General features: G+C 40.2%; 2 protein-coding genes across 2 annotated transcripts; both read right to left on the minus strand.

Annotated features, from left to right (window-relative positions):
- Positions 1–1,854: 1,854 nt before the first annotated feature.
- HAO1 (hydroxyacid oxidase 1) lies at positions 1,855–29,671 on the minus strand. The gene is made up of 8 exons (XM_035321252.1): positions 29,479–29,671; positions 20,717–20,868; positions 9,379–9,634; positions 6,509–6,684; positions 5,360–5,451; positions 2,738–2,896; positions 2,395–2,464; positions 1,855–2,012 (listed from the first exon to the last, which is right to left on the minus strand). Exons 1-8 carry the CDS (start codon positions 29,628–29,630, stop codon positions 1,942–1,944), a joined length of 1,128 nt encoding a protein of 375 aa, XP_035177143.1. The 5' UTR covers positions 29,631–29,671; the 3' UTR covers positions 1,855–1,941.
- A 5,291-nt stretch (positions 29,672–34,962) lies between these two features.
- On the minus strand, positions 34,963–58,641 carry TMX4 (thioredoxin related transmembrane protein 4). The gene is made up of 8 exons (XM_035321253.1): positions 58,425–58,641; positions 50,255–50,370; positions 45,907–45,952; positions 44,663–44,791; positions 43,726–43,771; positions 41,458–41,559; positions 39,796–39,859; positions 34,963–38,148 (listed from the first exon to the last, which is right to left on the minus strand). The coding sequence occupies exons 1-8, from the start codon at positions 58,631–58,633 to the stop codon at positions 37,868–37,870; spliced, it is 993 nt and encodes a 330-aa protein (XP_035177144.1). The 5' UTR covers positions 58,634–58,641; the 3' UTR covers positions 34,963–37,867.
- Positions 58,642–72,089: the final 13,448 nt, after the last annotated feature.

The following is a 72,089-nucleotide window of genomic DNA, read 5'->3' on the forward strand; positions in this document are numbered from 1 at the left end:
CTTTTAAGTAACATTTATATTATCTAAAATAAACAGTCTTTCTGAAGTTAGGCTGTAATTGACATCTGACACAGTCCACATTGCAACAGATATAAGTGCAGTAAACAGTAGAAATTATGCTTCTCTGTGCTCTGAGAAACATTCATATTTCTCTACACAGATAAACTTTATTTTGTTGCTACGCAACCCTCACACAACACACTACATTCTGCAGTAAATAAGAGTACAGATTTTACAACTGAAGGGCAAGCATGTGGCCTTTTGGGTTTTCTCCCCGATTTGAGTTCCAGTCCCAGCTTAAGTTCACATTGTAATACTCCATCATTTTATTACAATGCTGCCTCAAAAGCTCAGTATGGGATGTTTCAAACAGAGCAAAAAGGGAGAATCAGAATGCACGAGTTCTTCTGACACTGATGGGAAACAAATGGTGGAGACGGTGATGTTGGTGAGAGTGGAACAATGAAATCCGGGCACTTTTGTTTTTTTAATCCTTAAAAATGAACTTTATTTCCAGAACAGGATTTTCAAAACCATTCTGCTGTGGCCTCTCTCCCTGCTCCCAGTAATATTGCCATACCTGCAACAAGAGTGTGACAGATGAAGAGCCACTCTTACTTTCACTGATGATGAGTTTCACAGAGCCTTACCTCCTTTGTCTGCTCACTCTGAGACAGGTTGCCATATGAAGATATGCCTATGTTCTTTCTCCTGTATTCAGTAGGTATTTGGACTGTTCAAGAAGAGAAGCTCATCCTGTATTTATCCGATCCTCCTCATAAAGTGAATAACACTCATCTTTCTCTAAAGAGTGTTCACGGAAACTGAATGGAGCCACTAGGATCTTCCCAAGTCATGGGTTAATACCTCAATTATCCAAGTTTCTTTTACACATGGCTGCAAATCCTACAAACTCTTCTATCTTTATGGAAAACAGAAAGAGGTTGGAAACGGATGGATCAAACTCAGTTATACTTACAGTCATAACAGAGGAATAGTGACCTGCTGGCAACTGACTTTCTCTATCCATGGAAAGCAAGAAGAAACTTTTTTTTTCCCCCGATATGTCTGTTGGCGTCTATAGCCAGCCTCTGCCTATCAGTTCTATGCAATAGGGATGCAGGACACCACAGGTTTACCCAATTAATAATCTAAAAGCTGTGAGTAAATGAGTCCAGGTGGAAAACATGAATTAGGGCTCAGGCTGGGTGTTGTCAGCACAGTTTGGCAAAGGTTTTAGGACTGCAGGGATGTGCACACGCCAAGGATCTGATGAACATCTGACACACAAGCATAGTGGATGTCTGATTGCAAAGGACTTTGGGTCAGATAACAGAACTTCCCCAGTTTCACTTTGCAGTTCAGTTCTTTAAAACTAATAGTCCTCTCAGCTTCTACAACCTACAAGCCCACATGCTTAAAAAGGAAGTTAAAAAGTAGTTTCTAGGGAGAAGACATTGTTCATAAAGAAAATTTAATCTTTGATCTACAGTGTAGTTTCTCTAAACAGTGAGCAAGAAGTATCTTTTACATTTTATTTATATTTATTATTTATTTATTATATTTACATTAAATTTCTACATTCCGGTAGCTGTTTGCCATCAGAACATTTCTGTTTATAGTTTCCTTTTCACCAAAAAATTAGTGGAGGTTTCTAAGTTAATATTAACATTTGTTGCAAAAACACTTTGTAGCTTCTGTGTTGATCTTGCATAAAGATCGATTTCTAGTCACAACTACCAGCAGAGCAGCTTTCCATAAGAGTCTAGCAGAGTACAGAAACACCTGTAAAATTTGCTTCATGTACTTTCTTTGGCAAGTGATCTCTTACAAATGACCCCTTCTCTGTCAGGATTGCAGATTGAGGCCTGAAGACCAAACAGTTGCTTTTTATTTGGTGGCATGCTTTCTGTACAACAGGCGAGGTGGACACCTTCAGACCTAAATCTTGGAAAACAGTACGTCATGTCTTCGTATCAGTGTCCTGCTAATTTCTTCTACGCTGCGGCATCCTAGAGGACAAGTTACATATTGGTCAAAAGCCCCACTTTTCTATCCCGTTCTAGGCTTTTTTCCTTTTTCTATCACATTGAAATCTGCATTGTCAAACAAAAACCACCCCCCTAGTGACTTTTGCCACTCATTTGTATGGATTTATCACTTTCCTTATCAAAAACCTTTATACTAGTTTTTATTTAATCTACTCAGTTCCCCATATGTAAGACGGGGTTAACAGCAGTCTCTTTTCTCATCTCTCTGCAGCTTAATCTGTTTATATTGCAAACATTTCTATCTCCCTTCTGTAGGTTACTATAGCACCTTGCACAGGGCAAGGGAAAGCTCTGAGGAAATGTGAGGCAGAGGTGGTTGTTACTGAGAGGAAACAAGTCTCACCCGTCAAGGCCATTGCCAGGTGAAACTCTTCCTTCAGCATCTGGAGAACTTCTTTTGCTCCTTCTTCACCCTAGGCAATTAGGAAACAATGTGCACTATTATATGGTCATGTAGCTCGTGTGCAGATACAGATAACATATAAAGAACATTTCATGGACAACACTGACGCTTAAGTATTTGACAGCAAGTTTTAGATTATTATAAAGATCTGGATAACCACATGCATTCAGAAACCTCTCCCTCACACACACCCCTACATGTACACATACACATACACGTACAGTAAGCCTGAACAGCTAGTCCAGGTATCTAAAAACAGAAGTTTGAGATTTTTGTGACTTACTTGATAGACCAAGCCCCAGACAAGAGGCCTTCCGATGAATACAGCTTTGGCACCCAGGGCTAATGCTTTGAGAATATCTGTGCCTTTTCTTACACCACCGTCCAGGAACACCTCTACCTTCCCCTCCACAGCCTCAACAATTTCAGGCAAGACATCAATCTAGAAGAGTGAAACCAGGAATACAGCTTGTACACTTTTGCGACACAATTTATTTTTTGAATTCAAGCTTTAAAAAAAGCTAAATGAGTAATTTCTTGCCTAATTGTATGCACAAAGAATACAGCTTTGCGTTCAAAAACTGAAGTGACTTACAGTGTATTAGTGGATACATAAAAAGGTCAAATTTACTTGGACAGTCACATAAATAAAATGAGAATCAGCAGGATCACATAAAACATCCATCTAATCCCATGACACGTATCCAACACAAGCCAGTATGAGATACTTGTGAAGAATATAAGAAATACCAGGCACAGATGAAGTCTGCTCCTTGATATTGCCCTCCCCAAACTTTCAGTGTTCAGTAGTCTGGGGATAAAATTGAATCACTGACTTTTTAAATAACCACCTTCACTTTCTTCCTTGAAGTCATTATTAATGTTAATGAGGGCCAGCTAGCACCAAGGAGCACAAAAGTGGGCATTGTACATAAAGACACTGAGTAAGAGATGTGTCATGAGGAGCTTGCTCTTGGAGTTGACAGAAAAAGTAAAGAATGTATTTTTCCATTTGAATATGCATCTTGATTACAGGAATAGTTGTAGAAGGAGCTTCTTCATATAAGAAAAATCTAGCATTCTCTGAACTTTGAGCAAGGTGGAAAATGTTTTCTTCTACTGTCCATGTATATTGCTTTTAACAATCTCCCCTAACTCTCTACACCAGTGGTAAAGGTAAAGGGGAAAGGATGCTTAGTGTTCCCAAGGTACAGACAAGTATCCAGGGAATTTACTAACACATCAACACCACGCAAGAAGTCCCAGGAAGAGATGAACCTCCTGAATTCAAGGCTCAAGCATTACATAGCAACTGTTCCTATAATGTCTAAACGGTTCCTTTTCATGAATATCAGGAAAGACACAGAACTGGAAGACAAGTCCTAAGGAGACTGGAAACAGTCTGTGGTAGTAAGACAAAAGGCATACAAATTCATGTCTTTCAAATACGGATGCAATTCATTTCCTTTCTAATGGATAAAAAATGACCAGGAGATGAGGGAAAAAAACTTGAAAGTACAGTTTGTTTTTAGATTTGGATTAAAATTTTCTTGAAGTTTGGCACTTGCTGTGATTTTTTTCCCTCCCTTTGGTTTTGCTCTCTTGCCAAACATATTTTGGATCTATTTCCATATACAGAGACCACTTTCTACATCCTGACAAACCGTACCAACATTAAAGTGCTATAATAACTAAAGTATGATGCAAACCATAATTAAAACATCGATTTCCTCAATGTGTAACTAGACACTAGAAATATTAACCAGCTCGGGTTCAGCTCACGTTCTGGAAAGCCATGAAATTGTTTCAAAAACAGAAACACTTGCATGTTCCCATACAGATATTTACATTATGAAAACTGCATTGTGAAATAGTTCTTTGTAAGACGAAATCCAGTGAACATGCCAGCTTTGATAGTGCTTTCTCATCTGCACAGTGAACAGTGTCGCAAAGGAATAACTCAAAACAAGTAGTTCAGAAGTTTAATTTGTTCTACTTGGCAAAAAAAAAAAATAATAATTCTGTTTCTTGAGTTCTAATTTTTCAAATTTTTTTTCAATATCCTCATACATTCTTCCTGTTGGGTTACCTCACACAGACTTGCCCAAGATTTTTCCAATACTCTTGGTAAAATTGAGGCATACATTCTTAAAAGGTGACAAGAAGACAGAAGATAAATTTATTCCAGAAGCATTAGGCACCCACACTCTGAAAAAAAAACAGTAATCAATGGGTCAACATGAAGACCTCTGAGGAATCAGCTGGTGAAATCCTCAGTTGCCCCCAAGGAGAAAAGCCTCAGAGTAAGAAGGGGGGACAGCAGTGGGCCTGCAGGGCTGAACTCCTAAAACTTTACATATGAAACATCCCGCAGTGGAAAAGGCCTTACCTGTTCTCTTCTCCCTCCAGAAAATCCTCATGGAAAACAGGAGGTTTTTCATCAAGGGCACATTAAGAATACTGAAAGAGTCACATCTTGGCTTTGATTCTCCTCCCATTCATTCTCTCTTTACTTGTGCAGCTTTCTCACACCAAATGAAGCATGATGAGTGATGACTGGAATTTTGGGGGTTTTCCTTCAGCCTGAACACAACCCTTTTCATGTTCCTTCTTTCATTTTTGTCAACTGAGAACTTCTCAATTTTTACCTTTTTACCTTTGAAGATGTACAGGGTAGCACGACAAGGAAAAGGAAGAAGGAAAAAACTTGTAATTTAACCACCCTGTACCTTTTCCAAAGGTGAAAAGGTTTGAAAGGAGAAAAAGGGAGAGTTTCTTTCTGTCTTTAGCTGTTCTGTAACTTAATTTTTCAGAAGTCTCCAGAGAATATTAAAAGGGGATAACATCTTTAGTGCAATCTTTGGTGATCTACAAACTGCAACAAAGTACTGGCACCAGTACTTACAGTTGCAGGGACTCCATCAAGTTGTCGTGCTCCATGATTTGACACCAGAATACCATTTACCCCAAGCTTTACAGCTTCTTTAGCATCATCAGCTGAAAAAAAAAAAAAAAAAAAAGCCATAATAAGAAAATACTCCTTTCCAGAACTGGGAGTGCAACACCATGAGGGAAATTATGGCATCAGTTAAAATAAATAAAATCAAATAAATTGCAAGATACTGGGAAACCACTTAGGGCTTCATCCTTCCAAATGCTCATCTCAACACAGAATAACGGTTTTGTCTTTAAGCAAAAAAAACTAGAAATGTCACTCGAAATCGTGGAGCAGAATATTTTATCATTTTGGCCTAACAGCCATTTTGATGGCCAGTCGTTTTACTCTCTTTTCTGTGTCCTGGAACACTCACTAAAATTCTCTAAATGATTTTCTCAATGCCGTAGTTACCAGTAAGATTGCAGTAATAATTCATAGTATATGAAGCTATTTTATCATTTTCAGTGCTCTTTTGACAGAACAGAAATCCAGCTTTCCTTTAAGTAGCACGACTCAGATTAGAGTTAGGGCTTACAAGTGCAAGTTTGATCTTCCTGACTATGTGATTTCCAATGCCACTGATGTTATACCAACCTATGAACTTAAATAGAATTATTATTAATTATTAATATTCAGGCCTGATAAGGCACAAACCTTGACCTGTACCTTCAACCAGCAAAATGCAAAACCCCCTTCTTTGACTTTTCCCCAGACAGCAACACTAAGTTAAGTTCCTGCTGGTCAACAGGAAGAAAAACCTGTCTGCTTCAGAGACTACCTTCCACATGGAGGAGCTTGTATACAGAAGCAGCACAATAATCACCCTCCCCATTTCCCATTGCACTGAAGCTAACCAAAATGGATGAGCATTTGGTGATACCTGTCACCTTCCAAATACTAACCATCCACAAGGAAGAGTTTTGGACTCTGGCATATCTTCCCTACTTTGCACAGCACACAAATGTGACATCTTTAATGTCAGCAAAGCAGATGCTTGCCGTTGAAAAGAAATACAATTCTACAGAAGTGCCAGCAGCAAAAGCACTTCTTACTGCCTGGTCCCTATGCAAGAAAGAGCGCCTTGCCTGCCTCATAGAAAGCCGCAGAACTACACACCCCTGAGGATTCCTTTCGTGACGATGGGCAGTGAGGTCAGCCCTCGAAGCCACTTGATGTCTTCCCATTTGACACTTGAATCAATCGCCTCAGATACATAGACAGCCAGTCCACTATTTTCTCCAAAGTCTTTTCCTGAGGAGAAGGCCAAGCTGTTGCTTGTAAAATTTTTTAATCTAAAATGACAAAAAGCATAGAAAAATAGTCTGAGAAATATTCACTGGAGTCATAAAAATGTTAGTGCCGGCATTCAACACACCTGTGCTAAACTTGTGTTGTATTGTAGGGCAGGAGCAAAAAAGCCTACCCCAGGATGTTGTATCAGGGTCTGTCAAATCAAGACCATTTGCTGGCAAAACATTTGTTTACTTTGGTGCAAATTTCTTTGGCCCAAGGCAACACTCCTCATGTCTTTGAAGGAAATAGAGTTAAGTCCAAAATCTAAAGGTTCAGCATCAAATCCACGATCAGGAGGGAAAACCCAATGAAAAGCCTAATTTAGGGTTTGGGCCCAACCATCTATCCTGCCATAGACCTTACATGCAACATCGGGCACAACCCTTAGCCACTCCTTTTGCCTCTGTTTCCCACCATAAAATAGGAACAACAGTATCTCCAGGATAAATGCATCAGAGGCTGTGGGGCATTCAGATTCTTGAGCAACAAAGGCTACACGTACTAAGAGAACATCGATCTTTCATAACATAATCCAGGACCCACAGACGTCAAGAAGTGCACCTCTACTTACCCGTATCCATAGCAGAAATGCCCTTAGATTTCATGCAGCAAGTACTTTGCTGCCACTTTTCCTTCCCCTCCCGCCCCCTCCCTCCCCCCCCCCCTCAAATCCAGGGGATTCAAGCACTGAAGGAAATTGGGAAACATGTAGATGGTAAAAGAGAAAAAGGAAAGGAAATTTTCCTAAGTTCCATGAATTAGATGGAACTGCATGAAGCCTTGCAAAGAAACCAGAATTTTCATCTGGCTGACAAGACCAACAACCATGACAGTTCCTGTTGTGTACAATTCATCTTTTTTTTGTGTACATTTGCTTGTAAAATGTCCAGAGACAAAGCTCATACAAAAACATTAGCTACTATTTGCTCTTTAGCACCAAATCAATCTAATCAGTTCTAGGAATCAAATGGTAAGTACCAGCCCCTGACATTAGAGTTCAGTCTTACTAGACAAAGCAGGAGAGGAGGAAATGAGGGTGCGTAGAGAAATGGAGTGCCCGAGTGCTCACAAACACCAAACCACCATCAGTGACACCAGTACCACCAAGGACACCTCTGTTCCACACCAGGCTGATTGCTCCGTTCTTTGGAAATTGCATGTCATTCCACGTTGTGCTATTTTATACTCATATTCCACATTTTGGGAACACTATTTTTGCACGGAAACTGGCTAGTTTCACTGCTGATTTCATGCCTGTAACAAGCAACATTTCACATGGGTTTTCTGTTCAGCTCCAGGCAAAGAAGAAAATGAGAAAGGAGCAGGCTCTCAGCAAGATTCAGCTTTTCAGCTGTTGGTTTGTGAAGGGTGGGGTACCCAGAGAAAAATAGAACCATGGATAAGATTATATAAATAACTGTTGTTTTTCTTGGACTGTGAAATACAGATCAACACTTGAATGAATGTTGCCTTACATACATTTCTGAGCACAATGGCACCTTGTTGTTGCTTTGAAACTTTGTTGAAAATCTGAAGCCAAGAAAAAGTTATCACATAACTAAGCAGAGCCCCACACTAGAGAGTTTCACCACCAACTCTGCAACAAAACACTGACTGAGAGTCATTCTGAAATCTGAAGGAATTTTAACCTTTAAAGATTACTTCAACTTCATATTATTTCATATGGTTCAATCAAACAAAACCTTGTTACTGGTGGGTCAGGCGGGGTCAAAGTGTTTCTGAAATGCTCTATTGCTTTTCTCAAATATCTTTTGGGTTATTTGACTCTCATTCAAAAACTGTTTAACTTTAACCCCAGGCCTTAAAATGGGGTTTTGCCCCTACTGCCCCTAAAAAAAGCTCTTAAAAATACCTTCTCCTTGGGTAAAATGACAGTGTGTATCAACAACGCTTTGTCAATCACAGATCTATAGCAGGATTAATACGCAGGGCGTATACATCCCAGAGTACTACATTTTAGTGTCAGGTTTGTCAGGGATTTTTATTTCTTCTGGTGCTTTTTCATAAGATTGTTCTTTAATGTAGAAATCAGAGGCAAAGTTAAGGCTGTTCTGTCAGTCTTTGCTATCTCACATATTAGCTTCGAGGACTGGCATATAGTTGGGGATCGGACACCCCATGTTCTGAAGCTTTGTACCTCCAAGGTGAACAATCACATTTATTGTGCAGTCCCATGGCTTACCTTTGAAATGAGTATAACGAAAATGAAGAACCTCGGGATGTGATTTTGTATTTCTTGGTATGTTCATATTACATTTGGTACATACATACATAACAGTTAGAGGAGACATTGGAAGAGCACTTCAGCTACATTAATAACATTCAAAACTAACTTTCACTCAGAACTCAAATCAATGCTTCAAAATACATATTTTTTTTTTCTTTTTAATTTCCATTTTGTTTTCATTTCCAGATTCTGAGCAAGGGCAAACACAGTACTCTTAAAATATGTCATGATACTGTGGCCAGTATCAGGACCTCGTAAGTACAAGATTCTGGCAAGATTTTTAGCTCCATTTTGCAAACCCAAGTCCTGCACAACCCATACATTCTTTACCCTTCCAGCCAATCTTTGGCTGCTACCACTGTGCCAGCACTTCAGCAAGTATTAGTCAGGGTCTGTACAGCATACCAACTCCTGCTCATCCCACATCCCACTGGAAGGCACCTACCTGAGGTGGGGAGGAAGCTGGAACTTGTTTCGCACATCATCAATGCGCCTTCCAAGAAATGGCGTGTCCACCGTCACGAAGATCCCTTTGTAACCTGCTCTCTCCGCACGCCTCACTAGGGATTTGGTAACCTCCCGGTCCTTGTACACATAAAGCTGCAGCCAGCGAAGGCTGTCAGGAGCTGCTTCAGCAACTTCTTCAATGGAGGAGGTCGCCCAGGAGCTCAGCATCATCCCTGTCCCCATGGCCTGGCAGGCTGGAGGAACACAAGGTCATGTTCAAGACTGCCCCAAAGACAGAGGCTCCTCTAAACAGGAGCACTTGGCTCATGAGAGAGTGTCAGTGCATGTGCTTTCACGCTGCCTTTCTTCAGTGTGAATGTGCTTGTAGTCTTTCAGCGCATGCTATGTTAATAGTTAGCAGTTACTAACAGCAATGGGCTGCTGTGAGAGCTCTCTGGCTTATTCTCTGTGTTCATTGGCCAATTTCTGGCAACTGCTGTGTGCATGTTTGGGATGATTCCTGTTCCAATATTGGAAATAAAAGGCATTATAATCAGAATAAGCCTAATCCCTCATTACTAATTCTTCTTCCTATGGGGAGCCTGTCTGTACGCTCCTAGAGTCTGGCTAACACTTGTCGAGAAATTTTAGCACGCATTTAAGGACATACTCGCATACACAGTCTTAAATGATCCCTCCCCCCCCAAAAAATCATATTTCCAGCTTTTGGAATGTTGCCACATTGCTGCAGATTGGCATTTTAGGGCTATCACTGTCAACATTGCTCTTTGGTCCTCCTCGCCATTGCCACATGTGCACCCTCGAGCACTTGCTACTTTTCCAAGTTTTTATCATAGCCTTTTGACTTTCTTTCCCCTTCCCCCCCCAGATGTTTGCTAGCATTAAACACACTTTTAATAAAGGTGTCTCCTAGGACTTTTCTGAGCAAGTGCCTGTTTTCATCCCTACAGGATATTTCAGGGCATAAAAACAGAAAAGGACACAGTCCAGCAGGCAACCTTATTACATAGATGTGATCCCTATTTTGTCCAAGATCTCCTGTCTAGCAAGTGTTGCTGTTTTTATAGCTCTTGTTGATTATAAAAAGGTAGCTACTGGCCTCAGGGTTGAGGGCTTCTTATTTTCCACAGAAGAACTTTCCACAGATGTAAGCCAAAAGCACCAGCTAAAGTACGTTGTCCCTCCCATATGAATTAATAATGAGCTGTAAGGATGGTCAGTTTCACAGGGGAGCATTTCAGTTTCTTGCATGCAATCCATGAAAGAATTTTATTTCCTCCCTGCCTGCATTTTTAGATTGTTTTTCAATATTGTATTATGCTAAAATGTTAAAACATCATCCTGCTATTCATTTGCCGTTTCATGCAAATGGACAAAACATCAGTTTGTGAAGTACTTGCTTGTAAAATAGTGCAAGTTGAATAAGCATACATAGGTACGCAGTACAAATGTTAATAAACTTAAGAAAAAGGGTGCTGTAGTATGTCTCAGCTGGTAACAGATTAGGTAGCTAATCACATTTTCTCCAACTGATAAACTGAAAGATGAGTTTGTTCCAACTAATCTTTGAACAGGGCTCCTATCCAGCTCCAAACCTTCAGAAGAGTGGTGGTAAACTAAGACTACAAAGCCAATGTTATGAACACTCTCACCTAGAGATCAGAGCAAACATGATGCTTAGATTCAGTGCCTCTACGGGCTTTTTTTGGTGGGCATTTAAAGATTTGAGGGGGAACCTCCACTAGTGTTTCCTCTGACATCTTTGCATCCTATCTCATGACCTAAAGGAGTGGGTCTCAACACCCATCACCTGATCCTGCACATAAAGTGTCACTCTTCTGGAAAAGTAATAAAACTAAAGATAAAAATCTGGTCTTGCTGGAAGTGAAACACCTCAAGTGGCAGTCCGCATCCAGAAGTCCCTAAAGGAGAAAAAGAATATGTGCAGGTACACCAGACAAGTGGTGTCCAAAAATCTCCACAGGGCTGGGAGTTCATAGCAAATGTTATTTGCACTTTCCTCCTTCACCTTCAATAACTGTACAGTGAAATCACTCCTGAGGTGCGAGCAGCTCTATGGTCAAACATCACCAGACAATCCTAGATGGGGTCAAGCAGCTCAAGGCTCTGTGCCAGCTACTTCCACAGGGTGATTTCCAAACTGGGCTGCACTGCAAACCAGCCAGCCTCATACAAGTACATTTTTATGAATACAGGACTTATTCTTTTAGAAGTAATCTATCACTTAATGTAAAATAAAGGAAATGACACTGTAAAACTTAAATATTATATAAAGCCTATTTTTCCTGGTCTACCACAGCACACTTTTTTTTTTTTTTTTTTTTTAATGTAAATGGACCTCTGTTTCAAAACCTCATCTCCAGCCCATGAAGGCATTAAAAAGTGGTCTTTATGACAGCATTTTATTAAATAAGAATTACAAATGTCAGAGTCGAAGCTTATGAACAGCTTTTTCAAACGAATTGGATACAGCCACAAGGCAGCTTTCAATCAGTGAAAATACCCATGCTTTTTGTCTTGCAGGTTTTGCTACCTCATGAAGAGCTGTAAACTGCAGAATCAGCAGATTTTAAGGAGCAGCTTAAAGAAACATCTAGCAAACTTCAGAAAGTGCTGCCCACTTAAACTCACCTTCTACTTCCAAAAAGAAAAAAGGTATACATCACAAAAGACAGCATGTAACACAAACCGATATAGATGCATCTGCGCTGTTCTTGAGGTAAGGAATTGAGGTAAGGTAGTGTTTTTCACCCTCTGCCTACCCAAGAAATGGTGCATTAGAAACCACCGATTTGTGTTGTATTTTCTTCACCACCATTTGCAATCAGGCTGCAACTTAATCAAAAGGCTAAGTGGGTCAAACTGTTGAAGTCTTTGCTGAATAATCCTCACAGGTCAATTGTTCTATAGTATTTCATTGTCAATCAGATTGGAAATGCATCTGTTGCCTAATTTATTAAGATTGATGTATCTGAGCAAATACAAGCATGTGCATATGGGATGGTCTCCTAGACTCCATTTGAAGTCAGTGAAGTGAAATAGTTACAGGGTATAATTCTCCTCATTGGCTGTAAAGGCAGCCTCTGGTGAATAGATCACATGTAAATGATAAAAGGTAGGTGAACTGCATCACACCACAGCCATCCTCTTCAATCACTGCAATTTTAAAGTCATGTTCAATTATTCTTGCTGCTGCTATATTTGCTTGACTACAATATACAGGAACAAAAATCTGGTCTGAGATAAGGTATAAATATTAACTGACTCAAAATACAATCAGATTCAGAGAAGTAAAAGGAAACAACTGACCAATTTAAAATTCCAGGCCTAGCTCACACTAGTAAATAATAATAATAATAAAATCCTTCTGCACATCTTAGAGGGGCTGTGCTGGAGAGCACAAGCTTTCCATGGTGGAACATGCACAGACCTTGCAAAGAACCAAAGGGCTACAATGTGGTGGGTTTTGATTAGTCTCTTTAAAATTACTGGAGGGTTTTGATTAGTCTCTTTAAAATTACTGGAAATAGTCCCCTCTCACAGATTAAATACCTAGGAGTAAGTTTCTTCTGAAGAACCCACTGAAGGTTTAAAATCCTGCTCAGATCAGCTGTGGTGGTTTGTCACAAATCCCATTATAAGTGATTTACTCTATCAAGTCCATTAAGTGATGCTAAGAAACAAGGGAACAGCATTCCTTTTGCTCTGTCAAATATGAGTTCATGAATGAGAGAGAGGGAGGGGTTACTAACCCAGCAATTGCAAAACTCTCCGATCAGATAACAGAAAAATGTAAATGTTATGGTTCAATTTGTCTTTAGGTATCCATTTATTTCTATTCTTACTTTTATTCTGAATATATACAGCCCTAAGGACAGAAGAACAATAGCAAAAGCAGAAATGGAAATAGAAACCACACAGTATATTCGATTAATGGAAGATTTTAAACACAAAATACCATATCCTTTCAACTTACCTGGATATCTGGCAACTTTCACTGTATGTATATGTGTAACACTTTCATCTTATTTAAGATTAGATTTTTGACAAAAATCGAAGTTCAACTATCCCAAATTAGGTTATGGAGTTTTCATGAGTGTACTCACAAAATTCCTCCCTCATTCTACTTTTAAAGTTAACCACTCTCTGGTAAAGCACCAGCTCAACACATGTATTTTGGACACCCCTGGAGGTCTTTAAAAGATGTTTAGATGTAGAGCTTAGTGATATGGTTTAGTGGAGGACTTGTTAATGTTAGGACAGAGGTTGGACTGGGTGATCTTGGAGGTCTCTTCCAACCTAGACGATTCTGTGATTCTGTTATTTTCATGGTAAATTCAAAGTATATGCACACAAAATTTTTCAAAGTTTTGGAGATTCCAGGTTTCAGTTTTAGTCGACCTACATTTTTACCTTGATCACTTTTAAGGTTTTGACGATTTTATAGGCTTTCAAAAATACGATACATAGTCTCAAAGTATTGCCAGTTTTTTTTCCCTACCTCAAATCTGGATTTGCCAGAATATACTTCTTACATACAAAACTGCAGTTGAAGAAAACAGAAGCAGTTCATTTCCTCTAACAACTATATTTTACATTTCAATTTAGGGGTGCTGCAAATACTTAAATTTACTATTACAAGTCAGTCCTAGATTCGTATTCCCATGGGAAACTTGCAGCAACATGTGACATTTGCCAGAGTTTAAACATCAGATTTTTTTAAACCAGCCTTTCCTCATGCCATATCAAATCACCCTTTTTTTTTTTTTTTTTTTTAAAGGTCATCTTTTAAACCCAAATCCTAAGCATTGCCCAAAGCATACATTTACCTTTGTACACACTGCAGGTTCCCACTGAGGTCAGTGACGGAGCAGAAAGCATGGCATTATGCACACACAGGAGGCTAGGGGGAGTTGTCAAGATCAGGATGATAAAGCTTTAAGTTCTTTGTACTCCACCTTAGTTCAAGGCCAAATGCACCTCTAATTGGGGTATGACAGGGTGCTTAAGAAAGAGGACCTCCACAGACTTTGCTCCACAGCTGCTTTGCATGGGCACAGGTGCCTCAGCCCCATTCCCACCTGCCCTGAGCCACTGGAAACACCTGAACTGAGTGAGATACAAGGACACTTATTTTCATTAAGATAACCCCCCCCCAAAATAGGACTGTCTTCTTTCTTGGGGAATTCAACTGAACTATTTTATGTAGCAACAAATCAAGGCTGACCATGGGACAGGACCTACCCATGAAGTCCACAGGAGAACAGAGCAATAATGGTGGGACACTGGAACAGGTAGCCCATGGAAGCTGTGGATGCCCCATCCCTGGAAGCATTCAAGGCCAGGTTGATTAGGCTGTGGGCAACCTGGTCTAGTGCAAAGTGTCCCTGCCCACAGCAGGGGGGTTGGAACTAGACGGTCTTTAAGGTCCCTTCCAAGCCAAACCATCCCACGATTCTATAATAACGTTTCTCAGCCCTTTTTTCATCTTTAAACCATGTCTCCTTCCTAACTCTGATGGGATATCACTACATTAACTGATACAGAAAAGGTACGGAGTTTATTCCTGTGGGCAATCCAGAGGCAACATACCTCAGTGGAGAGCACTGGAGAAGATCCCGGTTTAACCTTTGATTCTTTGTCAGGGTTACCTTCCTTGTATGGAAATGGTAAATCTCGCTATTTTTCTCTTGCTCTGTGAGTTCCCATTGTTTGCCTTTTAGGGGCATCTCGGAAGCATGTCAGCCAAAAAGCCCCACTGTGGTCATTTTTCCCTGAATCCACTGTCCCCATGTTCGGGGCCAAAGGACAAGCTTGGGATCAACATGGTGTCCTTTTGGCACAGTGGTATTTCTCAAGAGAAGTAGCTATGTTCTTTGAGTTGCATCTCCTAAGAAACAGAGTTGTTTAAAGTACTTAACATTGCTCTCTTGACGAAACACACTTGGCTGAGAAATCCCCTGCCCAGACTTACCTCACTTACCCCTTTCAAAACTCTCTGTGCAAGCTGGGCCTACAGTTCGTTGACACAACATTTTGTCAGCTGGGCAGGAAGGCAGCAGGGAAACACACTGCCAGGTCTGAAGGGCTGTCATGGCAGAGCACCTGTATGTAGTTGCACCAGAAAGTCCCCTGGCCATACACATCTCTGGGGGCAGTCAGGGTCAGGTCCCATGTTGTCCCACATGAATATTTCCTTTCAATGACTCTGTGTAGTAGCCATACCCTGAAATTTATTTTATTAGATCATATAAGCAGCAAGTGAGAGATGGGTGCAAAGTCCTGCTGTTGTCACTGTGGGGCTGAGCACAAAAAACAGCAGATCACAAAATCCTTTGCTCAGAGTCATGGGAACATCAGATGAGCAGAAGGAACCTGAATTCAGATGTTCAGCAGCATTAAAGAAACAAAAAACATTTTAGAAGCCTGTTAAGAGCCAAGGGAACAAATATATTGATCCCAGTCTAAGTGAAAATGATAGAGCTGACAGAAGGTAAACAAGTGGGCAAAAAGCTTTTCAGCCAGTATTCCTCTTCTCCATTTGGCAAAGCAGACTGCAGATGCATCACAGGTGATGGTGAAATCCTTCTTGAGTCAGGAGTAACTCAGAAAGCTGTTTGGGAGCAATTGCAGAGTAAATATAAAATCATCAGATCTAAACAACTAGCATTCAAAATTTTTGAAGGATCTGGCCAAGAAAACAATCAAACTGCTCAGCCTGATTTTCAGTAAATCTAAGAGAAGTCAGGTACTGCAATACCACTTACAGGCTAAACCAACAGAATCAATCAGTAATCAGTCGGTAAGAATTAAGACAGCATTATGCAATTAGCATCACTATATAACAATAGAAATCTTGATAAAATAATGCTACATTTCTATTCATGATCAACTGAGATTTCAGAAAATTGCTATTTCTTGCGAAGCAGCTGGATACTGCACAAGATTTTGTTTCAGTGTACTTAAAGGTGGGTGCTGTTTACAGGACCATGAGACGTACTCATGGGTGAGTACAGACAGAAGACAACATGGGGATCACTTTGATTTGCAAGCACAGCATGAAGTCAGGATGGAAATGAATGTCTTTGCATTGAGAAACAGTGAATCTTCCAATGGACAAACAGGGGGAAAAATAGGAAAAATTCTGCTGAAAAGTGTTTAGAGAACAGCCCTTTGCTCTTTAATGGTGGCTAAGATTATTCATTGAATTTGGCAAATATTTTTTAAAGAAGCTGAAATTGGAGTGGGAAGGACAAGAAAAATTCACCAAAGTCAAAATGTCATGTATTGATTATTTTCAAAGTGGAAGTGTTTTCTTCTGAGGTAACACTTTGTTTCAAAAGTGAGCTATGGTTAAAAGCATTAGCTAGTAGGAAAGTGAAATAAAACATTGCCTTTTGGATCAAATTAAACATTTCAGTTAATCCAAAACAATTTTCCTCCCAATTTTTCAGTTTCTACTGAAAAGGAAAATCCTGTATTTGAAAAATTGCCACAGATGAACTACAACAAAAATGCTAGGGAATATACTTGAAGAAAGCCCTGGAAAAAAAAAAAAAAAAAAAAAAAAAAAGGAATAACTTCTGCCAAGGTCCATGAAATTGTTTAAAGTATGAGAAAGCACTCAATAAGGAAGGACTCCACGTCCTTTTAGATATATCAAAGAAAACTGACAAGCAAACTTACTGCAGCCTGTATGGACTATATATAAAGTCTAGCTAACAAGTATAACAAAATCCAACCTCTGGAATTTGAAGCTATACAAGTTCTGACCGTAATTACAGCTTATACTGTTCAGAGTGGAGTTAACTTTTGGAGTAACTTAAAAACATTGTGTTCAATTGCCTCCCATCAGGAACTTTTAATATCACAATTCAACTTTTTTTCCCCCCAAAATAACCTTTACTGATGAAACCAAATTGTGGATGAAGGTGTGTTTAAGGCAAGTGGCCAGACTTTGACCTATTTTAAGTCAGACACATGCTCCTTTACACCAGTGTGGTCATTTGTGGAGGAGCCTCCCTCAAGGAGAAACAGCAACTCCCCAAAACACAACAAGCCCTGAAGCAAGGGGTCTGCAAAGGAAGTTTTACCTAATGAGAGACAGCATGACATCGATGCCCTTCTCCCCAGAGAGGACATTTATGCAGCAGCCTGCAGGCAAACACACTGGAAGAGCAGAGCAGATCAAAGCACAATGCTGTTGCTTAAGGGAAGTCACTGGTAGGACTAGACATTGCTGATGAAATACAAAAACATAGGGGGAAAAAAATTTGCTATTTCTACCTGCACCACCCTGTTCTGTAGGTGAAGATGATGCGAATCCAAGATCATCTCCTGAGGTTCAATCCCAACCTGGCACCTACATTTCTTGTAGCACCTGCAGGGTACTGCCATGCACACACACGCACACACGTGCACTGTGGGCACTCCTCTGCGCAGCTGCTGTGCCCCCCACTGAGAGTCAGGATTCATAATGCCTGGTCCTACAGCTACTCAAGCCAGGAGGGGACAAGGCTCAGACGATGCTGTGCTTTGTAAGGGCTGTCACAACAGCTGCATGCATTGTTTCCTATACACCTGAGCCAAAATTCAAGCTTACAAGTACATAGTGCTTTCAAAAAAGCCACGAGACTATGGATCAGACTTTCTTGACTTGCATCAACCAGTGCAGCTGAAACAAAAGTGGATTTAAAGCAACCAACAGTCTGGCCGCTTGTATTTCTGAGGTATCACTAAGTTTAAGAGAAGTTGGATGTAACAAAACCCTTGATCCCAAATGTCCCAAATTTAAGGGAAGCTTTAAGCCAAATGTGTACTTTACAGCTAATCCCTGTCATCTTATAAGGTCAAACCAAAAGCTTGGCATTGAATGCCCTGCTCCACCTCTAACAGAGCACAAAACTGAGGAATTTTTTTCTACAAGAAATGCTAATGCAATACAGAGGGTGTGATTTTAATTACACTGTCCTTAAAGCAATGAAAAATTTATCAACTCCCAAGGATATGTTTATTTGACCACATATTCAGACTATTGCCAATACCCTAAGCTCTCCCCTAGCTTGAAAATCCAGGAATATTAAACGCAATAATCATGTTACAGTTTGAAACTAAGTGCAAAAGAGTCAGGAAATTCCAAAATTAAGTTATCTACCACAACCATAACTCAGACTTAGTAGTTAGCCTTATTTTATCACTCAACTCTATATGCAGTTATAGATTTATGACTTAAAATTGTGGCCAGGCCATATTGGTGGATAGTTTTGTTAAGAAAAATCTTGGGTTTTGTGTATTTCTAATCTCACTCTTAACATTGCATTAATGTGTTTGCACTTAACAGTATTACGCTTCAGAGTTTCCTCCCAGCATAACCTGGGCCAGAAATAATTTGCAAGCGTTGCCAAAGGCCAGGACAGCACTAACGCAGCTGACAGGACGCTGCTTCTCCAACCAGTTCGAGGTATTCGAGCTCCATCGTGTGGAACTTGCCTGCACATACAATACGCATACTACCTGGCTTCTTAATAAATCTCTTAGCAAAAAAAAAAAAAAAAAAAAAAAAAAAAATCCTATAAATTAAAATAAGCCTCCTTCGGCAGAAAGGACAACTCAGATTGCTGCTTGTTGAGAAGCAAAGTCTAAACCTCACAACAAGGCTGTGTTTGCTGAAGGTCTTGGATGACAATACTGAAGTGTTGCAGCTCACCAGTGAACCTCCCAGCAATGCTGCATTTTAACAAGAATCAAGACCAGCTGTCACCGCAGGGCATATAATCAGGCTCACTTCGCACTAGCATTTGCTGCATTGGTCATGGAATTGCTGTTAAATCAATAGCTCATCCATGCACAGGACTACTTCTGTTTTCACAGGACTATATCTGTTTTGTAACCGCTTCCATTCTACCAGCATTGGAGCACTGAAATGCACACCCTGATGCTTTTTGTATGCAGCAGGCACACCACGTGGCCTCTTCTGAGATTGCGTCATTCTGCAACTTGGGTTAAAGGAGTTAGAAATTTTCACGTCTGAATTCTGTTTAATACCCCATTTCTCACACACTTTAAGGCTGCAGGCTCCACATCAGCAACCTCTGCGTGTATCATCTAGCTTGGAGGGACCCTTATCTTGCTAGCCCTGGGATGTCCTAAAAAAAGCCATGTTTGAAGCAAAAAGTCTTGAGATAGGCAAGGGTATCTGAATTTTTAGAGGCAAAGACATGGATGACCACTGGTGTTCATAAACAGTCTTGTGAAAGGAAGCATATCTTGTCATGAAAATATATACACATTTACATTTATAGAATGTATAAATATACAGATGTTTTCAATTTTTATTTTGATGACAAATGATATTAAGGATTCCTGCAAGCCTGTGAAACATCCATAGTTAGGAGAAAGCAAGTCACTCACACCATGACAGGTGCTCCGGTGGAGCGGGCAAGGAGGACACCAAGGGGAGATTTCTGGCACCAGGTGACCCTTCAGCCAAGCAAAAAGTATCCACTGCTTGCAAAGTCAAGCCAGAAACAGGCAGCTTTTATTTACTTATTTTAATTGCCATTTCTGTTTAAAAGCAACAACAACAACGGTGATTTTTCTACCACTTCATTCCAAAAACAAGACCAAATGGCTTTCCTAAAAAGGTGTGGCCGAAGTGGTACAAAAACAACCTGCCAGCAGTTACAGGACTAACATAATGCAGTCACACTCATTAAGTACTGTCGTCTCTCGTAGCCCTACAAAGACAGGGATGTACTTGTATTTCAGAAGATCACAAAAATGTTTCTGCCACTTCTCCAGAAAGACACAATCTTTAACAGAAGACAGTTACAACAGACAGAGGGCTGAAGAGAGGACTCCTGGAGCCATCACACAGCTCCAGTTCACCCACAGAGGGACATAAGATGCTCTCCTTGGCCTCTTCCAGTTGGGTCACACAACCTGCTGCACTTTGTGTCTCCCATGTCCAGTTCTCCACATTAAGCTGTATTTGTAGTCTGTATTTGTTGTGACATGGACTAAAGCTAATAGCACTTTTTCCCCTCCATCTTCACCCTTAAAAATTAAGTACTGCTATTCAGATGTGTCAGACTGCAACCACTGTTGAAGGTATTTGGGCAAAGCCCGTGTGTGCTTTAAGTGTGGGATCCAGATCAAAGTCACCTCCTTTTCTGATGTCCTGGGCATCTACATTTTCCATCTGAAGACACAGAAACAAGTGCCCACCTGCTCCCTTCCCACCATTTTTTGTTTATTCAGTGATAAGAGGACTGCAGGGACGCTGCACGGTTTACCTTTAGCAGTAGCCAGCTCTCCATCAGCGTGAGCCATGCGCTGCATAGCAGTTGCTCCAACGCAGATGGGCATGCTGATTTTCTGCCCTAAGACTGAAGTTGACAGGTCCATTACAGACACATCCCTGAGCACCCGGGGGTACAGCTTCCACCTGACAAATAAATAGAATAAAATACCTGCATCACTGGAATTATAGTTCCTAATGTACAGGAGCAGATTTTCCTGTTGTCAGGAGAAAACTGGTGAAAAATGGAGGGGAGGATGCTGCAACAAGGCACCAGGTAGGGGATTGCTGGAGCAGAACATTGTGTGACCTGGAGCTGTAGAGAGCCTGCAAAATGTACAAAGTGACGAAGAAGCAGGCAAGAAAGGACCAAAAGCAATGGAGGGTAAAGGAGGCAAAGATCCTTTGAAAACTGATGGCTGGTATCATTTGAAAGAAAAGATGGGAGCTGCAAAAGAACATTTAGTGAATCTCAGCTTCCCAGAAAACCTTGGGACAGAACTGGATGACAGAAGGTGTGCAGGAACAGAAGAAATTAGTCACCCTCTCAGCTCCCTCAGTTGTTTGGCTGATGGGCCAGGGAGCCAAAGGATACAGGATTTTTGGATAAAACAAGCCTGGCTAGCATTCTCACCCCTTCTTGTCCCTGGGCTCTGGGTCTCTGCATTGAGAAAAATGAGCTGCCACACTTCTTCCAGTGGAAAACAGGTGAGCAAGATCACTGCCTTGGCTTTTCTCAGCTCAGCGGGGTGCGGACATTCACTGCATTACATCCTTGCTGACACCTTTAGAGAGCCGCTAGGCCTGGAGAAGCCCCAGCCCCAGCAGACACAGGCTGCTGTGCATCACATGCTTAGCTGAAAAGTAACTGCAGCCCCAGGAGCAGCCCAGCCTACCGCAAAGATTTGACATTTCCAGGAAAAGACCAAATTCAGCCACTGTAATTTGGTACAGGAAAAGACCAAGTAGCACAATTACTTTCCAAGAGACTAAATTACAATCCAGTCCTTGAATGACTCGGCCCTGAATCTGCTCAACTGTTCCTGACCTTGCTTTGCTTCCAATGCATCCACCAGAAACCACACCAACCCAGGGCTTCGTTCTCCTTGAGCTTGGATACAAATGGAAGCTGACTCCAAAAGAGAACTAAAATGCACACAACACACCTGAAGATGCAATCAGGCTGGACATCACATGTTTGGACACACAAATTTATCACCTCCTTCCCGCTCCCAAATGAGGGCACCACAGGCCAATGAACCCTGTCACAGGGTCAACTAGACAGCACTGGCAGCATCCAAACCTATATTAATATGGCTGCATTCATGGGGGTACCCGTTGAAGGGGACGTTTTCTCATCAACCACGTAACGTCACAGCGCAGCCATTGTTAGCACAAGCCACAAGAGGGTGTGCATTAGCAGGTGCTGGCTCTTGGGGTGTGCTCTGAGCAAGGTCCCAATGTTCTCTGCAAGCAGCAATAGGCTCTGCATCAGTCTCACTAATGCATCCTTCTCTCTGAAAGACTGCACTTTTAGACGATTGCTATTGAATTTCAATTAAAAAATAATAATTAAAAGCTTAATCTCTAGTACCGCTGAACCTGACTACCTGCTCAGCACTAGAATGCCTAGAATGGATACTATTATTATTAGCATGAAGATACTATTATTATTATTAGCATGAAGAGAACAACCAGAGCCAGTTATCTTCACACCGTGCTCTGACTCTGAGTAGCGGTCAGCTTGAGCTTGCATACTAAGCTGCAGGTTGAGGGTGGTTGGGAAGGAAGGAAGGAAGAAAGAAAGAAAAAAGAAACGAATAAAGTCTTTTCATTTTATAGGAAGATCAGTTTTCATTTCCATATGAAGCCTGAGACACAGCCAGGATGAGACCCAAATTTCTTATGCTGTAGAGCACCAGGCCATGCTCGTTCTTCAGAAAGCGCTCCCCAGGGAGGAGAAGGATGGTTATGATGCTTGGAAGAAGAGATGTAGTTGTGGGAGTCAGCTGTATTATTTGATGCCAAGACACACACTATATCTCCTCAAACTTGTTTTCATGCTTTTGTGTCAGATTGTTATTTTTTAGGGGAGGACAGGCTGAGGGTGGGACAAAGAAAACATGACTTTTTTCCCCCCTTCTTCCTAATCTTCATTCCAAGGGCTTTCTCCCAGCTTCAAGGCATCTTTTCCCAGCAAATACAAATTAATTAATAATCTTGCTCAATTTTACAGAGTAACTCAAAAGCATAAGGACATGAAATATCTTACCCTTTTCCAGCCACCTAGTTCTCAGCTGTCCCTGACCTGTAAGATATTTTTTTACGTGGTGTAAACAACTGCCATTTCAAAGCACACATTTGAGCGTCAGTCCTGAAGAACCAAAATTTCTTTAGTTCTTTTAGCTCAGAAAATAAGCAGAAAGAGCAAAAATCCCCTACCTGCCCCCAACAGTGTATACCAAAAAAATGACGCTGTTATAAGCAGCGATAAACGCTCTCCTCCCCACTCACCTTTATGTACCATCAAATAACTCTGTCCAAAAGCTTTCTGGGGCCATCAGATTTATTAGCCCCAGAATTTAAACATAAATGTTTCTCCTGATTGATTTTGTGGCTTCTCCTCTACTTGCATCTTATTAGGTTGCACACTTTAGACCAGCATCAAATCAGTTCTCATAATTGAGCACTTACTGGGTCCCACAAACAACACCAAAGGGATCATCATCTTAGTATTATGCTCTTTACAAAAGCACCAACAGCTTTTATCAAATGTGGATTTTTTTTCAGCTGTGAGTTTACCATACAACTGAAATTGGGTATTTTCTGGACAAGCCATAGGGATATACCCTTAACAGCAGTAAGCAAAAGCCAAGAGCATTATTTCCCAGTAACCAGAGCACACATTTGTTAGACTGCCACACAAGGCGTGCTTCCTCCAATTTTTTGAGCAAAAGCATTTGCAAGATATTTTGTAAAGACCTTGTACATTTGTCACTTATCTTCTTGTCAACCACACCTTTTTAAGCAAGGCCCACGCTTGCATGCTATAATCACTAATTGCAAGTTGCTGCATCCTTCTTCCCAGCTGCAGGGAAAGTGCTGCACTGGGGAAGGTAGTGAGCTCTCCCAATTCAGGCAACTTCAGCTGAAAGCTGTTTTGAAAGAAGGATGAAAGGGAAAGCCCATTAATCCCCCCTTCACTTTTCCCTCCCTGTTCAGAAATTTCAGAATGTAAATTATCCTGCAACTGAGTAAGATAAAGAGGAGAGCACTCATTTTTCAGACTCTTTTTCAGCTTTGAAAAACTGCTGAAATTTCCAAAATGCAGCACATTTTCAAGCAGCTGTTCTCATTTCTCTCTGAATTCATACTAAAGAATCCCTTCACACTGCATTGCTAGCAGTGTGCTTTGGAAAGGACAGAGTTCAGGCAAAGGCTTCATCCCAGCTCCAACCCTCTTTGATAACCTTGATCTCCCCTACAGCTTCTACTTCCCATCACAAGGGGCGCGTGCTATTGCTGCACAAGGCCAAGCAACAGGTGCTTTTGCTTGAGGAAAATACATTTTCTCTACCAGGATGTATCACCATCCACACAGCAATTCTTTTCAGAGCATGCTGAATCTGAGGTGAAAGACACTGCAGAAATGTAACCAACCTGTTATTACAAGCATTCATTTCTTTTCCTCTCCCTGCAACTTGACATGCTTGTTTGACCCCAATCACATTCTCAGCCTTAATTTGAATATTGGTCAAAAAAAGCATGTGCCCAATCATTTTAATGCCCTTAATACCTAGCTACAAGATGATGGTACATCTACAGAAAATATGCATCAGTGCTGTCACTGATAAACAAGCTCCTGGTACATGACAACAAAATGCATCATCTTCAAATGCCACTGGGAAGTCAGTGGCAAAACATGTCAAAGCAGATTATCAGAAATGTATTCCTAAACACACATACTTCTACCCTCATTAAAATGCTGAAAGAGGTGATTTCAGATTGATTTCTTGAGTGCCATCAAGCCAAAGGCATCCAACCAAACCTTGCCATAAAATCTACTCTTTATTCAGGCCTGTTGCGTTCTTGACAACTTGAGTGTGAATTTAATCACCAGACAGCACATTGTTGGAAGGACACATGGTGTTTTGGGACACAACAAATGCAAGGTGAATAAAGTCGGATGCCATAGGGAATAATGTATGCTCTGACACCTTAAATTATTGTCTCTAGCCTTAATGCCTCACTGATGCAAGTGCCATTTCCACTTCATTAGGAAACTGAATTAAAAATTATCTGGCCTTAGCAGGAAAATGCTGATGTTGAAATGCAAGCACCAGTTCTTCAATCCAATCAAATGTCAGATAAACTGGAAGCAAGAGAAGAACGACTGTACCTAGTGTTGAATTCATCTTAAACCTTGGTCTTTTGGGGGCATTTTATGCTCCAGTATCTAATTATAAGTTCAAACTACTTTAAGCTCCTGTGTTGTCAAAAGGCCAGGACATTTGATTTTATCAAATGGATATGAATTGTGCTGTTCCAAAAATTGCATAGGCCATTCCAAAGGTATTGCATTATTTATCAACAGCCATTCATTTGCTAGATCACTCCTTAATAATAATCTATTTTCATTGTAAATGCAACCATTTACAAGTTGCCAAAAACTTTAAGAGCTCACAAACTTGACTGATTTTTCTTTGTTTTCCAGATAGAAACTGTCCCATCATTCCATCTCACTTAAACAATCTAGCACCATGCATCACAAAAATACTGGCTAAGAATTCATGCTTTTGGTTCAATTTCATGCTTTCTTCTTTTCCATTTAAATACAAATGTTTATATAGATACCGATAAATATTTAAATACTGTAATCATCTTTAAACAGACTGAACCCTGTGTCCTGAAACAGTATTTACTAAACCTTTGACAGTAGAAATCAAAATGAGATTTCTCTGGTCATTGGAAGCAAAGCTCTTTGTACTTCTTTCACAAAATCATCTGACTCTTTGTGATCTTTGTGGGTGTAAAGTCCATCTTACTTTATATTTACCCACGATCTGCACTCAGGAGTAGGGAGATAACCAATAACATGCTCAAAGGCAAAGACTAGGCAAGTCAGGGACTGAATCCAGAGTGAGTAGCAGCCCTGCATCCGTAATGATGCAGGATAAAGGAGACCATGCTCCTCTCACAGAAGCATATTAAAAACAAAGGTTTTTGAGGTCACTCAGGCTGAAGTTAGTCTTAAAATCTAAGATAACCTCAAATTTTTATACCAAGTTTCACATCTCTAGATGCGCTGCAAGGAAGCCATTACACATGGTCTAAAATTGTTAACCACAGCATCCCATGTGCTAAGAAAACACAAATACACTGTCACGTGGGGTCCTCAGCAGCTACAGGTATGGACCACTGTAGCTATTGAGATCCACCCCATGGAGCACCGCCCTCAACATGCTTCCACAGAGGTCCAACATCCCCTTAAAGAAGGGAGGGTTCAGGGTTCACCTTCACAAAGGGGAAGGACCATCTGGTAGGTGACTTCAGTTACGTTGCCCTTTCTTATAGGAAGAGCCGTGCCAGTGCTGCCGTTCTCAGAAACCAGTGGACAGTGTGTCGTACAGCAGTGTCTGGGTTTTGGACTCTGATCCCAGCTCTCCCACTGTTTTACTAGGTGGCCTTCAGCACGTCACTGCACTTGTCTGTGCTTGGGTCTGAACAGAGAGAGAGGGGAAGTGAAATGAAGGGATGGTAACAGGCATAGTTTTGACTTCAATATTTCTGGCCCATGCCATCTCTCTTTGGCTCTTGATAAGTTCTGTTTGATGTTTTAATAAAGTAAATCCCCTTTGTCAGTCACGTAGATTTTATTAACTGCCTTTTGGAAGACATTTTAATGGTCTATAGCAACTGCTGGAATAGGATCATCTAATACTCAGGCAAATGAAGGGAGAGCAAAGACAGAAATACAGCTTCCACCTCCAGAACTGCCCCCATTTCTAACTTCACTGCTGAGGAGGAGGAAGCCGGTACACAGACATTTCAGTCACACCAAGATCTGGCAAAGGTGCATGCCCTCAGGCTGTTCAAGGCATTGCTAATTAATATCACCCTCAGTCACAGGCTCCCTGGGAGCTCTGCAGTTTTGAATGCCTAAAACTGGAGGCTGAAAATACCATGAAAGATTGCAGGAAAGAGGTGAATCCAACCGGTGACCAGGCTGATGCAAGGAGGCCTGTATGAGAGGAGTCTGCTCCTGCAGTGGGAAACAACTTCAGAGCAAAGCTGCTCTCACCACTAACATCTAGCCCCACTAATACCAAAATGGCAACATGACATACTCATTTTTTGTTAGCTGGTTTCCATACAGATTAGATCTACGATTCATGGTGTAACCATGATTAGCTCCAGTAGTTAGTAGTTTAAAAAAAATCACCACTATTATAGTTTGTTACCTCTGATCACTTCTGAATGTGCTTAACATTTTATTTTGTTCTTATTAGGGTAAATAACCTTTACAAAGCATCTAGAAACATTCAACAAAAATGCATTATTACACCCTTTCTTGCTTCTATTTGCTCCCTGGAGCAATCATTTCATTTGTGTATGAACACCAAGCACAAGAAAATTCCAGTCTATAAGGGGGGCTTCTGCATAGAGAGGGAAGGTCTGGAATAACCAGTCGCAGTGTAGTTTAGTGGTTTTCTTCTGACACGCTAAAGCTTTTCTATGCATGTCCCTAACATTAGAGCTGATTTTTGAAATGCCACCAAATGAATTTCCAAGTTTTCTAGAATCTTAAGAAAGTTGCATGAGATTTCTAGTTGAATTGCTCACAACATGTGGAAAGGCAACAGGAGCAGTAACTAGGATTGCTGCTCTACAGCATTAATATTCTGCTCTGCCACAAGCTTTCTGTGTTTATCTGTACAAATCACTTAATTCTGGATATACAAGAAGCTACAGGCAACTATTTAACTCCAAATGTGCCTGAATTAAAAAGACTTGTACCTTCAAAACTGCTGCTCCAGTTTTAACTCATTCTGAAATCCAGAAGTGTTCCCACACAACCCTTTCCTTTGTCAACAGGAACATTTTCATCTCCCAGGAGGTTACAGACTGCAATAGGCTCAGAAAGAGATGAGAGCTCCATTGCAGCATCTCCTCAACTTCAGACACTGGGAAACAGGTAGCTTGGTGGCCACTCTGCTCAGTCCCCCGGTGCTATGTGTTTCTTTTCGAGCACCCAGCTCCCCCTGAGCGTGCAGGTCCCAACTCAGCAAGCTGCCCAGAAGTTAGCACTGAAACTAATACCTGCCCTTCCTCTAACCCTCAGTCCAACTAGTGGCAGGTGCTGTGAGATGAAGGTACTGTGGTGAATTGAGGCATACCCCATACGGGCACGAGAATCCAGCCCAGTAAATTTCTCTACAGGCATGGGAACATCCACACCCATTCAGATCAGACTGAGCTCACTCGATGACTCTTCATCAGTGCCAACTTTAAATTTCTACCCTAGTCTGACATTAAAAGAAAAAAGATGCTGAGTGATCCTAACCTCTCCTACGATGCAGCATACAACATCTGTCCACGTTTGACATTTTTGTTTGAGCTCAAGGCAGAAACTATTAGCCATGCTGCCAGGGTATGTGACATTTGTGAAAGAAAATCAAAGTAGGGAGGGAAAAAGACCAAGGATAAATTGGGAAAAATAGTTCTGGTTTGTTAGACACAGCAAGATTACAGACAAAGCTTTAAGAGATTAGTAAAAGGCAAGTGCAGGGGAGTTAGATGTCCACACCAACAAAAGACAGTAACAGAAGGAAAGTTAACACCTGCACATTTAAACAGTTTGACTGGGCTCAACCAGGATGGGGTGATCAGCCTGCTGGCTGCATTGTCTCCTTTCTGCTCTGCTAGGGATGATGTTCTGGTAGCAGAGCTGCAGCACAGATTCAGGGAACGGGGAGCCAACATAACACAAAGTGATTTGACATGAGTTTTGACACTCTTCCACTGAATCTGACAGGAAATGTTGCTTTACTCTGTGCTGACCTTGCACTTCTGGGACAAAGGGTTGAGTGATTTGAGGTATTGACGACAGGAGCCCAGAGCTATGGTCTGCAGGTCAAAACTGGTTTACAATAGTACCTATCATTTACGATATTTCATGGTGAAATGCTGGCCTTTTGTTGGAAATCTGAACACAGCAGCAGCCTCATAGCAGTCACACAGCAGCCACATAGTACTGAGCACTGGCTTTCAGGGCTTGCTCCAGAGCACACCGCTAGGTTATGCAGCTGCAATTTAGCAGCGTTGCACAGACTTACCAGGGAAGGCCACAAAATTAACTCCGTTTAGGAGGAACAGTTGTGTTAAAACTGACTCAGGACCTAAAAAGCACAATAATACAAGAATGCATTGCCTGTATTATAGCTTAACATGTAGAAGCTGCGCTTTCATCAGCTTATTGGTTACACCTGCAAAGTTTGTTTCCTAGTACAAAAGAAACAAAATGCAGGTAAAGGTAAATCCATCCTAGTGGATTTTGGGGACTGCTTTTTGATAGAAAATGTTAGGTAAAGAAAAGAAAGGGGAGAGACAGACATTCTGCAAATGAATTCTTTGAGTTATTTTGCTAAAAATAAAGAAGTTTCAAAAAAAGGGAGTTTTGTTGACAAAAAAAATATTGCACCACATTACTAATAACGCAGAACTTATGCACTCTACAACCTTAAATGATCCTCCTACCTTGCAAATGCTGCCACATTATCTGCTAATGTTTCCTGGTCATCCGCTCCAGATCGGTAGTAATCATACACTGATTTGGGGAGAAATTTTTTAGCATAATCTTCAAAATCCGAAATACAAACTGGCTTTCCAGACATGTTTGCAGATCTCATGGGATAACTTTATTCCTATCTTCCACTCTTTTAAACTCTGTATTTCTGTCTGTAAATCATTAATGTGGGATCTCATCAAGATTTGCCTTGCTTATCTATGCACAAAAAATATGCACCAGCTTCTTGTGTCATATTGGACTTCAGCACCACATGTTATTTCATGTGGTGGAGGTGAAGCTAGAACATAATGGAAAAAGACTTAAAACTCCAGTAACAGGCAGGTAGCATCTCTTGTGTATAACTATCCTCAAAAATATCCATGTGACTGAAAAAAAGATACTATTTATGTTCAAAAAGCAAAATTCTGATTTAGTTGATTTATAAAAGCAGGTCCAAGCCTGGACTGGCATTTAGAACAACAGTTAACACAAGCATGCTTCTAGTTATTTCCATTAAAACTCCAGATTTTGAGCCAAGATGCATAAACCCAGCTGTCAACCAGCTAGGACATTGAATATATGCTCAGGCAAATAATTCCTGTTTTTCTGGGTAATTCCACCTCCACAACCCAGAGCGCTCTATTCTTAGAACGTTAACAAGTCATGTGCAGTCACCAGCTTCAAATAAAATCAGCTTAGAGATGATACTCATCCAAAATATAACATTAAGATTTCTTGATTTAATTTTGATTTAGGATTTAACAAATACTACATGTATACTTTGTTTGCAACAGGCGTACAGTATTTGTTTGATAGGGAAAATTTGCAGTTTTATCATATGTATACAAAACTCAGTTTTCCTGCTGCGCACACTTGAATTATTAATGATTTTTAAGAAATAAAAAACAGGTTTTGGGGAGAATACAGAAATTGATCCCTTTATTGGAAATATTCTCTAAAGCGTAGTATAAAACATGGCAGAACTTTGCAACAAGCACATGAACAAAGCGGCATGCACTGAGGTCACCAATCCCCGGCATACACCTCTGTTTCTGTCTTCGGTGCAAGCAAACCAGAGAACCTGTTGTTTGCTCACTGACAGTTATTTGTGAGGAATCTCATGGTGAATCAACACGAAGAACTGCAATGCAGTAGAAGTACGTACGTGCCTTACTTCCTCCAAAATTTTGAGACTTTAAGTTGCTTGGCGTTATCTAAATTCTTCAGCCTTGATGAAGAAATAAAGTTAAACATAGATATACCTCTGTTAAAACCACAGCCATCATCCTTGCTGTTGGTTTATAAATAACTAGGAACACAATATTCTGCAAAGAGTGAGAAAAGTGCTTAAGATTCAAAGGAGATTGTCAAGCATCTGTGGAGGAGTATTTCAGGGACTGGAGCAGGAAGGATGGTGCTAACCGTAAGGTCAGTTTCAGAAATCATCTTAAGAGAACGATGGCACTGAAGACATTTGCAGCTATTTCTAGCTGCTTTCCCAGATGAGGGCATCTTAGCTTAAAACATATGGGGCCCCTTAGGGTGTTCATTTTTATAGCTGGTCAGAATGTTCATGGGATTAATTATTTCCAATAATTTTCAATATACAATTACACCATCGGTTATTTATAATTGCATATAATGTAAATGCAAACTGGCTTACATTGACATTCCTCTGTGCTCCCAGCACAAAACGGGATATGTCTGCTTACATTTATTCAGTTTGCATCACACATGCTCTAGGCTAAGTGTCTGTTTTTAGCATGAGAAAGTGAGTATTGCTTGATAGCCAAACATTTTAATGTGTGCAACTGAATTCAACATTAATGAATGCAACACGGTTTAATGTTGGAGATTTGCACAAAATTGCTGAAGGTAACTACACTGTTTCATTGCTGATCTTATCCCCTATGTTTACATCTATATTCACTTAAAAAAAGAGTTAAGCTTTTCATAGCACTTCCCACATTAACCTTTCACTCTTTATGTTCATTTATCATATTCACATGATACCAGCCTGTCTTTACTGGTCATTTTTTGCCACTTGTAGTAGAGGTTCTCCTCCCCTCCCCATCACTAAATTCCTCACATGCAACCCTTTATAGATTCCCCCAAGAAAATGCCAAACGTGCCAAAGCACAGTGACTTCTTGTTGTAGCCCAGGCAACACACCCTGGGAAGTTACAGACCTCAGGAGCCCACCAAGAGCTGGAGCTGCTTCTACTCCAGAAAACCTTTACCACCACTGGCCAGTTTACGAGCTGAGGCATGGAGGAAACTGCCAGCATCAGCACAGAGGAAGCGAAACTAAGCAAAAAAGTTTAATCTGTTGCTAAGCTACAATTGCATATCCTCTTACTGGTAGCATGAGTGTAATCCCTAGGAGGGCACAGCAAATGTCTCCCCAGCACATCTGACAGCGACACACAGACCAGCTCTGACACAGCTTTTCCAAGTAATTGGATCCTTATTTTAATGAATATGTCTGGTTGCTCCCTCTCTGGATGAGGGACATCCTCCTGTCTGCCTAACGAGACATCAGCAGTCTTAAGTTTAACCTTGGAGCAAAAGGATAGCATCTTACTTAACAGCAAGGAGTCTGCCCAGGTAACCAAGGCAAATCTCACCAGTAAGAGTCAACGTGCAATTGAAATGTTCAGACGTGATTAGGGCAGAGGGAAAAAAAGGGTAACAGTAACATCCTCTCCCATATCGGCTGTTTCTCAGTTGTTCCCTGAGCAAGTCAGTAGTGAATTACCAATGGAAAACAGCATCACCTAAGTGAAGCTCAGCTGTACTGCTGGTACCAGGCTCTGCAAAGGAACCTCTTTGCACTTAAGTTAGAAACAGGGTATCACAAATTCAGGTTGAAAAAGGGGTGCAAATTACAAAGATACAACTTCCAGCTCAGAAAGTGATTCAGTCAGAAGCCAAAAAAAGTGTTCTAAGAAGTGTCCTTACGTATGTTATTTGCCAGACAGAGGAAAAGAACTACATGGAATTTTAGCCTGAATCACCACGTTCCTGTTGGAGGATCAGAGAAACATCAGTAATCTCTTGTGAAGCAGCAAAAACTCCACAGGTGAGGAATGAGTCAGCTGGGATTTTCTCACTTGAGTTAACTGAAGTAAAGATTAACTGGAAAAGTTAACTCCAGTATATAATTAAAATATTTCAATGTCTCAGATTACTTAAGTGTTTCTCAAGGGCACTGCGGAAAGCTGTTTTATCAAGTAACTTTTTACATAGGTAAATGTCTGTGTTTTAACTTCCAAATTCCCCATGGACATTCCTGAAGTTCTGCAAATAACGTCAGAAAACACCCCTTTATAATTATGAATGCTAAAGTGAAGTGTTTTCAATGAGTACCTCATCAGTCAGAGCTGAACCAATCGATTTTGACCCCTCCAAGTCAGAAGAATCAACAGAAAGCATTTGTCTTCAGCCATCTGACTTCAGCATGAGACTGAGCCAAAGACAATGGCTTTGTTGTATGAATGAAGACAATTTTTTGTCACCCAGGAAGAGCAAGTAGGTGGCCCTAACAAGCCCCCAGGGACATCTGTTTTTTGGGAAGTCAGTTGGTAAGTCTGGGGACTGCCAGGGTGCAGGGAGGCTGGAACATCAAGTAGAGGAACAGTTATCCTAGGACCACCCACATGACTGGGTATGAGGAGAACAATGCAGGGGAGATCTACAAGAAGGTTCACAGCATCATTTTTGGCTCCGCAGCAACCACCATCCTCCTGACTCTACCTCAGGAAATGAATGAAATGGAAGAGAAAGTGAATTGCAAATCAGCCCACCTATAAAGCAGTTCTGCTCTGTGCAGACAGGCAGCCCAGGAACTCACCTGAGATATCCAACTGTGTACTGGATCCTGTCATTCACATCCCCCAAATATGCTGAAGCAACACTTCCTGGTAGTCACAAAACACCACTTCTCCCTCCAGTACACCCAGCCCCAGGGCTTGTTTCTTCAGCAGTACCTGCTCATTGAGAACTGTCAGAAGAGGTACGATTTAGGTCTGTACCTTCCTGACCCCACGTAAGGTGGAGAGATGCCACAGGTGAGTAGGGAGATGTGTACAGCTGTCCTCCAAGTCCCAGAGAGTGCTAGCACTGTTTGCATACTTAGACTGTAGATTACTAGCCAAAAAACGTAACCTAATGTAGAGGTGACAACCATCAAGGGTTCACAGTTACACTGTTCTGCTCAGTCTCCATTTGCCCAGCTGCATTTTACACCTTTACTGCTCAGCCCACAGTTATTACCAAAGGCTCGATCTAGGTGTGTTTCCAAACATTTTTTCCACTTGTATACAAAGGAAACTGCTTGATAATATAAAGGTTTGTTTCATAAAGTTTGAGGCATCCTCAGAAGCAAGTCACAAACCATTATTAATTGGAAGATCAGTATTAAAGTTGTTAATTAAACAGATGAGCCATCTATATACGCTGAAAAAATGAAAACTACAGCAAGATTGTGAATACAAAATTTATATGGAATTTTAGTAAAAACACCCATAGTAGAAATCTGCAAAACTTTTATATAAAAGACAATCCTGTGTAACATTTCAACGAAGAAAGCCCACAGAACAAGCATTGCCCAGCATGCGTGCAGCATACAGAGTACTCTAAGACCTGCATACATGGTTCATACAAATCTTGAGGACAGCAGTTTTGAAAAGCTGCATTTCTAGCCTCTTTAAAAAGTAACCCATTGGATTTTTTTGAGCAACATGACTTGAGGCATTCATATTCAGATCCATCAGGGACTGTTTTTCAAAGTGGTACACATCCCATTTGAAATTTAAATTGGTTCTCAAAAATCTTAAGTCATTTTTGACATATAGCTCTGGTTTACCAGCCTTACACTTAACAGCTCTATCCTTAATCAACACATTTTGCACAGTGTTCACAGCAGCTTCTCCAAGGACATTTTGTCTATACTGGGATTGCAAAAACAACTTCCATTAAAAAAATTAATCACAACAGAGGACAGATGATGAAATGCTCAGCTTGCACAAAAGATTGATACTGACTTTTTAAAAAGAAATACTAAATTTAGTATTTTAATATTTTAAATCAATTGTAATTATCTAATCAGTACCATACATGTATGATTCAATTAAAATGTATTCCAGTGGAAAACAACTGATTCTAGAAGGTACGCTGCCATTGCACTCTTACTGCAGAACTAGTGGTCCTTCTGTTAAGCACAAGTGTAGCCTTTGGAGTACCTGCTACTTATTACTTACTGTATACAAGACACAGCATTAAAGTTCAATATCTCTGATATCATGCTACAGTACTTTTACTACAGATGTTAAACCAAGTTGGATATAAATGGTTGCAGAGCAGTTGCTTTTCTAATTAAAAAAAATCATTACATTATTAGTGAACTTTGTAATAAGATTCTGCAATACATGTCAAATACAGTCAAACCCAAGTTAGCATTAACATTTCCTATTTTATTCATAAAAACACAGGAGCAATAACATACATGTTATGTTGTTTGAGAAGCCTTAGAAGCCCACTATTGCTCATTTCCAGATTCACAAGAGATCTATGAAGAGATGCACCACCATCACTTGCTGCCTGCCAACTTAATCCCTGCACAGAGTGATCTTGTTAGGACCGTGACGATGGAAAATACCAACTTCACGTTAAGTAATCCAAACTTAACAGTGACACACAAGAACAGAAGATCTGTAAGCAGAGACTCCAGAGAATCAACGCACAGCAGCAACTTCAGATCTTTCTCTCACAGCATCTCAGAAACCCTGTATCTGCAAGGTCAGTCTCATTTGTGTTTTGTGTTTTTAAATTCAAAGACACCTTAACAAAATACAACTCCTGGGAGAACACGTTCTTTGTCTAAACATTTAAGAAGCCTTAATACCTCATCTTGAGCACTGACAACACGTAACTTGACTTTTTAATACTTTTAATACTTCATATTCCCAGCAGTGTAAGACAAACTGTGAGGTATATGGATGATGTGTATCTTTTAAAGTCGAGTCCCTTTAAACAGCTAGAGAAGAATTCAGATGACTGGCTCCATGCTATTATGAAAATGAAATCAAATCAAAATTTAATATCGACATGTTCCCTCCTACACACTGTGAGTATCACAAGGCCCTGTGCAGTTTAAAACATCCTCTTTGGTACCCAAGCAAAGTCATCACCACCCTCAATCTATACCGGATACAGTCCCTCATTTTTCAGAGTCTGGTAGCTTTGGATCCATGACTGAAGGGATATATCAATTCTCATCTGACAAATTCACATAACATTGGTTCCTACTTGTCTCCTGAAATATACCTAAGTCTTGTTTTCCTTTTAGAATTTTATGAGCTCCTGATGCACAAATTAATATAAAAGCACGTGTCCTGGAAACAACAAAACCGTACTCTGAACTTTTACGTGCATAGTTCTTCCTTCCACTCTAAGGTAGCCACAGAAGTTTTCATGATTTTTGCAAATACATACTTAGTTTAGGAGGAAAAAAAAAAGGCATGTACCTCAACTGATACCGAGTGCTGCTGTCTGTAAGCTTCTACAGTTTCTTAGTTACGTTGAAGAATGCACAGATTACACAAGACAAACCAACTGTTCTCATAGTGCAATGTACATATTAACATCTGTACGTCTCCACATATGTGAAAGCATATTTATACATTTCCACTACAGTAGAATGAGATACAACCTCAGCACTGAGAGCACTCAGTAAGAAAATTCATATTCAATACATGCAGCGTAATTTTGTGTAAAGAAAAAAAATCAAAATTCTGCTATAGCGTTCCAAGACACAATATGTAACAGGACGCAGAGAGCAAAAAGTTCAGCTTTCTTAGTAAATAAGCTCTTTATGAGCATTAAAAAAAAGTCAAGACAAATTAGCCCTATTAATCTCAGTCTCAAAGGAAACTAGCATTTTTCACTTGCAACTTCTCTTCTAGTAAGAGAAATTATTTCATCTGACTTTTTTTAGAAGAACAAGATGAATTCATGCACATTAGCAAGGTTTATGCAATACAAAAAAAGATAAAAACATCTTACGCACGTGATCACACATCCAATCAGAAACATAAACATACAAGGTCTTACTGTAGGTATTCCTTACCTAAAAAAAACTAGCATTAAACAAGCCAACCAAAGGAGGGAAACACCAGTATCTTTAATGACTTAAGTCCTCTAATCACACCTAAGGCTGTCTACCTGCCAAGCCATTTTCACTTTATATAGATCCATAGATAAATATTTATCTTGATATAATTAGCAAAAACCAAAAGCTTCTCCTTGCTGCTTGCTCCTGCTCCTCCCTTTCCCCAGTGTGCTGATTCTAGTGACAAAGTAGAAAAGTGACAAAGGTGAAGCCTTAAATGCCTCCTCAATTAATGTTACTAAAGCAGCTTAAGTTCTGCCAAAACTATTCTGGGTTGGAAACAGCAGAACTGCACTGCACATCATAAGCTTGTATTGGCAAGAAATATGCAACTTACTGGCTGCAGAATGAGTATTTCTTGCTACAATCTCTTAAAGAAAAGAGTCATGCTTTGGCAGTTTTCCCTGACAGAAGTAATTGCCTTTAAACCTTTTTAAGTACTACACATTTTAAGCATCTAGCTGCCACTCTTTCTGGGCTTGAAGCTTTTGATTACTCAAAACTCCTTGGGTCAAAAAGAAAGAAAAAATAATCTCAGCCGACAAGCTTGAGCTACGCAGCATGCCTCTGATCTACTGAAGCCTGAAAAATTTGGGGCCATGCTAATCAGAGCACAAGGCTCACTGCATGATATACTTTCAAAACAAACATTTAGAAATATATAAAGGTGCTTCAGTTAAAAGTGATAGAAATAAACCCATCCTACACCACATTTTTCAACAGAAGACTCATAAGGTAACTTCTTTCACTGCCGTATCACTTATCTGGTGCTTCTGTGGCATTTGGAATAAACAAACATTCAGAAGAGTCACAGCCCTGCCAAGGTTCTTGAGTGTTAAAAGTCCTTGTCTTGGTCAGTACTTACAAAAGAGCACGAGCACAGATGACCGCTTTATAGCCGGTGCATTGAGACTTGCTTCCACCTCCCTTTTCCCTTAAAAGTCTTCGAACACATAATACACACACAATAAACTTCATTTGATTGTCATGGCTAAAGTCATACAATAAACAGTATATATACTTATAAATCGAACTCATTGAGTAGTTACTAGCTTAAAAAAGAAAAGCCTGCTCAAAGAGCAGAGATTTTGCGTAAACACAAGTGACAAATCAAGTGTAAGCCTCGGCTTCAGACCCAGGGTCTGATACTTCTTTGGTCCAAGTGTACAAAATACACCACTGAACAACTATAGTCTATTGTCAACCGCCTGACTTTTACGCTGTCTTACTGAGCTTTCAGTCTCTGAATCAGCTAAAGGTTGTTCACTCAAATCTTCCATTTCTTCTTCACCAGATTCTTTTCCAAGCTCCAAATCCTCTTCTGAGTCACCAGAATTTGCTGCATCATCTTCATCTGAGAGGTCTTTCGCCTCTGCAGTCTCTTCTGCATCATCTGCAGAAAGCTCAGCAGCCTCCTCTGGTTCTTCTAATGCTGCATTCTCCACATTCTCCTTTGTGGTTGCTTCTTCTAAACAAAAGAGTTCCAAATACTGATGTTAGATTGACTCTCCAAACAGTGTCTTTAAAAGTTACACCACTGTTTATGTGAAATAAATCATGAACATTACAGTACATTACAATACTAAAATATTAGTGAACTTTACTATTGAAAACTTTTGTTAGACATTATATTTCCTTTTTTATTACATTATTTCAAATATTTCTTCAGTAGAATTTTTCTTCCATCATCACTTGTTCTTCCTGCATATCAGGCCTTTTTTTAGTTCCACAAAGTTACAAGATGGATTTTGCTTGGTTCCTTAAAGAGGAATCATTACCAAAGAAATCAGTGAGAAAGTGGTAAGATACTGGTACGCTGTCAGGTAACAGCTGCTGTTGAATCAGTCAGCTAACTGAACAGCATACTGCACCGGTATGGTTTTTCTATAGGTAGTGATTTTAAAGATAGTAATTTTGCATATTTAAAAATTTTAAATTTGGCTACAGTCTTCCTGGTAAGTATCACAGATGTATGTTCATCTTGAACTGCAGACCAGCACACACAAATACACACAAAAGAATCATTTAATTACTGTACAGTTTTGACACCACTTGATAGAACAATCATGCCACAAGGTGTTCTGGAACTTAACGCACATCTGGTGTTTACAGGAGACTTCATTTTGTGCACAAATTTTTGCCTCCCCTTCCCTAGGGTACAGAACACTGGCCTGAAGCCCTCTCACTGAGGATCAGGAAGATGAATGTTTTCATTTTATTTAAAGGAGATACAATGCCACACACCATGTATTGCTTCCTTGTGAGCTTAATGACTAACTTTAGAATTCCAGAGGGAAATCTGGTTTTATATGCTACAGGGCAGGAAAAAAAAAAAGCAACCTCTAATCACACAGGAGACTAAATAGTTCCCCCCAACTTGTGGATAAGAAACAGCCTTGTGTAGTGGACACAGACCTAGAAACACCGTTGTTCTAATCTTTCCCTATGAAGCTCATATAAGGACTCTCAAAGCCTCAACACGGCAACCAGGTCTGATCTGTGACTAGCGATAAAACGCAGCCCAAGTCCGTTCAACTGGCAGCAATGTCAGATACAGAATTTTCATAGTTCTGGCTTTTATTATGCCAGTTTATTATTCCCTGCAGTCCCTAGATTTGATTCTCTCTACCTCCTTCTTTCCCCTTCTTTCCATGAATTAGATATAGAATTGTATAGGTTCAGAATTTTGCATCTCCTAAGGCAACATACAGAGTGCATAATAGGATGTGGAAATGTCCTGCCAAGGCAAATTCTTTTTATATTTAAGCAGCAAATCTAATGAAGATACAGCTGCACAAAATAAACAAAATGCAGTATATTTCTTCAAGACTTCCTCATTTTTAATGCATTTGGCTTCTTCATATTTGTGGAAGTATGAATAAAGTACTGAGGGCTTTTGTTGTTCTAGTAGTAGTATTTTTGTCTGCCTTGCTACTGAGCAGATGCTTTTACTGATTAAATAGAGCCTGACACAGGGTGACAATCCTTGACACAGGGTGACGATAATGTATACCTGGTTTACTGGGCCCAATTTAAGTGTCTGACAACATACTGCCCTCCCTCCCACAAATATGCATTTAAAACTACAGTACCTCCCCTGCTCAGGGGTTCTTACCAGATGTTTCAGTTCTGTATTTTGACTTTGATGGACAAAGGCAGTCTGAAATCAAGACCAGTATCTGGGTAAAGGAGGGAAAAAAGCATTTGTTAAATACGCATTTCATCCCAGCAGCCCCTGTACTATTATATTTATACCCTATGTATAAATATAATTGGCAAGATGATGGTGAGAAGAAATACTGTGATTTGGGATACTTCATTATTCATCTTCATCCCTTTAGTACTGCACTGATTCTAGATGTATTTTCTCTACTTCAGAGAATTTCAAGATACTTTCACTTCAGTGCATCCTCACAAGCAGCAGCTCTTAAAAAGCAGAACTTCACAAAAAGATTAATATGCTATCATTTGAATACATAAGTATTCACTAAGTGGCAAGTAATTTTAGATACTTAGACTTGAACAAAGGCAATGTGTTTTTTTTTTTGATAATTTAATATACAGTATGTGCAAAGACCTACTCATCCTTTTTAAACATATAATAAAAATCTAGAAAATTGCGTTATCTGGCTCATAGGCAAGAGCTGCCTGAAGGAGCTAAATTAAAAATACTGGAAAAAAAAAAAGTGCTATCTCTGTATATGAACCAACATTCTCTGCTTTCCACTCCACATTTTCTGCTTCCTATTTCCCTAAATTTATTCAGCATTAAAAATGCTGTGCATCTTCAGAAGATACGTCCAGCACACAGCTGAGGATCTTTATTTAAAACTTTAGAAAGCTTCTTGGTCAAGATTTTCTGTGTTAGGACGCTATTCAATTCTGACTCCCCAGCTCCCTAATACACGATCTGTACTTCCACCTTTTATGCTCTATTGTACCTTTTGGTTTTCTGTTTATTAAAGCAGCCTCAGAGTGGAATACACATAATCAAAATGCAAGGGAAAATCTTAGTGTCCCATTGTCACATGTTAAGACTAGTGCAAAGGAAAGAAAAGAGAGAAATGGTACAACAATAAAAACTACATTTCAATCACAGGAAAGCTTTTTAGTAAAGGCAGAAAGATTAACTCTGTATTTTAACTTCTTCCTGTTTTGGGGCGTTTATTTATTATTTTTTGGTGAGTTGTTGGGAGTGTTTTGATGGAGTTTTGGTGTTTTTTTTTTTTGTTAAGTGGAAGAAGGTGGTGTTTTTTTTTTTTAATTAAAATAATCATTATCATTTACTTCTAGCTATGTTACCTTGATTTGCACTTACTTGACAATGAAGTCTATCATCACAAAAGATGCAGCTGTTTTAATTGTACAATAAAAAAGCATTTGTTCAAATGCACTGATACTGCATACATTACCACAACAGTAATGGCTTGAAATAGATTAGGTCAGTTAAGAATGCCAAATCTTCAAAGCTTTTCTGGAAAGATGTTCATCATTTCATCTTATGTACAGTGCAACAGCAAATCTGCATTGCCAACTCCCACAAATACAGCCCTTTTCAACTAATAAAGTCAATCCACAAAGCCTGTTTTTAGAAAGCTGGAGCCTTCAGACACCATTCTGATCACACACATGAAATCCTTAAGTATAAAATGAGCAATTAATAAGCAGTTAGAATCAGGTGCTGTAGTGTATCAGTGAATTTTTTTGTTCCCCCCTCCACTGAAGTTAATGCAAAACAAAAGTTCTAGGCAACTAAGAAAGGAATACGCTCTCTTACCAAACCCAGGAACAGGCCAATCAACAAGGTAGCCAAGATGAAGATAGCGTAAGACATCCAAACGTGAATTCCAAGAGTGCCAGTGAGGTAGCTATGAATTTGCTGGAAATGAGAAGATACGTATCAACTTCACACCAAACAGCATTTATACTGCTTCATACATAAATCAACACCTAATTAAGACCTTTCATAACAGCATTTATACTAAAGTCTTCCCTCTCAAGCACCAGCCATCCTTTAAATGTCATACTAGGATTCTTCTGATAGCATGAAATCTTGTTTTGCTTTACTGGGTTTTCACATTAAAAGGCACTACATGTAACCTTACTGCGGACAGACGTATGAGGAATGCTCAGAGCGTACAAGAATGTATCACAACATTCTACGTTTTTATATTCTGCAAGAAGGTGACAGCTGCTTAAGACAGATTAATGCACTAGATGAATCTGTGGCATGAACCCGTACATCTATTTTCGCAGCCTCTGCTGCAGGGAGGAGACCATGTAGTAAGCATACTTGAGAATGACAGAACACCAGTACAGCAAACTCTACAGTGGTAGTTCAGAACTTAAACATTGCAGAACCAAATAAATCAATCGCATCAAAGCAGATGTCATTTTATACCCACTTTACAAGCACACCGCCAAGGAAAAGACAGATGCTCAAAAGAGCTTTATCCCTGGGATAAGAATTGCATCTGGGAAGAAGAATGGTAGGTGCTTGAATTTGCACAAGATAAAATAATACTTCAATTTGGGAATTCATTCATTAACTAAAATGCAGCCATTTATTTCTTACTCAAGCTCTTTAGTTCTTAAGAAGAGCCACACATTCTACACAGATACAAAATAAGTGATTTCTCATTTTATGTTTAAAGAGACTAATTGGAATGCATCACAATTTCTTTGAAACTGAACTTGATTATTTAAACCTACAGATTTATTGGCTTGAACCAAGCATCACATCAAAGCAGATCGGCTGGTATGAAATAAATTATAGCATTACGTTTCTTCAAAGCCTATTTCCATTAGAAAACAAACCACAATCAATGTTTACAGAAGCTTTAATATTGAAAGTTCTAGGGTCTGTGTGTGTGTGTGTCCCAGCCCCTTAGTGTCTGAACAGCATCCAACATTTATTAAAACATGTGCAAGGATAGTACAGGAAGAAGAGTGAGGAAATGTAGAGTTGAAATATGTATTAGAGTGGATAGCAAATTAAATGCTCTGAGAAAATAACTCTAATCTTTCAGGAAGGAAACTAGACAAGGAAAACAACATTGCACAGCAACCAAAGAAGAGAAAAGCCAGCAGGCTGTAAAAAGTTAATACTACCCAATGAAAGAAAGAAACAAAGATGGCTTGCACGGGAGACCTAATAATGGAAAGTTTTATTTGATTCCGAGATAGTTAGATACTTATTAGAAGCGCTACAAACTCTGTTCAAACTCCCTACTACCCTTTGAAGCACATACTACAATATTCAGACTTGTTTCGCTACAGATAGTCTTGATCTTGGCTACACCTGATGATCTTAAATGTTTCCCAACCAGAACTGCAGAAGTGTCTGAAAATTCTCAGTATTTGCATACTACAGGAAAAAACTTTGATATCTCCCAAACAAAAGTGTCTTGATATGTTTTGTAAGTTCAACACACACATTACTGTACACTAATCATTTCTCCCTTACTTCTGGTAATTATTGCACTGTACAAATTTGGTTTTTATGTCAGTCTTATTATCAGAAATCCAGATGCAAAAATTCTTATTAAAAATAAGGCCATTACCCTGGTCGTCTGCACAATAGATTAGATGTACACAAAAAGAACATGATTTACAACTTCTAAAATGAATCTGGATATCATCTTTATGAACAGGATTAAGTGAAAAACTCTAGTAGATACTAAATGTATTCCTGAGGCACACAGCCACATCCGCAGCAGCTGTCAAAAAGCTACTTTATCAATTTGGTATTAGCACACTTCGACAGAATATTAACTATACCAAGATAGTAACGCAAGTATTTTTAGTATTTATGATAATCTTTACAATCAAACTACATTTGTTGCCATGGAGGCTACTGTCTATTAGCACTACAAAATTTCTAATGCAAAGATACTACACATCCAATGTACAGTAAACATATGGAAAATCGAAGTCTCATAAAATAGCGATGAAAAGATTCAATTAGATTTTGACTTCTTAAAGGAATATTATTCTAAGCATGAACAAAGAGGGGTATGGAATATGCTACCACACAGTTACTTACCCTGATCCACCCAGATAGGTGAAATAGCCCTGCCATACCATGCATCCTAAAAAAACGCAAAGGGAAGAACATGTTCTAAGACAAGTAAAGAGTTAAGGTATAAAGTAAGCTATCCATAAAACACAAAGATTCTGGTTATGCACTTTTGCTACTATTTCAGCCCCTACTAATCGATAGAAGGAAGCTAATGCAAACAAATACATTTTTCTCTATATTACATTCATTCAAGTTGGCTCAATACAAAGCATCGAAAAGGTAGCTTGAGACAGCATTTGAGCATAATCACAGAATACCAGTTCCACAGTCTATGCATCTTCTCCCCAGCTCACAGCAGCAAGCAGCCCTACAGCTCCTCTCCCCATTACTAAATATTCTACACTTCTTCATTCTCAGATGAGAAATAAGGACAGATACTGGATCTTTCATATGAATTTGTACGATAGCTTTAGTCAAAATGAAATGCAAGAGGGCATTCATATCTTTGGTTCATCTTTTACAGTATGCAAGCATTCTATGCTATTTCAAAGCAAACTCAACATTCTGGAAACGAGCTCACTGTGAAAGCACTACCCCATCCCCTATTCCAAAGGAAGACACAAGACTTCCTTTTAAACAAGTAAAAACCTTAAAGCTGCTGCTGCAAGTCACCAGAAATCAACAAGTAATTGTGAAATACTTGGTGGCTGTACCTTCCCTCCCTTATATATTTTCCTTGATAATATCAACAAACCTCAGCAGGCAGGGATGAAATCAAGTGCAGAAAATAAACTGCTCTTAAAGGTGAGAAACTGCATAGCAGGCTGTCAATAAAGATTGCTTCTGCAAAGCCTACTTGTCCAGGGAACAACGGCTTTTTGTCTTTAAGCTGTCAGCAAAACACCCTTAATGAATGATGAGCTGTAAAACATGCTTGTTGTTAATAAAAACAAAGTATTACATTATAGAAGACGGAGACTTCCATCCTGCTACTGGCTCCACAGCTTCCCATTTTTTCTCTAAAACATAACCCTGAAGATCTTCCAACGTGCGTGAGCCTCTGTATCTGCGAAATACTCCGTTGTTTGCACTAAAAAGCATAAAAACACATTAACTTAGTGCTTAAACTGTATGGCAAAAATGCAACCCTCCGCTCTGCCATTCCTCTCCTCCCCCCAGAAAAAAATTAAAAAAAAGCAAAACATACTATGTACACAGATTCAACTTGCTCAGGAAGCTGAATACCCAAGGATTCTCAATGTTTTGAAACTAATATCTGATGGATGGTCTCAGATTTTCAACAAAATGAGATTTTGCTGTTTATTAAAATTGCTATTATTCTTAAATAAAAAAATAAAAATTCACTCCGTAGTGAATATGAAGCACAGGAAATTACATTATTTTTAGACACGTCTCAGAATTAAAAGTGTGCATACATACATATATGTGTATATATATACACACACACTCGATACCATGATTTAATGATGAGTTCTCCATTTAAAGGATTTCATCCTTTATTGAAGGAGACACAGCAAACATCCTGTGTTGTTTATAAACAGTAATGGTAACAAGACAATTTAGTAAATCCACTTAATCTAAGGAAAAGTCTTGAAATGAGGACTCTTAACATAATCAAAGCCATTAGCAATACTCTGAACTGAAACTGAAAGTCCATATTCCTTCATCACCATCTATATTTCAGAGTTATGGTGTAAAACAGGCAAGAAGCAGGTCTCAACAGCTACATACCAACATAAAGCCAAGAGATTAAGAATTTACAGTAACAGAAGCAGTGCTACATGCTTAGTGAAAGGTTTCTGTAGTGTTTTACATAGTCAGTCTGTTATTAAAATGAGAAATTGAAGTGACACTTCCACAAGTGGAAGTGTTTCTGCTCACATATAGTCAGGTTTCTAGAATACAATACTGCAGACTTGCATCAGTTCTTACATATTACCAAATGTTGTTTTCAGACTGGAAAAGCATCACTTATCTAGGTACAAAACCATAGGAAAATCTTCCACCGTAAGTTAAAAATACACGATGTCCAATACACGCACTGAGCTTCTGAAAAACATTTTAAAAACTGACAAAATGAGATAAGCCAGTTGTACATCACTTCTCCCACGTCACTGTACAAACAGGACAGGAAGAAAGAAAGTGTACAGAAACAGACAAATGTTTTTTGTATTAGACACTTACTGGTAAATTGTAGGAAGTGTTGTTACAAAGAATCGACCACTCAAGCCTAGAAAGAAAGGAAGGAAAAACATCAGTTAAGTAAAAAAGGAGATTTCCCAGCATTTTGACTTACCTATAAACACCTACAGATCTTTATCTGTGTACTTGAAAGCCGACTGCATAGCTTTTACCACCATTTTGTAAATACAAGTTCACAGTTTGTCATCAGACATGCCATAAACTAACAGCTGCTAAATATTGTTGCCAAATTAAGTAAAATGTTTACATTGTAGAATGCTTACTACAAGATGATTTTTCTACAGGGAATTCACTCCTATTTGCACACAGCTGAAGACGCTGATGAGATTGGGAGTGCTCCCCTCCAACCGAGAGGAAGATGAGCCTCGAAAATACACCCTTCTTCCAGAATCCTGCATGCAGCCTCATCCAGATCACCACTGCTCCATCTAGAAAGTTGGGCCACTAACAACATAGCAATGCAGGCTTTCAAACTCTGCCCCCCCATTTTATTTCATCCTCTAATTGATTTTAAATGATTTAGAGCTGCGCATGTAAGACTTCAGGTAGTTAAAGTAATTAAACAAAGTAATCTTATTTGCTTCTTCCAAGTAATCCTTGTATGCTGCACAACCAATATGCTCTGCCATGCTGTAGGATGATACAATCTGTCTCATACACAACTGTAGCAAGACAATGTTTTGGATGTCTCTAGGTTCTTATCCTTCCTTCCTATAAATCATTTTATCTACAAAAGCAGAAGTGGTATGTTAACAGATAAATAAAGGTTGGGATGTCTCAACATTCTGTTCCATGAAATATTGCAAATCTCAGCCATGAGAGTAATTTTTTTTTTACTATCACCCAGGAGGGTGGGCCATATTAGTATTTTGAGCATCAGACATGAGATGGCAGAGAGGCTGAAGCAGGGCTTCACAAGGCTGACTGGAAGTGACACCCACACTGAAAGCAGGTGTTGCACTAAGTGGCAAACACAATAATTGTTTTACAAGTACCACACTCGACAGTGAAAACATAATGCAGCTTGCAGGACAGAAATTTTCCAAATCATCAAAAAGCAGCTGCAGGGGAGAAAGTGTTTGAAGTTCTCTGGCCTTCCTTCCACTCAGTACTGCTACAGAGCAATAAGTGCAAGTGCTTCGAGCATCACTGCCGTGTTTGCTACACCGATGAAGATCTCCCAGTGTACGGCTTCATTGCAAAAGCCAGCGGTGAAACAGGAAGTTCACAAGTATCTCATAAGCAGGCTGTCTGTAAGACTCAGCTAACTACAGTTGTCAGGTGAAGGTATCACTCACTCCCTGCTCCCAAGACTGAGAAATGTCAGGGCTACTTGACACTACAACCCCCTGCCAATTAGCAAAACCTACAAGTGAGAGGAAGAACTGGCCTTAGTGCTTAGTAATTTTAATATTCAACACATCCATCTTAAAGACTGCAGAAACAAAAAATGTGCTAGTAACGTCATCTATTCTGGAAAAGAAATACAGATGTCAGAGCTTACCAACCCCTCGGTTGGTGGACTAACTCCATTAGTAAGGGCAATTGCTGTTCGTACACAGTGCCAATGTAAGGAAGGCAAATCAGTTAACTTTTCCTCTTGTAAGGCTCTGAAAAATCTTTCAGGAAACTAAATCTTCATTCAGCTTTCTGCTCCAGGAAGTTAGTCATAGAAAAGTATTACTGCAAGAGAGTTTCTACCCACAGAGCCAAAAAGGACACAGACTGAATTAAGTCAGGTATTTTTAGGTTTCAGTACTAATGCTTATTCTAGAGTGAAACCCCGTTCAGAACTAGCAAAAAAACGCTTGTGGGTTTTGTTGATGTTTGTTTCATTTCTGAAGATGTTTAAATCAAACAAAAGTTTCTTTAAAGCTCCAAAAAAGAAGGCATCTTCATTTTTCAGCTTTCTGCTTTTATTGCTATAGGGGGCAGGATGGCAGGAAATCTTACAAAACAGTTCAAAGCCATACCGGCACAGGGAGAGACTAAATAAACAAAAACACAAGTGTAACAGAAGAATTAGTGACGCAGAAAGGATAGCAGCACAAGAAAGACAAGGTGGAGAGCTGTAAAGAATATTATAAACTTATAAAGAGCAGAGACACAGAAACACTGAAAAACTCTGATATCCTATCAAGGACTAAGCAGGCAAACAAAATGAAATAGCTTAAATCCCTTTTCCCAATAACCTATCCTAGAGCAAGTACCAATGGTCTTAGTGTGAAAAATGCAAAGCATAAAACAAAATCTGTTGCCAAATGCACTGAAACATCCAAAATTTCAGGTGGAGGTTTTCTGCTTACCTAGCACACCTCCTTAGGTCAGCAAAATCAGATGTGAGTCAGCTTCAAAGAGCTAAGAACATACAGCAAGTTGTTTTGGTGCATGCTTGATACTAATTTGAACTGGGTAACAGTTTAACTTGAAACACAGCTAAGCATGTGTTTGCAAATCACACACCCTGGCACATGCCCATCATGCAGTCAGACAACCAAGACGAGGGGAAAAAAAAAAGTATTTGCCTTTCCACCCCAAAATACACAGACAATCTAGAAGCCATCTAGAAATACTGCCGCCTTCAACAAGCAAATATTCAAAGATTATGGAAGACCCAAGAAATCTTATTTTAAATAGAACTGTAAATGCTGTGATTGGGAATTTAAAAAGGCACTGAAAATACTGGGAAGTTTGTGAGACAGAAACACCTCCGTTACTTACTCCTGAAATACTGGGTGTTTCAATAGAAAAGACAAGGAAAGAACAAGCACTTTCAGACTAACACATCAAACGACTGAAGCATGCTGTAAATCCACCAAGGCTCTGATGGATTCATTCTTTGGGCATCTGTTATAATTAAGCACCATGAATGGCTGCTTCCCCCTGCAGGGTTTGGAAATGGTGTTTCATGTGGCTCTGCATACATCCTTTTTCACCAAAAGAAACTTCAAGTACCTGATCCCTTCAGGTCCCAACACACCCACCATTCATATTCTTTACCAGGTAGACTAATTCCATACAGGATCCCAAACTTTTTGTTTTTACAGCCTCACTTTTGAAAGTGCATTTATAAGTTACTCACATCCTAATGCCATAATCAGGACTGAAATCCTCTTATTTGAACACCACATAAGCAAAGAATCTCTATCTGATTGGGAGAAAACAACAAGATGGGATTATAATGGATCCCCAATTGCAGCCTTAACTCCAGAGTAAGCCCTGCTTTAAGGCAAAGAGGCAGAAGTTGGCTTTAAGTTGCACTTATGTAAAAATATTAATGTTCAAACTCATATTTTCTTCATCTGTTATTGATGAGTATCTGCACTAGAGGAGAGCCCCACACCAACAGCTTTTTGACAGAGTTTTTTGTATACCTCTAAGTTTTTAAACAAAACATTAACCAATATGATGTCTAGAACAGCTGGCATTTTCTTGTGAACTTAAATCTCTGGTTTTAAGCAATTTAACTCATCCACCCAGTGTTAACTTCATAAAACTAATTTGTTTGGCACATTCTCAAATAAACATATTTTAACATACTTTAAGACAAAACATTCCTAAAGCTCTAGGAATCTTTTTGGTCTAGTAGCACCTCTTGCTGCCAATCTTCTGATATTGCTGACAAAATCTTTTATCCCCTCAAAGCCAAAACAAGCATGAAGTGTTCTTCAGCGATGTAGAGATTTGGAAAAAAATAAACGTTGGTATTGTTTACAGAAACAGGCATCCTAAACTTTGAAAGGAGTCACCAGAGCAGGAACAAATAATGTCATATTTATGCTTCTGTGGATAGATAGGATATCCTCTTTGTAAATGTATTTGCATAGATACATCAAATCAGAAAAAAAAACAATGAAGGTTGTACTTCAGAGGCACTACTACAATGTAACATGACAATAAAACAGCACCGTAATACAAAATAGTTTAAAACTCATTAAAGGAGGCTCACGCTGTGGTAATGCTACCACACCCTGAAATTCTCAGAAACTAGAGGCTACCAAACTGGATGCTTCTGCAGACAGTTTGGAGGGAAAAGTAGTAAATTAGACAACAGCTTCCACTGAAGTAGGTTAAAACAGAGAGTAAGCCCCTTTTAATACAGTGTAAGTCCAGATCATTCCCCCACAATTTCTTCAAGTTAACCTTACAAACTGCTATGCACACAGACGTGAACTATGTAGAGAAGTTAAATGTGGAAAGCACCATTTAGGTTTAGAAATGTCTTACTTGGCTGGCATTCCACGTACTCCAGTAAAATAAAGCACACTCCCAGATATTAAGTTGCACTTATATTGAATAATTTATTAAAAATACTGTGTATGTACTATACCTGGTTCTTGAGTGACATCCACCTTTCCCACAGTGATATCTAGATGCTCACTTTCTTTTGCAAAACTCTCCCATATCAATTCAATCTGTTGACAAGCTGGACACCAAGGAGCATAGCTAAAGGGGGAAAACAGGTTAAATATTTTAATTTTCTTATATGTGTACACATTCAAATTGATTTAACATATAGAGGAAAATACAAACAGATCAATTACAGAAAAAAAATGCAGTTTTTCTTAATCAAGTAGGTTTCACATCAATCCCTGCGTTCCTCCTCATGTTATTAAAACAAAAGCAAATCTCCATGGCCTTGAGAAATTCATATCAAAACCCTCACCACTCATGATTTATTCTATTTACATATAGAATAAATCTATTTTCATGGCAGCTATCTGAATTATTGAAGCCAGGCTGTACTCGTTCAACGTAACGTTTTGTATTGATTTCCCACACCTCAGAACTTCTGGAAATTACATTGGCCTTAGCCCGCTGCTCAATACATCAGAGCATGCCCTTTTCAATACGGCTCTTTGGAGATGTGAAGAAAGTACATCTTAAATTCCTACTGCTTGTACTGACTGTCTTCCTTGAGTTTTGCTTTACCTTAGGATTAAATTCAGCAAAATAAGAAAGCATGTTTTAGAAGCTGAGTTCTCTACACTACCAACTGCATTATTCAAGCCCAGTTTACCACTGTTATTGATAATATCAACAGGGAGACAGAACAGCTAATTTGAGAGGATAACATCAGAAAATGTTTGAACACTGATAGGACCCCATTTCTACCCTAACACATCAGACTTCTGCAGCTTGCAATGGTTGCTCATACACGCAATTAAGATAACACAAATAGCAAGGCATAGCACATAAGTGAGCTATAGCCATCATTCCCCCACCACCCCAGCCACACCTTTTACAGATTCGTACAACTTCCTGAAGTTGCCATCACAGCAAAATGCAGAACAGGATTCAGGGTTGCGTCAGTTCAATACTGATAGAAACCCTTAGGAGATGTCCCCTAATTTATTGGGGTTTGAAATGTATAAGCAGGCTTCTGACATTTTAAAAGGCAAGGAAGCAAATGTAGGGGGTTTAGAGTCCCCCTACTTGTCACAGGGCTCAAAATGTGCTGCTGTGTTCCTCTTCCATTCCTGAGGAAAAGAAGAAATTTCCTCATGGGCAGAGCCCCAAATCCTTCCCAGCCCACGTACCCACCATGACTGAGAAGCTCTGCAAGGGGCTTCCAAGCAGGAGCACTTCCTTCCTTCCTCGGTGCCTGGGGACAAATCTCTCCAGCCACCCACAGATGTTTCAGGTCAATAAGGCTGAACAGGTTAACTTCTCACGGAAGAGGCAGAACTGAGTTTACTGAGTGCTTCGTAAATTTTTATAGGGGTTTTGAAAACTAAGTATTTCAAAAAGGAAATCTTGCACTTGGAATGTTAAAAAGATACAAGTTAAAAATACACCTCGTATTTTACTGTACTAGAAATTTGATTTTAAGTATTAAAGCTAATATCGTGGGTTTTCTGAAGCAACATCATTCTTTATGAGAGCACCTGAAAAAAGTACATAAATCTAATATTGCCAAGAAACAGCCTGTTACTATCGCTTAAAAAAATGCTGGAAACAAATCTCACATGCAGAGCTGCTGGCCTGTAGAGTGCTTTTAATAACAGATTGACAGATACCGTGCTTCAAAAACAGACTACATTTTATTACAATAGTTTGACTGATAAGTAAGAAACTACATGTCAGATAATGCTACTGATGTTGCTCTAAAATTAAAGGCAGAAGTTGGAACACTTTCTAAATCTAGCTTCTCTAGATGTGTCAAATTCATACCACAAGGCTTCCAAGACTAATATAACCTCTAGCCTGCTTCAGGTACTGTCGGATCTTGAAAGGGAAATTTGGCCATATCAACATTCGTGCTTACATTTGACATTCATGAGAGTTTCTTCTATCTGAAATTAATTGGAATATTTAATGTGCATAGTTGAGATAATACTCAAATGATTAGAAACCTTTTCTTTATCTCAAAGCGGCACTAAAATCCACCCTTACCACTGTTTGGTAGTGAGAACAATGAACTTCACAAAAGGCCTTGCTTTTTCGGCTTCCTTTCAGTATCAATGCCAGACATGGGATGGAACTAAGTCACACACAGTGCTACAAGATCCAGCCACTCATGCTGGACACTGGCACATCATCTGCCTGAAAATATTGGCTTTACATTCCTGCAAATTCCTACAAATTCTGCTAGCCAGGAAAGACCCTGCCCCTACACAACTTGCAGTGAACATCAGATTTTCGCAGGGTTCTTACTGCTGCTTACTTCAAAATTCTCACTTCTCTGAAGCTTTAACATCCACATCGGTTACTCAGCACTTCAAGCACTACGAGGAACTCAGGAATGCCTTCTGGAAATAAGAAAAGCATTCTATTGCCAAAGCTCTGCTCTGCCCGTCAATCTGAAAATATCTCCCCTTACACTTTTGGTGAGATAGGGAGGAGTAAAAATGGTGATGTTTAGGTCACCTTTAGATAAAGTTTCAAAACCCTTTGCACCCTGAAGAACCGAAGCTTAGGATGACAATTATTTTATTTGATTTGAATGTAGGCTTCTACTGAATCCTTTAGATTTGAACCCTTTTGCACAAGGGGACACATTTACCTGTTTAGGTGTTGCTCGCACTGTGCTCTGTGGCCCTCCAGGTGTTCCAAGGAAGCAGCATGCAGCTCTTTCCAAGTTAAACCAAAGTCTACTGGAATTTAAAGCAAGACCCGGACACTTGGTCGAGGAAAAAGCTTTCAGTAGCCTGTTACATATTTAACAGCAATTTACTGATCTCCACCATTTACAAAAATCTGGCTGAAAACATCACGTACCTGTAAATTACACATAGCCAAGTTCCTCACCACAGTACGTATCAGATGCCTGCCAACATACACCTCACCTGTGGCCCTACCAGGCCTCTTACACAGCACAAAGCTTCACAGTGTAAATAACCTCATCTGCATCCCCGCTGTAACTGAGGCAAATGTCTATTTACTGGTCAGGTCCACTGCAAGAACGCCAGATTTAAGTGGATTACAGTCACAATCTCAGAGAAGCCATGTGTCTTCCAGTTCCTACTCCAATCCATTACAAGACCTGAAGCTCTTTCAGAGGGCACAATCCAGAAGCCAAGTTTTAAGCTTTCAAAGAAAAGCCAAGTCTGTCTGTCTCAGATGTAAAGCTGGATCAGCTCACGCTTGCAGCAATTTGTGCATTACACAGGCACAAGAGAGCAAGCCTCGGCTTTCAAACACAGCAGCTGCACGGATGGCTGGGGTAAAACCAGTCCGAGCAAACACCACTCACTGGTATTGCTGGACGGATCGGGTAAAGACAGAACAACTGCACTTACTGCACTGATCCACAGCTTCACAGGCCGCACTGCTGATTGTTTCTCCTCTTCCAAGCAGGTGGCTAGGGAATTGACTGATTCACTCATTTTCAGATGAATGTAACTGGCTCCTTTATCTGCCCTTCCAGTGCTACCATCAGTAGCTATCAGTACTGAACAGATGCAACCCTGAACCCTGTTCTGCATTTTGCTGTGATGGCAACTTCAGGAAGTTGTAAGAATCTAAGAACAAAGCTAAAGCAGCTTATGGCAGGGGGAACGAGAGGATTTACTGAAAACAGCAGAACCACCACGACAAAAATGTCCAGCTTAGTCTATTTTTTCTCCATTCAAGACACACATCTCAACTGTTCCTTCTGTGAAAGGTACTGTTTAAAAAAGCCAAGCTCTTAGCTTAATTTCAGATTGGGAGTACTATTAAAATTAGAGGTGCAACTCTTGAGACAGCTCCTAGTAGAACAGTAGCACTAACAGAGTAAAATAGACATTTCTTTTATTCCATTAAGTCTTCTCTTACTGCTACAAATTCTGTAAACGTATTAGGCTTGCCTAGCAGAGGCCAGATTTTTTCCCCTTTTCGAGTTACACACAGAAACCTTCCAAAGGTTTAATGAGTACAGGACCACGACTCAGACTAGTTTCTCCTTCACAGCTTCGATTCCTCTCCTTCTCTGTATTCTCTGCCCCCTCCCTCCTCCATTCCTTCTAACAGCTTCCCAGCTCTGTTCCTCCACAGCCTGTCCTTAGCCTCTGCACGGCACCATTTCAGTGGTAACCCCAAACCTACACGCCCTCAGGACGCACACATGAGCATTTTGTGCCAGTACAGAGAAAGCTGTAACACCGTATGACCAAGCCAGATGTTAGCCCCCATGATCTACCCATGCCTACATCACAACAGTGCAGACTCTGGAAACTGACAAGAAGTTACCTCCAGCATGCCAAAACCCTCCAAAGCAGACAGGGAATATCTGCCAACCCCCAAGCGGTTGCTCCACAACTGTTAAGTTTCTACAAATTGCTAAAGGCCTATCACAAACATCACAGAACAAAGAAATGAGGTTTTTCCCTGGGTTGTCCTTCTGGGCTTCACATAAAGTGACCAAGTGCGTTTGAACATTTCAAGACCACGATGGGAAGCAAAGCCAGATATACTGTAATTATTCAGCTTCCTACTTTAAAAACCAAGAAAACAATAAAAGCACCATCTGAAATTCAACTAGTATTCCATTCACAGGCTTTTTTTTTTTTCTGACAAGATGGAGCACTCCTTTTTAAAACAGAAAGCCAGTCAATCGCTGAAAAGCGGTGAAGTCTTGCAGTACTTCAGCAGATTAAGTTCCATCACTCCACACAGGTTTGTCTCTCCAACAGTAGTAAAGCATCTGCTGCCGTGGATATTTCAGTTTCACATTTTATCAGTTTCTGCTCAGCCTACGGAACTCAGCTCAGGAACCAGCCGATGCTCAGTTACTGAGTAGGATAATTTGGTCACCTTCTCTGACCTCCGGAGGTCTGCAGAAGCTTCATAACCAAACTGCAGCTCTAGTAACTTGATTTGCATTCCCTGCAGACTTTTTTTAAACGAATAGGACAAAGAAAAGCCTAGATACTACTAAATCAAGAGGCAGTGTGAGACTGTACACTCTCAAGTGACAGAAAATGCCCCAATCTTACTGAGTCCTGAATCTCAGTTACACTAATTGTTAAATAATTCACTGAATTCCTCATAAGTTTATTTATGCAGCCTTCTGGGCCAACTATTTAAAAGCATTAATCCACATAAGCAGTGACAAATTCAGCTAGATTTTGAGCACACTCCCGTGGAAGTGGTGCAGCTAGCAGGAGCTGCCAGGCACTGACCCCTTGCCATGATCTCGCTCACGAGGCAGCAGGGCAATGCTTTAACTACAATTTACAGGAAAATAAATTACGGGCCTATGCTGTACGCTATAAGCTAGTCTTGAAAGCATGATTCTTGTTATGATTCTCCCAATTTTAACCTTGGCTGGAATTAAAATAGAAAATTAACCCACCCATTTTTTGGAGCACATAGCATAAATACTTCCCTGAAACTAAAGGGAACCAAAATGTTTCACGGCCCGGGTGAGAACCAAAGCAGAGATTTTCCCCAATGGGCAAACAGGTGAAGTACTGCAGGACCAGCAGGAGTTACTTTACTCTGTAAACAAAGGCATGAAGACTATAAACACTTATTTACTTCAAAAAGAAGAGGAAGTTAAACAGAGATCAATCAAGCTTGGAACAAGCTATGTTTACAAATGCAAAATGCACTTTTAAAGAAAGAGACCAGGAATTAGTTTTCTATATTCCCAATGGACACAATATTAAAAATAAAGACATAAGAAAACTCTTCATGCTAGCAAAGCATTACCTTGCAGATACAGAGTAGAAATAATTTAACAAGGGAACTTGTTATAACACTTTGCTCCAGCATCATACTTCAAGTACTTCAGCAAGGATTTGCATGCTGTGATAGTAACAGCAAGCAAAAAGCATTGAAATGTCTTTCAGAGACAAAGTTATCCAGAACGTTATCAATGAAATGCAGTATTGCTTCCAGTGCCTGCAGTTTTGCCAGCTACAAATAACTGAATATTTACAAGAAGTCAGCCAAGTACATGCACTTCAGCTAGGAGGGATGAAGGAAGAAAAATCCTATTACCCCTACAAATCCTGAACACAGATCATTTCTGACTTAAGTCTCTCCATTTGTGCACCCAGGAGCAAATAATAAAGTGGCAGCATACAGTAATTGGCCTACGCTACTTTCACAAATGGAAAAAATGAAGTTAAATAGGAGTAGTACCTGCTTGCACTGTGACAGAAGGCTTCAAAACCGTAATTTAGAACGGGCGACCTTTTTTTTTTTTCCCCCCCAAAGTTATGCTGCAACAACTTTTCCATTAAAAAATAAAGACTGCTCAGAAAAGTCTTGTAAACAGCAGATTCTCCAATCAAATGAAGTTTTTTGTGAATGCTGCAGCCTTGCCAACAGACCCACCACGCAGCATGGGAGCAACCTCTGAACTCAAGTGCCAGATTCCTGTCCACACCACCAGCTCTAAACCAGATGAAAATCAACAGAAGCCAGAATATGTTAATATGAGAACTGTAAGAATCACAAGAAACTAATTCAGGACCTTAAATTAGTGTTTAGACACAACTGGGAATCTCAGACTTAATTCAGAATCAGCAGCATCCTCAGGAGATAAGGAAGTTCCTTCTCACAAGTAGGATGTATTACAAGTGCACCACAGAATGCAGCATGGAGAGCCAAGTTTCTTTACCATATGAAACACAGTATACAATAGAAAAAAAAAATAGGCAACAGTGCACAATGTACCAAATTCAGCTACACTAAATTTAACTTTTGCACCATTACTGTTCTCAGCTACTTGTCATTCTAATGTTTCAAGCAGAGTAAAGACACACAAAGCAATGTGGCTGCTCACTATCCTAACCACTTCTGATTTCAGTCAGTTCCTCTCGTCTTCCTTCCCCAAGGGCATACACCACTAGTTACTTACATACTTTCTCTTAGAAATAAAAGAAAGCATTGGGTCACCAATGGAAGTGACCCCTTTCCTCCCCAGTATTCACTGGGTTGTGAGCGAATAGGTAACTTCATACAATTTTTTTCCATATAGGACTTGGATGTCAGACATGGGGAAAAAAAAATCAATGTAGAAAAATTGAGACAAAATTATTTTCTTCCACTCCAAAATTATCTCTTCCCTCATTTGTTAGAACAAGATAAACAGAGGTGAAAAAAAAAAAGGCTGAAAACCAAACCCTGGCCACAGCAGTGGGCATCACTGGGCCTCCAACCAGGTGCTTCAGGACTGCCTCCACCTGACCTAAGCTGTAATCCCTCCCCCAAATGACTCAAGCCAACTCAAATTCAACACTAAAGCAGAACAAAACTTAAAGCAGCTGTGTACTTATGAGGAAGCAGTTCAGGTACTGACAGGCCATCTCCTTTGTGGGTCTACGTAGTCTGTTTGGAACTGTTAAAGCACACATGCCCCAATAAAATCCTATTTCATATTTACAGGTGCCACGTGAGTATCCAAACTACTCCTTAACTGCTCAATTAGAAAACCTCAAGTTCCTTCTCTCCGGTTTAAACACAACCGGGTTGAGCTTGCCTCCAAGCACAAAACATCTCGTGCATTTCACCAACGGCTCTGTGCCAGCAGCGAAGCTGTGGCCCCACCAAAGTTTGTTAGCAGCACTTAGAGCCCTTGGGCACGACGGGGAAACCTGCCCAGCTGTCAACAGGAGACAGCAGGAGCAGCACTGAGGAAGCCTGATGCACGTCCCTCCGACAGCAGGGACCCTGCAGCAAAGCTTCTGGGGGTGGTGTTGGGATGTCAGGGAACGCTTCCCACTCCTGCTAAGTGTTACTTACCAAACTCAGCTCGCACGAGCCCCCACGACATTCCCAAACACATAAGCAGCGCGAGGTGCGTTGCCTAACGCTGTTCCCCAGCAAGTTCTTCTCGACCACGGCCTCTGAAGCGCAACCAAGGCGGCCCCAGGGTAGCAAATCGTGGCCGCTTTACCCCCCCGGGACACTCCCAGCCTGCACAAGCGGTGACCAGGAGGAAGTCCCCTCCTCCTGCAGAGCGGGCGGGGCAGGGGGTGCCCCGTGAGGAGGCGCTGACCGCGGCCGCAGCCCCGACCCCAGCCCCTCACGGGGAGCCCCTCAGTCCCCCCCCGGCCGTTACTCACAACTCCACCATCCATTGGCCCTGCAACACCAGGCTCCAGTTGGAGCCGCCCAGCGCCTGCACGCGGCTCCGCGGCTCGCCGGGGCTGCCCGCCGAGGACGAGGAGAAAGAGGACGAGGAGGAGAGGGCGGCGGCAGGGCCGAGCGCTGCCGCCTGCAGCAGGGCTGCCACCACGCACAGCCACCGCCCGGCGCCGCCGCCCGCCGCCATTTTCCCCCCGCCCGGGCCCAGGAAGCGAGGGCGGGCGCCAACGGCCGCGGCGGGGCGGGGCGGGGCGGCGAGGGGCGGCCTCTGGCTGCCGGCCGTTAGCGGCCGCCTGAGGGGAGGCGGCGGCGGCGGTACCTGCAGCGCCCGCAGCGTTGCCGCTTCGGGGTTTCGCGGGGCTCGGCCGGCTTTTTGGGGCTTTCTTGTATCGGGGTGACCATCCCCATGTTTGGAGTGGCAAGTGAAAGGGCGAGCTTCGGGTGCTGTCGGCCACCAGCGCTGTCCCTTCAAGTCTAGTCAGCCGACCCCACTACATTCTGTCAAGGAACCAGTCAGCCGAGCCTGCTACGTTCTGTCAGGAAAACAGTCAGCCGACCCCAGCACATACTTTAGCCCAACCCAGGTACAGGACTTCACGTTTCTTCGCTGGTTTCAGTCAGATTCCTCTCAGCACCATGCCTTCTAGGGTGCCCCGGTCTCTGAACGGCAGCCCTGCCCCTGAGTGTAGTGCCTGCACCCCCAGGTATTGGGGATTAGGACAGCCAACCTCCATAACCTGGTAAATCGACCAGAATAAAGCAGAGGATACCACTGTAAAGGTCTGATATGCTTTCCTGCCACACACAGATTGTAGTCTTTGGCCAAGATTTCAGAAAATTCAAACGGCTTGTGATGAATTCTCTAAAAGTTACTCCAAAGGCTAGTAAGCCCTGTTGTGAAAACATTTACACAGGTTGGTTTGGTTGGTTTTTTTTTTTTTTTTTTTTTTTTTTTTTTTTTTTTTTTCCCTGCTTGGGGAAATTTTAAGACTTAACCACCATTTTGTCTCACTGCCAGTTTGTCTAACGAGGCTCCTTTACATTGTTCCCATTTTTTCTCCATAGGAATTTGGTCAATTTGATCAAACTAGTCCTTAAAGCCTGGCCTTTATTAGGCCTTTATAGGTCTCTTTTATTGACACTTAAGTGTCCCCCATTAGCACCTGGGGACAGAAGCAAAAGACAGCTCATAATCAGGAGGAATTTAGAAGCAGCTGAGGGCTTTCACAGTTCCTCCAACACTGAGCGAGCAGGGAGACAGGCCTGCCCATAGCACTACTCACACTGTGCAGAAATGAAACATCAATAGCAATTTTCCTCACTTGCTACTGTACAAGGGTAGGTCACATTTCCCAATGATTCAGCGATGACTTATATTCCTCTTCTTCACTAGGTATTCAAAAACTACCTGCTGCTACCAAAGAAGATTTTTCATTGATAGCTTCCCAGCATTGAGAGCCCTGTCTTTGTGAGCTGTAAGCTTCCTGCTGCCACAATTAACGCTGGCTGAGAATTAAGTAAGTAAGAGCCTCATGGAACATATACCTTCTGCTATCTTCTGTGCAGTACACAGAGACTGAACTCAGTCTCAATATTATTTTTTTTTTTCTAATCCTTTAGCTATTTTTGTGGTTTGTAAAAAAAAATAAATCTCTAATTTGTCAGTGCCCTTCCTTATTGAGTGAATAGTTTTAATGTTGAATGTGGTATTTTAGAAATATTTAGACCTAAGAGTATTTAGATGTGAAATAGCATAGTGAAGAGAAAGAAATACAGCAGTAGAAATTATTTGAGAAGACAGTCTTAGAAGTCTCAGTCTGCAAAGTCTTAGAAGTTCCCTTGTGATGAGATAGTACAGGAAGGACCTTTCCTTGCTGCTCAGTAAGAACTGGGGAAGCCTGAGGGAAATACACTGGTTTTCCTAAAGATTCTCTGAAGAAAATGAAAAAAGTGATCGGCCAAAACTGAAAGAAGTTTGAAAGGTGGCGGAGCAATTCACCTGCTGGAATCAAATTAGGTGATTTACATGACAAAGAGCTGATGTGTGAAAGTAAGGGTTAAGGAACATTTTATTGTGTGGTAAAAGGTGCTGAATAATTATCTTTCTGTCCTCAAAAAGCATGTGAGTGAGAGAGGTGACAAAACGGATCTCCATGAAGTGGAGAAGGGGAAGCTTGTAAAATGATGTCCCCAAATATATGAGGAGGTTCCTATGAATTCAAAATGACTAGGAAAGATGGACTTCAGAATGAAGAAATAAAAAACTAAAGGTACATCTAAGGAATTCTTCTCTACCTATAGAACAGGGTTGGAAGTAATGGCTAGCCACATTCAGCACTGAGGAGGTTTGCAGTTTAGGCAAGTCTGCTTGGGAACAAAGCAGAGTTGCTTTAATTTCTGAAACAGAACTGAGTGTTCCTAAAACAGAGTAGACCTGTCACAGCACTGTTTATCCCTCTAAAGTAGGTCAAGCTTGCAAAGATGGAGCAGATACACCTCATTTGAACCTGATTAGGAGCATGAAATGGGAAACAGGTTAAAAAGGGAGATCAGTGGGGCTGAACAATTAGAAAAGACAACTGTTTGGACAAACCATTTATTACTTTCCTGTTTACTTTAATCACTCTGTCCCTTACAAAACTGGTTCTCCTTTAGATTTACTTTGCTTCTGTTAAACCTGTACATCTTTAACTTTTACCCCCATTTGTGTGTTGCTCTGCTGGCTTTGCAACCATCTTAAGAGAAAGATACTTTTCCAACTTCCGTACTCCAACTTCTGTTACAGAAAAGGTTTGGAAGTCAATATGTCAGTTTAGGTTTTGTATGTTGTTGTTGGAAGTGTGTCCATTAACCACTGGTAAGTTTGGGATAGAATTTGGAAAAAAGGGTTTATGAGTTCACTTCTTTAGCTCCTTGTTTTAATAGCACAAAGCCAAGATGAGATACTAGAAAAACTAAGGAGCTGAAGACAATGTCTTTCAGATGGAGAGATCAGTTTCTTTGGACTCCAACTCAAAATCTGCCTTAGGGGTGGTTTCAGATTTTAGTGATTACACCTATCCGCTTCTTCTGCTACAAACCTGGCAACAGAAGCCAGTTTTTCAACTTCCTGTATTCACAGCCAAGTATATTATTTTAAATCTTTACTACATGTTAGCAGGGGAAGCTGCCAAAGAAAGTTTCTTTCAGTAGCAGGAGGACATGGCGTTAAAAGTAGTTCAGAGGTGATGTGTCAGCATAGACCTCTTCAGGATATAGATTTGTTTTGATTATAAAATGCAAAGTTGAACTACAATATGGGAAACAAATAAATAAATAAACAAACATGGTAGACCTGAATGAAAGGACAGATGCAAACAACATATCTTCCTTCTGTTCTGTGGTACAGCAGGTGCTCACATCACAAATTTCTGTACTGGAATGCTTATTTACCTTCAAAACCAGTCCCTAATCTACCCAGATGACAACACCAAACACATTTTTTTCCTAGACCTCCCTAACAGTAATTTCTGTGTTTCTCCAGGTCATGAGAAAGATCGTCCTTTTGTGCACCACAAGTATTTTTCAAATGTATACTTTTTACGTTCACTGAACTGCAATTTACACTTTTCCAATTGTGTGGCTTTCCTCTAGAAAAAAAAAAAGAGAATTAAAAACTCATTGATCTTAGCCGTGTGATTTAGATGACTTTTCCTTCTAAGTTTATTTCTATTAGGTTTATTTTCTACTTCATTGAAGGCTGTCCTGTTATTAATTCAGGTGTGCTTTTTGTGGTAAAGAAAAGTATTCAGAATTGTTGGTGTTTTATTGTATGCCATGATAGATTTGTGACACTGCCTAGAGCAGAATAAATTATTGTAACACTATTTTTCCCAATATATACCCAATCTCAATATCCATGTATATTTTCCTGTTCTACACTGGATTTCCAGAACTACCTTTCTAGACTTTTAGAATTTAGTTTTAAAAGATTGTTTGTTAAACTATAAAATAGGAATTTATTATCATACAGGCAACAGGAATCGATATTTCCAGTTTTAATGTGACCTTTCCCTGTGCCTAATGAAATAATGTTTGCAATGCATTTTTCACTATGTGAATCGTAAATGAGTTTGCAACTTTCTTTTTAATTTAAGTCAAGTAATTAGTAGAGAATAAACTATGTTCAGAAATAAGTATTCTGTACATGTTATAATGTAGATTTATTAACCTTAAAGCATATCTTTTTTATGGAGAATGCTTTAATTTAAAATAGATCAGTAAATACACCACAGCACTGCAATTAACTAATTTTTGGAAATGCACCGTAGCTTTGCTTTCAGGATCTATTTATAGTGAATCAAAACTTTTATACAAGAGTTTGACCAGGAATGTTCATATCTGTCCTTAATAAATCAGACTACAAAATTCCCTGGAATATTAAAATAAATGTATAAAGAATTTTGTTCATATGAGTCAAGTTTGACCGAACCTCATCTAATTATCCACCAGAAGGTAAGTATATGATGACAACAGGAAGTCCTATTTTGCACCTTCATGCAGAAAGTTAGGGAGGATAGCGTACCTATAATACTTAAAGGTTTTCTTTTCCTAGTTAAATGTAGTTTCCAAGAACATCTCTGACTAACCTTGAGGTTTGCTGTCAAACATAAATGTGAAGAGCTATAGTTGTTCTTTCAAGCACTCTGATTCAAAGATACTCAGCATTGAAAAAAATCTGTTGTTATCAAAATAACCCTGATAACTCTTTTGTTGTTTATGCTTCTTATACAGGTAAGTTAATGAGCATCACAATAGGTGCATTAGTGTGTGCTAGCAGTTATATCCCAGCCTCCTGCATCACTGTTCTTGATCTTGTAACATCAAAAAACATAATATAAAAAATATGCTTTTTCATACTGCGTGCATTTCCAACCACAGAAGACACTTGGCTACTGAGGTGAAGGTTTGTCAAAGGCTGAAACAACGAAGCACCAGAGTGCTGGTGCTCAGTATAATTCCCATGGTCAAAGGCATCCATCTTCAGGGAGCAGAGATGCCAGGGAAAACCTGCTTCGGGAAGACTGTGTGGGAACTAGAGAAACAGCTTGCTTGCTAGTTTTGAAAAGATGACTGTCGCGGGAGAATTGGGACAGAAAGAATGAGATTTGGAACCAGCAGTCCAGCCTGTTTCTGGTGAAACATTTGTATTGGTACCTTCACATATCTACCAAGATACGAAATGGACAGGCAGGAAGTCATTTGCAAGCCTTATGTAATATCCAGTCCTGCAAAGAATTGCATTCTGGGGGGTTGCTCTACCCACACAGCACTTCACCATGCAGGCATGCCTCCGCATCCTTATCTTTGCATAACTCGAGCTTAGACCTCCTACAAGATCATCTCCCACCTCTAGTGTGCATCTGTTCATTTTTTGCCTGTCAAACCTCTTCAGAATTTAAAAGTTTTAAGAGATAGGAGAACAAGCTTTCAAGTTTGACTGCATCAGCTCAGGACAGATTTGATAAGAAATGTTTTTTTTTTTATTGCCTTTTTTCTTTTTTTCTTTCTTTTTTATTTTATTATTATTTTTCTAACATGGAATTCTCCTGCTGGGTAAGGAACTGTTTCTTGCAACATATTTTTCCTAAAAAAAATAAAAAATCTAAGGCAGAAGCAAAATTCTCTTTTTGGATCTGATACCTCCAAAGCCTGATATATGTGTCTGAGTTAGCTATGTGAAAAGGTATTATTAGGTTTTTATTAGATTATGATGCAAGCTCAACCTGGCTAGGCATGTCAGACTGTAAATCTAGTGCAAACATCTGTGGCCAAATTTCATTTTCATTCATGGTGCTGTTTGATTGCAGACATTATTCCTCTCTGCTGTAATACTGGTTCCATTCTAACAACTGTTAGAATGGCAGAGGTATATGTAGGGCAATGTTTATAATGTAAACAGTCATTGATGTAAAATGGCTGTGCTCCTGAATTAAATCAGAAATAATGCTTGTAAAGGCAAAGGAGTTATTCTTCCTTACACAATACATGAAACCAAAATTCAGACCTTTATCACAATAGAGGGTAAGATTTGTTGTATATGGCATGGATATTTATTTATACATGGCTTTTTGCCATCAGTGACTTCTTATTTCTGAGATAGATAGCCCGTTTTCTGCTCCTTTCTGGCAGTGAAGTGTGGTGTTAAAAGAATGAATCAAACTGTTGAAGCCAGATAGACATGGAGAACTTACATTTTCAACAGGGACTGCACAAAAATTGGGTTTCTGAAAGCTGCACCAGGTACTGAAAACACTTGAAATGCTTTTTCCATTCCAGAGACTGACAGTCTCACTAACAGTAGGCAGCTCTCTTTGCTCACTTTAAACCTGCTCTGAATGCAGTGGGAGCAAAGCAGCGAAACAGGCTGCCCAAAGGCACAACATAAACCCAGGCTAAACTCACAGATGTTCTGTAGCAGAGTACCTGTTGTGAACTATATAACAAAATCTGTTACTTTTTTTTTTTTTTTTTCTTAAAAAAAGTCACAATACCTCCAATATTTTCTGCCAAAAGCGTAACAGCTCACCTGAGAAGACTGTGTGTTTGAGGAGTGAAAACCGGCATATCATAAGCTAAATTTTCATTTGAAATCAGTTTTTGGATGAGTATTTAAAAGATATTGCAGCAAAGCCACAAATCCAGATGCCATTGCAAGTAGATCTCAAGCCAAGCTTCCACATCTTCCAACCTGTGGGACTATCTTCATATAGAATTTATCTAAATTTAGTGCTGGAGATAAGTTACTTCTGATGAAGGCAGCAGGGTAAACGTGAAACGAGAAATATTTCCCAATGCATTGGTATATCTACACTACCTTTTCAGAGCTGGTAGTCAGTCTTTCCCACAGTAAGAAAATACATCTTCATCTAAATGCAATGAAAAATAAGTTTCTGGCTCCCAGCTGAGCAGTTCTTAGGTATATTGGCTTGGGAAGTATATGAATATTTCAGAGGCTCCTATGGGAATAGACTTCTCTAAACATTTTTCGAATTTTGGTAAGTAACATTCATCTTTTCTTCACTGTTACAAAACAGGTGTAAAACCCTTATCCTGGCCCTCCTATTTAACTGGTGATTGCCTACATCTCTAAGCATATTTCCCCATACCCGTCCCATTGACCTGTGCAATATGTAGATCAAGAGAAATGGATGAGTAATGCTATCAAACACACGTACCCCAGTAACCCTTTAAAGAAGGTAAATGAATACAGAAGACAATGCAAGACACTGGATAAATCTAGGCATGCAGAGAAACTTACTGAAATGCAGCATGAAATGTAATTATGTAACTAGATTCTGCCACAGCTTTGCCTGTGTTACTCTCCTCATAATTCTACCTTCTTTCCAAGGGACAACTTAAAATAAGTTACTTGAAAGAAGAATTACATGGCAATATGATCTGAGTTTATCTCATCACTCATCTTGCATCTCCAGTGTCCAATAGACATTCCAGGCCATTTATCTTTCAGTCAATGAACTCAAATTGTTCCTGGAATATTAGGAAAAAGATCAGACAGTCATAGCTGTAAAATCATCCCAGTGATTTTAGAGAGGTAACTTGTAAGAAAATTGGACATGATCAAAAAAGGTGTCTCTGCATTTAAATGTAAAGCTACCTGAGTTCAAAATTCTTGGTCGTGACTGTGTCTTTCTCATAAATATCAGCCAGATGAATGAAGAGCCTACCAATACAAGGTGATTTTATTACCATAGGCAGGGGATCATCTCTGCAGTATTGCTGCAAAATGGAATGAGAAGACTACCCACATTTTATAGTAATTTATGTGGCCATAAAAGTATTTCTCTACGACACAAAGAAGTAGCACGTAGATCAACAGGCCTCTGCAAGGATGTATTTATGAATGTGACTCTGCTGGTGGTGAATAAATGCTCCTACAGGTGTGGAAGAAAACGGGCCACCCAGATAACTGCTTCCAGCATAGTCTCCGTCTGGCACAGAGCAGCCGCATAGCTCGCTGTGCAGCTGCTTCAATGTGACGCTTGCCAGAGGCCCACATACTGCTGCTGTTGAAAGGCTCTTTTAATCAGTTTGTCATCTGGGGGTTGCAACTGCCTTTCAAGTAGTGGGACAGTAACCCTGGGCATGCTGTAGTAGTCTCAATTCAGAAAAAAAGACTCTTAGACTTAACAGGAGTTTTGCCTGAAGAGTTACAGTTGGATTAGGCTACAGATCGTTAGATGGGGAAGTCATATTGTTACTGGGACACGAAGGAAGTCTATGTCAATGCAAATTGCCTGAGAGAAAGGCCATACTCAAGCTTCCAGGAAGCTGAAGTTCTAGTCTTTTATTTGCCAAGGCCACAGAAATCTTCAAATACACCATCAGTGGCGAGTTATCTTCTCACGATTAAGTGCACCATCCAAAGTGTCTGTAAATATTTAAGCTTGTTGCAACTTTCAGACACAGGGTTTGATAGTGAAGCTGACCAATGTAAAGGACATGGACTTTTCTTTGGGGGCTTCCTGTGCAGTGCATCTGTGGGATCCAGTCCTAGAATACAAGGGCATCAAGCACACAATTTCAAGATATTTTGTTTTTGACAGAAAGAGGGAAATCTGGAGGGGGTGTACATTTATCTGTAGCATGAGCTGATGACAGGGCTTATTTAAAACTTTTTTTCAGAGCTACCTCTTTGCCAAAGACTGCATTAGCAGATATCTACAAATAGCATGCTTTGTAAGAACTAAGAAAGTTGAAGTTGGTAAGTGCTCAGAGCCTTATTTGATAGCTTTTTTTCCATTAATACTGTTCAGCTCCACAAGTAGACAGTGTAAAAACAGACATCAGTGGATTACCAAAGGTAACAATCTAAAGGATGCTTTAAGGATCTAGGTATGTAGTCTTAAATGGCTCATTCCAGAAAAGACCTGTACTGAAAGTTCACTGGTATTGCTGAAGTATTCCCAGCCAAGGCACGGCTTTTTGTGTGGCAACAACTTTGTGAAAAGCATTCTGGTCAGTCAGCTTCTTCCATACGCTCGACTCTCCTGGATGCCTTTTCTCCCCAAGGGAAACGTGAAACATTCAGTCCACTTAGGAAGGTTTACATATCCCTGAACATCTTTTTTCCATCCATAACACTGATTAAGAAAGAAACAAGTTATCTTGCTCTGCAGATGGCACAGTTTATTTTAGCAAAGTTACTGAAGACTAATTTTCAGGGACCCAGACCTGGCCTTATAACAAACTGCTGTTGGAGCATGCTTAAGCACAGAGAACCGAGGCAGTTTGCAAAGCAGCAGCTGCCAAAGCAAGTCCTCTTTGGTTTCAGACCCTCCTCTCTGGCAAGAGGACTGTAGATCCAAGCACTACATTCTAGTCGTGTGACTCTTCGGTCACTCCTGCAGAGCCTTGTCCCTGAAGCAAATATACCATTTGCTATGCTGGGCCCTAATTATAGCTCATGTCGCAACTCTTTCCCCGTGGGAATGCAACTGTCACACAACTCAAAACACAGCGAAAGGGTGGAATTCGTATTTCTGTGCCTCACCCAGCAGAACAGCTTTTTGATCCAAGTGCTTCTGTAGCACAAATGATGGAAATTTTGTAAGCTGATATTTTACATTTTGTTCTGTATTTTCTGTGATTTTTTCCATGTTGAAAGACTAGGTTGAAGTGGGAGAGCATAAGACAATGATGGCCTCCTAATACAACTTCTTGGCTTGTATCTAAAACCCCACAGGCAGATGCTTTGCTGCTGTCTCAGTCAGAGATGTATTAATGTACGAAAATCACCAGGACTGTAAACCCGAGGGTAACTGAATCCAAAGGTACCTTGAAACTGCTGTGTTAAATGGTTGAGAAGACATTTATACCAAGTAACTCTGACAGAGCCTTGGCCATAATAATGAGAAAATTGCTTTCTGATTTGATATCACAAAGAACTGTACTTTTGTTACGCTTACAATATATCAATACACTACTTATTTAATTTTGTTCTAAATCTGTACATGGGGAATATATCGTGCTAAAACACGGCTCCTAATAATACAGCAGTCATGTTTCTCCTTCCACACATCTTTGTGAAGAAAGCAATTGCCACGCTTCATGGAGGTAGAAGAAAAAAATATTACAGTTTAGGAAAGAGTAGATGTTATTTTAAGTGACCAAATCCTCCAAACAGTTTCTTAAACGCAACTATAAATTTCTGCTGCAAAAGGCAGGGAAAAAAAAGCAAAGAGGACGTGCAGGGAGTCAGCAAAGTCCCACCACACCCCGGGAAGGGAGTTCTGTTGTCATTCATTAAAACAGAGGGCTGCCAATTGGAAGTGTTACAGACATTTTTAAAGCCCTCAGCTCTCTGCATATCATTTGCTGCTACTTGTGGTTCTGTTATTTCCCAGTAAAGTCAGTTCTGCGAACAAAAGGCCAAACAATTAAAACAATTTTTTGGCTGCTAACAGTGCCGACTGCTTCCTTTGCCCACAAGGGATTCCATGTTTTATGCCCAAGATTTCTTTCAGGCTCAGTGCTATCCCTGAACGTAAACACTGAGCAAAATAGCCCAGTAAAGCTTGGGGCCTTCAGAGAAGGGGTAACCCCTGCCTTAAGGTTACTGCAGTACCCTTCCTCTGCTGCTTTTACTGTAATTTTCCAGGGGTCTCTCATAGCAGTACAGGTGGCTTTTAAAGGGGCAGTCATCAGAGAATCATTCAGGTTGGAAAAGCCCTCCAAGATCATCTTGTCCAACCTTTAACCTAGTACTGGCAAGCCCACCATTAAACCATGCTTCTAAGTTTTAGATTTACATGTTTCTTGAATACCTCCAGGGATGGTGACTCAACCACTTCCCTGGGCAGACTGTTCCAATGTTTTCTTTCAGTAAAGAAATTTCTCATTTCCCCTCATCTTATCACTTGGTGCTTGAGAGACAAACCTGATCCCCACCTCACTACAACCTCCTTTAAGGTAATTGTGAAGTACAGTAAGGTCTCCCCTGAGCCTCCCTTTTCTCCAAGATAAAGAACCCCAGCTTTCTCAGCTAATTCTCATAAGACTTGTTCTCTAGACCCTCCACCAGCTTTGTTGTACTTACCAGCAAAATAACCACCAGAACTTTCTGTAGATTGAAAAAAACACATTTAAAAGGAGAGGCTTAAGGACAAAGGAACCCAATCCTTACATTCAGTTTCCTCAGGTCTGTATGATTAGCTGGAAAATTTTTGTGAAGGATAAGGAAAACACAGTACCCTGTAGAACTAGCTTTATGACATCCTTACGGATTCCTGTATGTGGAGTGTTATTTGCTGATCTGCAGTCCATGGAAAAGCAGAAGCTAACAGGATAGATAGACAAGCTAGAGAGAAGTTAGCATTAACAGCTATTGTAATAAATGAAAATGAGGCATTATTGTAGATAGAATAATGCACTTTATTACCCAAAGGTATTAAGATTGATTACAAGCTCATACCACAGACAGTACAAATTAAAATAACTAAGAGTTTACAGCTAAGTGAAATAGTTGAAAGGTGGCTAAATACAGTAGCAAACATATTTGTGAAGAAACAAACCTTGATATTTCAACACAGTACATCAGAAACCTATCATAAGCCAAAAGCCAGCTATACTCTAACCATTCCTACTAAAGCATGTCTCCTAAAAGGGAAAGAACCTCTGAGGTTTATGCACTCACAGACATCTACAATAACTAGTTTGCCCACAAAACCCAGCTCTTACAGAGAGCCATGTTATGGCCCTGAGGGCACTAATAAGTCTTTAGTGGCCCTGATCAGCTGCACCTGGGACCCCCACCCATACCCCTTCACATAGGCGTTTGGGCCCTATTTAAGCTCAGGCCAAGGCACTATGTCTTGATTTGAGCTGTGCTATGGGAGCGTAGGTTTTTATGCTTTAAGACTATGGCTTGTATGTATACAGCAGCATTGTTTGCTGATGGTATGGCTGTAGAGCATGGTTCACAGCCTTGCCCCATCTGGATCCTGTTAGGTGTGCCTTGTGCTGCCTGCCCTGCTCAGATACTGAAGGGTGATGTCCAGGTTAGGGAGGGCTAGCTCTGCTTTGGGGTCACGTTGCAGTCCTGGTTTAGCCCTGTTTGTGGGTCAGCCCTGGTTTTGCTGTTCCTTGATACATGAAGCAGGAAGATACCTAAATGGGGGCTGGAATGAAACTACTGAAGGCAAGAGTCAGTGCTAGTTTTAGAAGTTAAACTTAAATTCTTTTGGGACTTCAGTAACAGTGAGAAAGACATAGTCCTTCTCTGAAGATATTCTAGAAATAAGCAATCTGCTATTTCCCTCATTAAGTTATTTTAGTATTTAATTGATATGAGCAAAGAAAGTAATATTTCTCAGTTGCTGTATAATGCATGGTATTTTGTTGTAATAGGATATATGTGTGTAACAAACTCCTGTCTGTCAATGAAATCAACAGGATTACAGAGAGTAGGATTTGCTTCTGTACTTCAGAACGGGCTGTTTAGTGAAACGGATTACTGGTTGCGAAGCTAATCTTCTGAAAGAACCTACTTTCAGCCTGGAGAGGAATGGAGACTACTGTCAGTTTCTTGAGAGAGGAGAGCTAAGAAATTGGGTGTTTAATGCACTCCATTACCAGAGCTTTTTGTATGTGTTGCATGCTGGGCCAGAAAGTGTGGGTATAAGTGTCATGTTCAGGTCCAGTTATTTGCAGAGTAATTTCCATGAGTGGCAAGCAGCAACTTCGTGGATAAATCAGATGGAGTTAAAAGCTTTTGAAAGTTGCAGTGTTAGAATTCACAGAATTGGATTCACCCAGCTTCTTATGGCTGGATTCTAATTAGTATTGCTCTATATTTGTCTGCTGGGTAGCATAGCAAACCTGGCATACTTAATAACATTGCCATGCTGATTTCACAGCTTTATCTGTCAACCTGCTTTAATTCTGAAGAAATTGAAAGGCTGTTTGCTGAAATACAAGCTGGGAGGGGGGAAAAAGACGGGATGTTAGATCTTCTGAGCTTTCCTGAGGCATGAGGAAAAAAATGGAGTAAGTACTTCCTAAGGATGACTATCCAGACTCTTCAGATCAAAATTTCCTTCATCTCTGATTTAAAAAACAAGTACCTGTACCTCTGCCAGCACATTTACAGCATGTCTTGCTGTTTAGTAGCAGTTTGCAGTATCTCCTGCTAGTTTTGAGCCGCTTTGCGGTCTCTGTTCAGATGTCTGTTTCTCAAGGCATTAAGGTGAGAGCAGCATTGTGAGGGGCTGAGTATTAATGAAGGTAGAGGTGTCAAATCAAACACTCTGACAATTTAAGAGGCTCTTGAACAGGTCTGTGTAACCACTCATCCATAATACTGTGTGCACATCCTAAATATATATTTTACCCTTAACTCAATAAGGTTAGTGAAGCTGATGCAGGTAGAGAATAGCTGACATAGCCCAAGGTCACCGAGCTCAGCTGAGCTAAATGTGCTTTCTTCATTGCTTTAACAACTCCATCATCTTTTCTGTATGTCTTCTCAGTACTTTATTTGACCAAAACAAATACCTACTGCTCTTAGTCTCTTAAATATACATTTAAGAGACAAAATATACAAATATACAAATGCTTTATTGTTTGGTAACAGGAGTTCTGCG

The sequence above is a fragment of the Oxyura jamaicensis genome, chromosome 3, assembly GCF_011077185.1.
Source record: "Oxyura jamaicensis isolate SHBP4307 breed ruddy duck chromosome 3, BPBGC_Ojam_1.0, whole genome shotgun sequence".
Taxonomy (NCBI): Eukaryota; Metazoa; Chordata; class Aves; order Anseriformes; family Anatidae; genus Oxyura; species Oxyura jamaicensis.

Excerpts from the sequence above, each read along its gene's own strand:
- HAO1 (XM_035321252.1), bottom strand. The coding sequence starts at position 29,630 with ATGAGATCTGCAAACATGTCTGGAAAGCCAGTTTGTATTTCGGATTTT. Across the intron at positions 9,635-20,716 it reads AGAGCTGGCTACTGCTAAAG|CCTGCCAGGCCATGGGGACA; the intron begins GTAAACCGTGCA and ends GTGTTCCTCCAG. Across the intron at positions 2,897-5,359 it reads TTGATGGAGTCCCTGCAACT|ATTGATGTCTTGCCTGAAAT; the intron begins GTAAGTACTGGT and ends TCACTCTTCTAG.
- TMX4 (XM_035321253.1), bottom strand. The coding sequence starts at position 58,633 with ATGGCGGCGGGCGGCGGCGCCGGGCGGTGGCTGTGCGTGGTGGCAGCC. Across the intron at positions 50,371-58,424 it reads GGCCAATGGATGGTGGAGTT|CTATGCTCCTTGGTGTCCAG; the intron begins GTGAGTAACGGC and ends TTCCCCCTTTAG. Across the intron at positions 43,772-44,662 it reads AAGTCTCCGTCTTCTATAAT|GATGCATGGTATGGCAGGGC; the intron begins GTAATACTTTGT and ends GCGTTTTTTTAG.